A 72,089-nucleotide genomic window follows, 5' to 3' on the forward strand; every position below is an offset into this window, starting at 1 on the left:
ATTGAGTTATATTTGTAGGTGTTGTCCATAGGCAATGCTTGAACCATTTGTTGGCTTCAAGGTTGCAATAAGAAGAAATTGATAAAGGATATCAAGTGTCAAGTATGTCTTGAAGATGAAGATGAAGTGAGCCCTCAAGTTACTTCAAGACATCAACATAATGAAGTGCAAGTTCAAGATGAGCCAACTCGAAGAGATCATAAGCTTGAAGCTTGCCATGAAGAAATGCTTGAACCATATGTTGGCTTCAAGGTTGCAAGAAGAAGAAATTGATGAAGGATATCAAGTGTCAAGTATGTCTTGAAGATGAAGATGAAGTGAGCCCTCAAGTTACTTCAAGACATCAACATGATGAAGAATGAAGAAATGAAGTGAGAGTTCAAGATGAGCCATCTCGAAGAGATCCTTTGCTTGAGTATTGCCATCCAAATGAAGAAGCTTTCCCATGGTGGATTATGGGGGAGCAATCCATATGGTGATCATGGATATGTGAAGATGCGCCGAAGAAGAAGCTCTCCCATGGTGGATTATGGGGGAGCAATCCACAAGACTCCGTCAAGCAAGCACAATCAAGAAAGGCGTTCCATCTTGTTGAGGTCAAGATCGTCATCATCGAGCTCAAATGGAATGCGCAAGTATAAGGTTTGCTCTTGATAGGGTTTCTTTCTCACCGGTCTCATAGTGTAGTTGGAGACCGGTTTATAGTTTAGTTGCCGTACTATCAAGAGGGCTCTCGAGTGAGTAACTCGATCGTATCGTTCGGAGAGAGCTCAAACCTTTGCATCCTTGCATCATCTTTCTTGGTTGTTATTTGGACCTTATCCATTTGATGTTTTAGAGCTTGTGCTTATTCTCATGACAAGCTCTAGTTCATCGAAAACGGATTTCGCATAGATCACTTGTTGCGTTTTCGAGTTTGGTTCATCATCTTTCTTGGTTGTTATTTGGATCTTATCCATGTGATGATTTAGAGCTTGTGCTTATTCTCATGACAAGCTCTAGTTCATCAAGAATGGTTTTTGCACGGGCAACTTGTTGCATTTTCAAGGTTGGAGGTTTTACCGGTATGTACTTTTTAGATAGGTCAAAGCTTTCATCATTTATGTCTATCCTACATTGTTGGATTATGATGGTTCCCTGCATGATCTTGTAGAGCTTGTTCCTAGCTTTAAAACAAGCCCAAGATCATCAAAATCGAAGTCCGGATGCTAAAGTTATGCCCGTTTCAGTTTGATGTTTCTGCTAGTTTTCAGGGGGGTGGATATTCCGGCCCAAGTTTGGGGCGGATAATCCACCACTCCCCCGAAAAATCCGGTTTCTGGGAAAATCCGGCCAAATATCCGGCCCCCATCCAGGGGCATGTTTTTTTTCTGGTCCTTAGCCGTTTTTCGGGGCCCGGATATTTTGCAAATATCCGGCCCGGAAAATCCGGCCTGAGCATACCCAAACGGTCATATTTCGATGGGAGAGGTATTTAAGCACCCCTTCTTCCTCCTTGGGCTGGTTGGTTCACTCTCTCTCTCTCTCCCCTCCATTGTTGTGCTTCAAAGCTTGCCCTAGTTCTTGATTCCTCCCATGATTCTTGCATATTCTTGAGGCAAAAGAGAGAGTAGATCTAGATCTACATCTTCACCAATCAAATCCCTCTCTTTGTGAGGGGAACCCACTAGATCTTGATCTTGGAGGATTTTGTGTTCTCCTCTTTGTTCTTCCTCTCTTATTCCCCCAATAGCTCTTGTAGCTTTGTTGGAATTTGAGAGAGAAGGATTTGAGCATCTTTGTGGTGTTCTTGCCATTGCATTTGGTGCATCGGTTTGAGTTCTCCACGGTGATTAGTGGAAGTGAAAGCAAGAAGGTTGTTACTCTTGGGTCTTTGGACCCTAGACGGCTTAGTGGCCTTTGTGGCATCTTTGTGGTGTTATTGGGGACTCCAATTAAGTTGTGGAGATTCTTCAAGGGCAAGGCCTTAGTGGCATCTTAGTGGTGTTCTTGGGGACTCCAATTTCGTTGTGGAGATTCTTCAAGGGCAAGTCCTTTGTGGAAATATTGTTGGGAGCCTCCAATTAAGTTGTGGAGATAGCCCCAAGCTTTGTGCGGGTTCGGTAACCTCCCTAAGGTTACATAGTGGATCGAGGACATCCCTCTTGGTGGGAATTCTCGAGGAGAATACGGTGGCCCTCGTGCATTTGGAGTGACTTGTCCTCCACACCCTCCAACGGAGAGTAGCACTCGCAAGAGTGTGAACTTCGGGCTACATCGTCGTCTCCCGCGTGCCTCGGTTATCTCTATACCCGAGCTCTTTACTTATGCACTTTACCTTGTGATAGCCATCGTGCTTGAAGTTATATATATCTTGCTATCACATAAGTTGCTTGTATTGCTTAGCATAAGTTGTTGGTGCACATAGGTGAACCTTTGCTTAGAATAAGTTGTTGGTGCACATAGGTGAACCATAGTATATAGGCTTTGGGCTTGACAAAGTAAACACTAGTTTTATTTCGCATTTGTTAAGCCCATCTCGTAAAAGTTTAAATCGCCTATTCACCCCCCTCTAGGCGACATCCGTGTCCTTTCACTAGTGCATCTACACAGCGCTGCAATTTGTTCCAAACAAAGGCACTTGTTGGTCCTGATAAAGCTTGCAAGGTCATTATTGATGGCGGGAGTTGTCGCAATTTAGCAAGCAAAGAGTTACGTGCCAAGCTGAAACTGAAGTATCTACCGCACCCGCATCCATATTATATTCAGTGGTTGAGCAATAATGGTGAGATGAAGGTGAGCCACATGGTGCGTGTTGATTTTGAGATTGGACCGTATAAGTATTCCATTGATTTTGATGTGGTTCCTATGACGGGTTGTCACCTACTGTTGGGCCGGCCATGGCTCTATGACCGTTCTGTGCAACACAATGGCCGCGCCAATACATATCACTTGGAGTTCAAGGGCAAGAAAATTAACTTACAGCATATGTCACCAAAGCAAATTGTCAATGAGTCTCGTCAGAAGATTGAAGTAAACTTGGAGGATGCATCTGTAGATAGGCGAGAGAATTGTAATGCCGTGGGTGATATAACGAAAAGTGAGAGAGTGAATTCCTTAGTCTCATTAGCCACCAAACAAGATATGAGAGAATTTAGTGAGGATCCTACAGCCATGCCTCTTGTGCTCATGTACAGGGGTACGGTTTTGGTTTCTAACGACATGACCCCTCTTCCTCTTGGTGTTTTTAATGTTTTGCAGGAATTCAGCGACGTGTTTCTGGAAGAGGTACCCACAGGACTTCCACCATTGCGAGGTATTGAGCATCAAATTGACTTGATCCCCGGAGCTTCGCTACCCAATAGGGCGCCATATAGAACAAATCCCGAAGAGACAAAGGAGATACAGAAACAAGTACAAGCGCTACTCGACAAAGGTTATATCCGCATAAGCCTTAGTCCTTGTGTTGTTCCTGTTATTCTTGTTCCTAGGAAAGATGGTCCATGGTGTATGTGCGTAGATTGTAGAACGATAAACAACATTACTATTCGAAATCGTCATCCTATTCCCCGTTTAGAGGATATGTTAGATGAATTGAGTGGTGCTGCTTTGTTCTCTAAAATTGATTTGCGTAGTGGTTATCATCAAATTAGGATGAAAGAGGGGGATGATTGGAAAACAGCCTTTAAAACAAAATTTGGTTTATATGAGTGGTTAGTAATGCCTTTTGGTTTAACTAATGCACCTAGCACTTTCATGAGACCGATGAACCATGTTTTGCGAGATTTTATTGGCAAGTTTGTGGTTGTGTATTTTGATGACATATTAATCTACAGCCGCAATGAATCTGATCATATAATACATATTCGACATGTTTTGCAAATGTTGCGTACTAATCAACTTTATGGTAATCTTGAGAAGTGCACATTTTGCAAAGATATGGTCATATTTCTGGGTTATGTTGTCTCTAAGCATGGAGTAGAAGTAGATGTGTCTAAAATTGAAGCTATTCAAAATTGGCCTACTCACATGAATGTGAGTCAAGTAAGAAGCTTTCATGGTCTAGCTGGGTTTTATCGACGTTTTGTGCCCAATTTTAGTGCTATTGCTGCACCTTTGAATGAATTGACTAAAAAAGGTGTTGCATTTGAGTGGGCCGTCGCCCAAGATCATGCTTTTGATGAACTGAAAAGATTGTTAACTTCTGCACCGTTGCTTGCACTTCCTGATTTCAATAAGCAATTTGAGATTGAATGTGATGCTAGTGGTATTGGAATTGGTGGTGTGTTGATGCAAGAGGGTCGCCCCATTGCATATTTTTCTGAGAAACTTTCTAGTGCTAAGCTGAACTATCCTATCTATGATAAAGAATTGTATGCTTTAATTAGATTTCTTGAGGTTTGGCAACATTACTTGTGGCCAAAAGAATTTATCATACATTCTGATCATGAAGCTTTGAAATATCTGAAAGCCCAATCTACTTTGCATAAGCGTCTTGCTAAGTGGGTTGAGTTCATTGAGTCTTTTCCATACATTATTAAACATAAGAAGGGAAAAGATAATATTGTTGCTGATGCTTGATACGTCTCCAACGTATCGATAATTTCTTATGTTCCATGCCACATTATTGATGATATCTACATGTTTTATGCATACTTTATGTCATATTTATGCATTTTCCGGCACTAACCTATTAACGAGATGCCGAAGAGCCAGTTGTTGTTTTCTGCTGTTTTTGGTTTCAGAAATCCTAGTAAGGAAATATTCTCGGAATTGGACGAAATCAACGCCCAGGATCTTATTTTTCCACGAAGCTTCCAGAACACCGGGGGAGATACGAAGTGGGGCGACGAGGCGGCCAGACGCTAGGGCGGCGCGGCCCAGGCCCTCGCCGCGCCGGCCTAGTGTGTGGGCCCCTCGCGTCGCCCCTAAACCTACCTCTCCGACTATAAGAAGCCTTCGTCGATAATAGTTCCAGTACCGAGTGCCACGATACGGAAAACCTTCCAGAGACGCCGCCGCCGCCAATCCCATCTCAGGGGATTCAGGAGATCGCCTCCGGCACCCTGCCGGAGAGGGGAATCATCTCCCGGAGGACTCTTCACCGCCATGGTCGCCTCCGGAGTGATGAGTGAGTAGTTCACCCCTGGACTATGGGTCCATAGCAGTAGCTAGATGACCGTCTTCTCCTAATTGTGCTTCATTGTTGGATCTTGTGAGCTGCCTAACATGATCAAGATCATCTATCTGTAATGCTACATGTTGTGTTTGTTGGGATCCGATGAATAGAGAATGCTATGTTATGTTGATTATCAATCTATTACCTATGTGTTGTTTATGATCTTGCATGCTCTCCGTTGCTAGTAGAGGCTCTGGCCAAGTTGATACTTGTAACTCCAAGAGGGAGTATTTATGCTCGATAGTGGGTTCATGCCTCCATTTAATCTGGGACAGTGACAGAAAGTTCTAAGGTTGTGGATGTGCTGTTGTCACTAGGGATAAAACATCAATGCTTTGTCTAAGGATATTTGTGTTGATTACATTACGCACCATACTTAATGCAATTGTCTGTTGTTTGCAACTTAATACTGGAAGGGGTGCGGATGCTAACCTGAAGGTGGACTTTTTAGGCATAGATGCATGCTGGATAGCGGTCTATGTACTTTGTCGTAATGCACAATTGAATTTCACACTACTCATCATGATATGTATGTGCATTGTTATGCCCTCTCTATTTGTCAATTGCCCAACTGTAATTTGTTCACCCAACATGCTATTTCTTATTGGAGAGACACCACTAGTGAACTGTGGATCCCGGTCCATTCTTTACATCTGAATACAATCTACTGCAAACATTGTTCTTTACTGTTCTTCGCAAACAAACATCATCTTTCACACTATACATTTAATCCTTTGTTACATCAAGCCGCTGAGATTGACAACCTCACTGTTACGTTGGGGCAAAGTACTTTGATTGTGTTGTGCAGGTTCCACGTTGGCGCCGGAATCCCTGGTGTTGCGCCGCACTACACTCCGCCACCATCAACCTTCACTTGCTTCTTGACTCCTACTGGTTCGATAACCTTGGTTTCTTACTGAGGGAAACTTGCTGCTGTACGCATCACACCTTCCTCTTGGGGTTCCCAACGGACGTGTGCTTCACGCGTATCAATAATGCATACTCGATAGATCTTCCACTTGATGAGTTTGGTGTCAGTATTTCTTTCAATGTTGCTGATTTGACACCATATGACGGAGAAGACCTTGGAGCGTCGAGGTCGACGCCTTTTGAAGGGGGGGGGGGGAGATGATGAGGACATCCCTACCTCACTACTACCTCCGTCATTACAAGAAGATGATCCTGCTATGAAGCTCAAGTCCAATGAAGTTCGGATTGGACCTATTACAAGGGCTCGTGCGAAGCTACTTAAACAACAGGTGAACTTGTTCCTAAACGATACCTTGATTGATGAGAACTTTATACTGCCTAAGTCTTGTTACTTATGTATCATCAGGTATGAAGAGGAGCCAAGCATCGCACGAGGAGGAGAGGAGCAGCTGGACGTGAAGGACGTGAAGCTGGACATGGAGCTGGGCATGAAGATATCTCATGGACGCGCGAGGAAGGAGCGGGAGGCATGCGCGAGAGGAGGAGATGTTCCAGCCGGCGCCAGGACCGGTCAACCGGCCGCACCGCCGGGCCGCCCGGTCCCAGGGCCGGTCCGACCGGCCCCCACGCCGGATCCATCCGGTTTCAACCGAATTTCTGTCTTGTGCCAACCGGGGCGATGTCCAGTAAGCCCCGCATCGTCGCCCGGTCACCACCCGGCGCAAGATCCGGTTTGAACCGGACCGGCCGGTCCCAGACCCGGTCGACCGGCCCCTGTCTCGACCAGATCTATTCTGGGTCGGTTATTTTTGTATCTTTTCGACCAGATCTATTCTGGGTCGGTTATTTTTGTATCTTTTCGACCAGAGGTCGTCCCGGACGCCTATATAAGTGCCTAGGACGCCCCTAGTTGCTTTAGACCACGTTTAAGATAAACCATAGTTCTTAGTTGTTTGCTATGCAAAACTATTGAATCCCAACTCTCCAATTCGTTGCGATATGGAGTTTTATTGTTACTGAAAGTTTGTGTGATCTGCTATTCCATTGGGGATTAGAAGATTGCAATCTACCGCTTCGTGGTCGGTGGCTACGTGCGCAAGTGTGTGAAGTTACGAATATCTTGCAGGGTTGAGAGCTGTTGCATTGGCATCAGGAATCAATCGAGAGACTTCGTCGGCGTCATACAAGTTATCCTCCTCATATCATCGATTTCATCCGCTGCTACCATCACGTGTTTATCACCACCCGTCGCTTACTGAGAAGATCGCGCAACCCCATATCAACTTGGTCCTATTTGTAATGGTTTTCGCCAGGTTTCTCTCTAAAAAGACTTGGAAATTTCTCGTAATTAATAAATAAAATAATGCAGAGTTTTGCTTCGTTTAAAAAACCCCTCTTTCATTCGATAGCGCTTATAGAGGCATCTCTCAGATTATAACCCGCCGGCCACACGCAGAGGAGCACGGCCTGACACCCAGCCCACTAAACACGGCCTTTCGGCCCACGAAGCACCTGGTGTTCTCTCTCGTCACACTGAAGTATCTGACGATGTAGTCGATGATGCAGGTGTGACAGACACATGTTCTCACAAAAAATATTTACAAAATGATACTGTAATTCATTGATGTTGTACAGCTGTCTAATTCATGTATACTTACAACTCTATGATCGTGCACTACAAAGATCAAACTTGAAAAATGATAATCTACTGCTAAACTCTGTACATCGCTCGCCAACTACTGTATATGACTTGCCGATGGGCTGGAAAAGAAAAGGATCATAGAGCGGTCGCCACCTGCTGCCGCAGCGGCGTGAGAAGCCTTGCAAGAGGTAGAGGCACGTGTGCTTTTATGAAGGTGCCATTTTCCATGTACTCCTGCACAAACAATGACGCTGTTAGCTCAGAATAAGAGTGTATCATCTTTTTTGCTGAATCGGTCTCCGGAAAATCACAGTTAGGCGAGTGTCTATATTCTAAATCGCCGTGACTAGAAAAACAGTGAGGAAACTCTTGAGTGAGTTGGAGAACAACTCTAAATATAAATATCTGTACTTTACATGTGAGTTGCTGCTTTTAATGATCAAACAGGACACTCACCGTTCTCTCAACCATTCCAACCTTATGTATGTCATTAAGCAGCTCTCCTTTGTCATACGGAACAAAAGCTTCTATGGGCACCAGCGAGTCCTGTGGAGAAAAAAGATAGGAATAGATCATTCCAGATAAATTTAAAAAAGCAACACATAAGGCAAATGTCCAAAGCCAAAACAAATCGTACTTTCAACTTTGATTGGATTGCATTGCAGAACTCCTCCAAACCATCACCATTCATGGCTGATATGCAGATTATCCCTTGTTTTTCAGCTTCCTCTTTCACTTTCACCGGGTCATCGGTATTGTCAATCTGCATATCATAATAAGTATACTTAATTAATAGATCATTAAAAAACTATACTACTTATGCAGATCTTAGAGATTAATTATTTAATTAGAAAATTTCTTGGTTCTAAAATCCAGCTCCATAGAAAAATCACAAATACGAGCATGCAGCTTACGTTTTGAGAAGTACCAACATATACTAATGAATTTTATGAAATATAGGGAATATTAACACTTGAAATTAGCTGAAAGCAAAGAAATTATTGCCGGTACTAGGTCTCTTTTAGAAACAAACCTTATTCCACACAACCAACTTCGTAATCGAGTCTATATCCAACTCCTTCAGCACCTTGTCAACAGCATCTATCTGTTGCTGAGCTAATGGATGGCTGGAACACGCATGACACAGACATTATGGTAATCTGCATAGATGCATTAGATGGAATCATAATGAGGAGAACATCTTTTGTACTACGTTAGTTGCGCACCTGATATCTACAAGATGAACTATAATTGATGACTCTGATATCTCCTCCAGCGTTGCTCTAAAGGCTGCTACCTGGTCAAGCACCAATAGTTAATTTACTCAGCAGATCATGGAAGGAAGGAGGGTCACAATAAGCATGTTAGAGAAGACAACATCTCAGCAAGAGTACTATGCTTTCAAATATCATACCAGCATAGTGGGTAGCTTCTGAATGAACCCGACAGTATCTGTTAGGAGGAACTCAGTGCCGTTCTTCATCTGCAAAGTGGTGCACCAATTAGGCATTCTTTATCCAGCTTGCACAGACACATCCGAGCATCATATATCTAACTTTCCCTACATATTGAGATTATTAAGATGTCAGTGTCTTAGTACATACCAAAACCCTCCGTGTTGTTGGATCTAATGTGGCAAATAATTTATCCTCCGCGAGCACATCAGCTCCAGTTAAGCGGTTCAAGAGTGTACTTTTCCCAGCATTTGTATAGCCTACCTGAAAATTTGGACATTTATCTATTAACAATTTCAATGGAAAAGCAACTTCTTAGTACTCCAAATAAGAATTCAATGGTCATACCAGAGAAACAACAGGAATAGGCACCGATTGTCGACGGTTGCGATAAAGCTTTCGATGTTTTCGGACGGATTCCAATTCTTTCTTCAAAGTGCTGATCTATAGAAGATACTTGGGTTTGAGAATAATCAATTCCAGAAAAAAAAGGAGTATTTCTCAGACACTAACACAAGTAGTTCACCTTAACTAGTAAATGGCTACTAATCATTATTTTTATGTTCAAGAATTGTGAAAATGACATCTCAATGATCAGTAGGTGGGTATAAAAGGATGATAACACATGTATTATCATTGCTCGAGCTACTTGATAAACAAGAAATGGAACATCACTGACCATACTCTGCTTAAATATATTAACTGTATACACTGGCAGGTCATATAGGAACTCTTCTTGATTTACTTGACTCAGAAGATCCGAAGTACCAAATATTCACATAGCACAACAACATATGAACATTTAATCCTTCTATTTAACAATCAAGTGTCCTTAAAGTATGGGAGTATTTTGAAGCATAGTGTTTTTTCGTATTTGACAGGTCACGTATAAATATTTTTAACTGTAAGAGCAAGAATATTACTTGTGTTCTCAAGATGCGCTTGTCAACTTCAATTTGTTTCTCACCCATACCCTTGACTTGTCCTCCTGACTGCCGTTCAAGGTGAGTCCACATCTTTGTCAACCTAGGAAGTTGATATTCCATCTGTGCCAAAGTGACCTAAAAAGGGAACATAAGGCACATCAATTCCAAAGAAAATGCAGTTTTTTTTCCAACTTATGTTGGTCTTTTGATTGTACATAATTTACGCACAGAACTTCAGATGTTCATGAAAAGCAGTTCCAAATACTTTTCATGAAAACTGTGATGAGCTTGTACTCCAAGACATTATATGAGCCAGAAGTTTTATCGTATGGCAGCCTGACAGCCCCCAACATATCCACTTAGCAACTCATAAATGGTACAGGGTGCTCCACTAGTACTACTATAATGGAAGGGTGTGACTAGTTCTCAGTCAGTTGACGTCATCGAATTTCAGTTGCAGCCCATGTTGCAACTCACGATTAGCATGAACTACAACGAAAATCTAACGGTTCGGAGGCATTTTTTTAGTTGCAACCTCACTTGCAACTGAAAATTTTCAGTTGCAACTCAACTTGCAACTGAAAAAATATCAGTTATAACCCAACTTGCAACTCAAAAGCATGAATCTCGATGCAAATCTGATGGTGTAGGACCCGACTGAGAACTAACTTAGTTCGAGAACTAGCTAAACCAAATTGAAAAGATCACGTTCTATGCCATCCAAATATTGATGAGTGAGAAGTCGCAAGCCTCAGAAAAATCTTTGAGGATCTGTATTCCACAAATCCATGCTGATGTGTTGCGTTTACCTGCAGAGAAGCTTCATGTGTTGCTGCCCTTTGATTAAAAATGTCCAGAATAAGAGCAGTCCGATCACAGACTCGAACTCCTCCACCAAAAGACTTCTCCAAATTACGCAGCTGTCTGTTCAAAATTGAGCAAAAATTCAATGATTAAAACTCTAAGAACTTTTCCGGACTTAAGTTTTTTACTCTTTAACCTCGGAAAAGAATTGGAGACAAAAGGAGGCACTATCAGTGATATCAGTTTTGTGCAACAGACCCAAATATTATTGAATTATAACAGTTAGTCAAAGCTTGACCTTGAACAGTCAGACTACACATCACATATCCAAACTAGGGGAGGTATATTTTCTTATTTCAGGACACATGAGCTCTCTGATTGCAGTAATGTCAGTAGACAACATAAACATGTTGAGTTGGACGGAAGTAATAAATGAGCTTACCCAGCAGACAACTCATCATCGAAAATTACAGTCTCAATATCAAGTGCTTGAATTGCACTCCTGATTTCAGCAACCTTCCCCGAACCAATATAAGTCCTTGGATTTGGGTTTGAAAGCCTGATGAAAAGCACAAAAACATAAGACCGAACTGAAATGACATTAAAATATGTATACTACAACAACAACAAAGCCTTTATTCCCAAACAAGTTGGGGTAGGCTAGAGGTGAAACCCATAAGATCTCGTAACCAACTCATGGTTCTGGCACATGGATAACAAGCTTCCATGCGGCTCTTTCCATGGCTAGTTCTTTGGTGATACACCAGTCCTTCAGATCTCTCTTTACGGACTCCTCCCATATCAAGTGTGGTCTACCCCGTCCTCTCTTGACATTATCAGCATGTTTTAGCCATCCACTATGCACTGGAGCTACTGGAGACCTGCGCTGAATATGCCCAAACCATCTTAGACGATGCAATCGGTGCTATCCAATTCTATCTCGTATATCATCATTCCGGACTCGGTCCTTCCTCGTGTGGCCACACATCCATCTCAACATGCGCATCTCCGCCACACCTAACTGTTGAACATGCCGCCTTTTAGTCGGTCAACACTCAGCGCCATACAACATTGCAGTTCGAACCGCCGTCCTATAGAACTTGCCTTTTAGCTTTTGTGGCACTCTCTTATCGCAAAGAATGCCAGAAGCTTGGCGCCACTTCATCCATCCGGCTTTGATCCGGTGGTTCACATCTTCATCAATATCCCCATCCTTGTGCAGGATTGACCCCAAGTATCGAAAGGTGTTCTTCTGAGGCACCACCTGCCCATCCAGGCTAACCTCCTCCTCCTCGTGCCTAGTAGTATTAAAACCGCACATCATGTACTCAGTTTTAGTTCTACTAAGTCTAAAACCTTTCGTTTCCAAGGTTTGTCTCCATAGTTCTAACTTCCTATTGACCCCGTTCGACTATTATCGATTAGGACCACATCATCCGCAAAGAGCATACACCATGGGATATCTCCTTGTATATCCCTTGTGACCTCATCCATCACCAAATCAAATAGATAAGGGCTCAAAGTTGACCCCTGGTGTAATCCTATTTTAATCGGGAAGTCATCGATATCACCATCTCTTGTTCGAACACTTGTCACAACATTATCGTACATGTCCTTGATGAGGGTAATGTACTTTGCTGGGACTTTGTGTTCCTCCAAGGCCCACCACATGACGTATCGCGGTATCTTATCGTAGGCCTTCTCCAAGTCAATGAACGCCATATGCAAGTCCTTCTTTTGCTCCTTGTATCTCTCCATGAGTTGTCGTACCAAGAAGATGGCTTCCATGGTCGACCTCCCATGCATGAAACCAAACTGATTTTTGGTCACGCTTGTCATTCGTCTTAAACGGTGCTCAATGACTCTCTCCCATAGCTTCATTGTATGGCTCATAAGCTTAATTCCACGGTAGTTAGTACAACTATGAACATCCCCTTTGTTCTTGAAGATTGGTACTAATATACGGCGTCTCCATTCTTCTGGCATCTTGTTTGCCCGAAAAATGGAGTTGAAGAGCTTAGTTAGCCATACTATCGCTATGTCTCCGAGGCCTCTCCACACCTCAATGGGGATACCATCAGGGCCCATTGCCTTGCCTCCCTTCATCCTTCTCAACGCCTCCTTGACCTCAGACTCCTGGATTCATCGCACAAAACGCCTACTGGTATCATCAAAGGAGTTGTCCAGTTCAATGGTAGAGCTCTCAGTCTCCCCATTGAACAGCCCGTAGAAGTACTCCCGCCATCTATGCTTAATCTCCTTGTCCTTCACCAGGAGCTGGTCTACTCCGTCCTTGATGCATTTGACTTGGTCAACATCCCTCGTCTTCCTCTCTCGGATCTTAGCCATCCTATAGATGTCCTTTTTGCCTTCCTTCGTACCTAACCGCTGGTAGAGGTCCTCATACGCCTGACCCCTTGCTTCACTCACAGCTCGCTTTGCGGCCTTCTTTGCCATCTTGTACTTCTCCACGTTGTCTGCACTCCTATCCAGGTACATGCGTCTGAAACAATCTTTCTTCTCTTTAATAGCCTTACATCAGTGTTCCACCACCAGGTATCCCTAACTTCGGTTCTACTTCCCCTGGATACTCCAAACTCCTTTGAGGCCACCTTACGAATACATGTCGCCATCTTCATCCACATATTGTCCGCATCACCTCCTTCCTCCCAAGGGACCTCCTTAATGATCCTCTCCTTGAACGTCTGAGCTACCTCCCCCTTGAGCTTCCACCACTTCGTTCTAGCGACTTTCGCCCGCTTATCCCGCTGGACACGAAGTCGAAAGCGGAAGTCAGCCACCACAAGCTTATGCTGATGGACAACACTCTCTCCAGGTATCACCTTACAATCTAGGCACGCACTCCTGTATTCTCTCCTTGAGAGGATGAAGTCAATCAAAAAGAAGATGTAGGTTTCTTTGCGGGTAACAAGATATAGGTTTACTGCCAGGCAAGGCAGAAGAGCCATTCGGATTTGGTAGCAGATAAAAGATCCTTATCTGAGGTATCTTTTCATTTCATAGGCTCATCCACTAATATAAAAATATTTAGTACTGTGGTGCTGGATATACAGTTAAAAGTTAAAACTGTGGTTGTATCACAAATAAATATTCCATAATTGCATTTCCTTTTTCTGGGGGGCTGAATTGCTTTTATAAGTTTTTCTAAATCAGATATCTAAGCATGGTGCATGAAATCGAGCTTCTAAACTTTGCTGAACGAATCCATTTCTACGCTTCTGTCAGCCAGTATGAATATATGATTGTGCAACCAGCTTACTAAATATTGAACTTCTTTTAGTGTCACTATACTAACCATTCATCAATTTTAGGTTTGCACATCGAGCGTCGCCAACGGACTTGTCGCGCAAATATTCATTCTCCACATGTCGTCAAACACGATGTAGATAAGACAAAGCATGGCTCCTACATTTGGATGGAACACATGGAAGGATTTTTAGGAGAAAACAGGCTTCTTTGGTAGAGTAAATATAACTACATTCTGAATCAATTACATGGCATGATCTACCTCAACATATAACACAATGACTTGGGCAACCGAGGATCGGGAGCTTACTTTTGATATGTGGATCCAGCAACGGTGAGTCCAGCAGTATCAGCTAACTGCTCGAGCTCCTTAAGTGATTCCTCTATGCTGAAGTTGTCGCCTCCTGCCCTCTTGCATTCAACTCCAACTAGGTAGGTCTTCTCTTGAAATATCTGCACCAAACTTTGAGTTTCAGCCCGGCCCGGTGAAAGCCACACCACAGATTTCAACAACGAATATAATGACTTTCTGGAGTGGAGGAGACTCTGAAGTTAACTCAAAAACAGGCCAGTGAACTCAATATCTGCATCCTATCATCCTATCCTCAGTTAGTTAGTCAGAGTAGGTAGCCTCCGGTGAATCAAAAGGCCCATTTAGTGGCTGTGTTTGCAGGGCAGTTAGTGATTCTAGAGCAGCTGAATTGTACGAATCCGGGTACCTCTTTGCCGTTAATGAGCTTGAACCGGTCGCGCTCGGCCGTGGCGGCATCTTCCTCCTGCTGCTGACGCCGCCTGCTCTTCCGCTGGTCTTGGGCCTCCGACTGGCCCACACCATCACCCTCCTCCTTCCCTTCCCATTCGCCGCCGTCATCTAGCTCCACTAAACCAGTATCATCCTCGACCTCGGTCTCCGCCGGTTCGGGCGCTGCTGCCTCTAGCAGCCGCTCGTCGAGGGCCCGGACCACGGCGCCACCGCGGTGGCGTTGTGGCGAGGAGCAGCGGAAGGAGGCGTGATGACTCCTGCAGCGCTGGCCCGAGGCAGCGGCGGAGGTGGAGGGGAGGGGGAGGGAGACGGCGGTGAAGGAGAGGCAGGCTGCTCTCATGGCGCGGCGAGGGGTGACGTGACGACGCTTCTCTGGCTCGTTCCAACGGCCGAGTGGAAGGGGAAGCTCGCGTGGATTGGGTGATGACGCGGGGAAGCCTGGTCCGTTGGATGCCGCGCCGAGCTATTGGACTGTTGGGGCACGAATCTTGACGTCCTGAGAATTATATATACTGCCAAATTTTGTCACAATTCGCCGAGAAACTGTCCGCCAAGTTTGACCAAGCTAACCAAGCGTTGGAACCATAGCTATATAGCTGTGCTAAAGGATCATTCACCAAAGCTAAGTTGTGCTTCTCTTGGCTACAAGTGCCGAAGATAAACAAAAAAATGTTTAAAATGCTTTGCATGATTTTCAGGTTCGACCAATGGAAGACAAGTGAGTATAAAAAATGCATCCATTCAGAATAACTGCATTTCATTTAATGTGTCTTGGATTTTATCTTTAATATTTTTCATTATGTAAATAGATGTTATATTGTTAGTTAAGTGGAAACCATAACATTAGTACATATGCCATCTTCTAGTTATAATGTTCATACAAGTGTCGGCAAAAGATGTACAGTATAATGATTAAGACTTCTGATACGCCTAAAATTTTGTATGTTTATTCCCCAACAAGATCGTTATAGACAACCACTTGGAACTATTTCAAAGTGAAAACAAAACGAATGCATAAACATGCGGACACTACAATTAAGGTGGGTTCATCTAGTTGAATGCTTCACAAATCCAAATTCAAGAATTGTCTCATTATGTTGTTTGGATGCTACATAAGAACAAATACAAGGTTTTGGAAAGAAATAAACATAGTAGAAAATGTTCATGATGTTTAAAATCATGGATTTAACTAGATGCGAGCCATTCCATAGGATTATGTTTTTCTTCGGAAACAGAAGTTTTATTATTCCACATCTGCATCTTTAGTTTATATATCCTCAGACATAAATCGGTTAACTGCAAGAAAACAACCCAATGAAAAAAAAGTGACATGACACACATAGCAAATCAAAGCCTAATCCACCTAAAATGTCGTATAGGAATACTAAAAGCTAAATCGTCTCCTCTAGAACCCCTTTATGTAAATCAAACAAAGGATATTTTTGGGGAGACGAGAGAGGATTTGTTTTTAGTCAAAGGGCTCATCTCCAGCAACTTTCCTAAAAATGTGCTCCCAATATATTATTTGTGGTCGACAACCATAAAGACAAAGCTAATTCATGTCTATAAAACTAACCCTAACATTGAGATTACAAGCGCTACTAGGTTAAGAATATCACCAAATGAATATTGTAGGCATATTTTCTTCTCGACAGCATATCTTTTGATCTTCTTCATTTTCAACCTAGATGCATCGGCCTTGATCTTGTGTTGTGGAGAATACATGACAAATGTAGCTTCATTTACATCTTTTCTTCATTAATTCTATTTTTTCATCATCTATCTTCAACACTACTTCATCCATCTTTCAGTTGCCTCGTTTGCTAGCTCTAGCTTCTTTTCACTCTTCTTCCTCTCTTCACTAAATTTCTTCTTCGTGTCGATTATGAAGTTTAATTCTTCCAAAATAAGCAAAAAAAAATCCTTTGAGTCAATGCTTAAAATCCGATTTCAAGTCCCAAATACCGCATCCACATGTTGATTCCCATAAATTTATCAAAGCAGTTTGAATCGGCTAAAATTTCATAAGACATCACAGTCAAGAAAACCCTAGAAATTGTACCTCACTAAATGAGGAGGTATGTTCCCAATGGTGCTGAGACGCTCATCTTCCTTGTTCGTATCCAAAGAAATCATGTTGGTGTCGGCGAGCTCACACGAATGGCGGCTACGAGCTACCGAGGAGAGAGGCAATCGAGGCTGCGGGTCCGTAAGGGGAGAGCAACGATAGGGTTGAAAGATCTCAATTAGAAGCTCGGTGGCACGCCAAGGTAGCGTGGTCACCGGAGGAACCATGCCAAGTTCCGGCTGGCTTGAATAGTAGGGGCAAATCCGTCCTAGGTCCTCCTCTCTTGCCTAATTAAGGCTGTATGAGGGGCGACCAGGTGCGGAACGACTCCGAGATCATGAGGAGAGAGGCGCATCCGTGGGATGGTGGCAGGGCGATGGTTTGGGTGGGCGGGCTCAAATTTTCAGTAGAGCGGTTGGCTTTCATGGCTAATAAATGGTAAGGAGTGAGTTTCTAGAGTGTCAATTCAGAGGAAGTAGGGTAGGTGGTTTTAGGAGTTCCCAACAAACTAGGATTGGGGGTTCCCTTTGGGGCTTGCTGGAGCTACATTTTGGTTGGTTTTCGGGAGAAGTGTGGTTTATTGGGACTAGGTTTTACTATCGTGCTCTACTGAAGATGTTCTAAGAAGCTTATGAGCAACACGTCATCCAAATGGGGACATAAACTCGTGTTAAGCCACTCGCACTTTTTGGCGCCTAGCTTCATGGGTTCCTTGTGTCACTGCTTCTATTGCATCACATCAGACTACAATCAGTTGTTACAAGAGAGAAACAACTCCATGTAAATTGAACTTTATATTTGGCAAGCACCACATTTTTGGAAATGGTGCCATACCCGGCTTCTGCATCGAAAGGATGCTATGGCCTCTTTATTTCATTAGTGGTAGGTATTGTCATATTTATTACAATTCATGGATCACAAAGTGCCAATATAAAGATCAATCATCGAAAGAAATGATACATCAAAAGGGTGATCATGTGATCAAGCTGCCAAGGGCACCAACTATAAAAATCCTGTGCTACCATCTTCAATTGGCTGCACCTAAACTCCATGGCATCCCACTGCTCCACTAAGCCAAAGTATCTATTTCTATATTTCCAGTTATTTCGGAAGCATAGATATGATTTAGGGCGTTGGGGCTCGTAAGGTTTATCGAATTAAACCACATGCTCAACCGCATTTGTAGATAGAAACACATACGGATCTAGTAAATAACCAAAGGGATAACTTACATGAAAGATTTTTTATTAGTTTGTTTAAAAATAAAGTCATTACACAGTAAAATTAGCCCATATTATAGCACAAACTGCCACTCTATTCAATTTTTTTTGGCAATACTGCTTAGCCCGTTCCCGAATAGATTATTAACATTAGTAGGATCTGACACACTAAACGTCAAATGTACTATACACCATATTTATTTCACAAATGGGCACTCAAAGAGCAAGTTTTGTATCGACTCATATTTATCGTAGAACACATATGTAATGTTACCTTGCCTATTTCTTTTTTGCACGATTGCCTTTGATCAAAATGATTTTACGATGAAGGAATCACACAAAGATATTTATGTTCAAAAGAATTTACATTTCCAATATATTTACCAAGGTACTTGGTTTGATCATCTAATAGATCAAGATACATTGATTTGACGGCGAAGCTACCTGAGTTAGTTAAACCCTAAACAAACATATCTTTTTTGTTGGAAAGTTGAACATGCATTAGGCGTTCAACCAACTCTATCCATTTCTCCCACTTGTTGGATGATAGAGTTCTCCGAAGAGTAATATTTAGAGGCATATGAGCCATAGTGTCAGCTACCGAAACTTGTTTTTGTTGGACTGTGTTGTGTAACGAGGCATATTGTCGGAACAAAGGCGCATCTCCTAACCAACTATCTTCCTAAAACCTAGTGTACATGCTATTCCGAAGCTTGAAAGAACCCCTACTGAAGAAATCTTCTTTTAACTTTCATAAGACCTTTTCAGAAGGGTGAATCCAAAGGCTTTGCCATGACTTGTGTGACAAAGTCTTGTAATGAAGATAGTTGTCATGAATTAATTCTTACCAAACCCCTTCTTCATTTAAAAGTTTAAACAACCACTTACTAAGTATTTTTTTAGGTCTAGTACTTCGATGCCTAGCCCTTCTTTATCTTTTGCACGACAGATGATGCTTCACTTAGTTGGTCCATATTTTTGTTTGTGACCATCACTCTACCAAAAAAGGAATATCTATAGAAGTCTAATATATTTAGTAGGAACCTATCTGATCTCGGTGCTTTGTTCTTCTCCATTTGCATAATAGCATCATACTCCTCTTGTTCGGTCAAGTCCGCAAATAAGATGTTACTTTCCTCATCGGAAAGTTGGGAAATATCAGCCATTTCCGATTACCTCATGGAAAAAATGATTCGGAGCCAATGCTCCAAATAAGCTCTTATATATTCCATACTATAAACCTTTAATTTATCTAGACCCACTATTGTACCTTCATCTTATTCAATTGAAAGATCTTTTTTCTCCTATGTTTGCCATTTGCTACTAGATAAAAATATTTAGCATTATCTCCCCCTTCTTGAATATGATTTACTTTTGCTCTTTGAGCCCATTTTGATTATCCATCTCATCTTAGTTTAGCTGGACTATCAATCGCGGTCCTTAGGTCCTCACGCTTGGAGATCACGATTTTTTTCGATCAAGGAGCATAGCCCCAGCTGCATCCAAAGGATGCACACAACTTTCTTCTTTATTAAATTATTCGCAATGCCTTACAAGGGAAATACAAAGATCAATCTCGAAGCCTCCTTCCTAGCGACAACTCGCTATACCTACGATGAAGGGGGGATCATGAGCAAGGCAATACTCCCTGACGGTACACCAACACACATCATCCAAAAAGCAAAACCCTGAGGGTGTGTCATTGCACACGTCGCAGAGTTCGCAACCGCCATCTATCTCGAACCCATCTTCAAGAAAGATCAACATATTAACCGTGCCAGGCTTGTTGTCGATGTCACCATAACACCAAACAGCTCCACCATCTTGCCCGCGTCCAGCAATCCTCGCCCGTCTTCGATACCCCGCAGCTCCACGCCGCTGAGAATCATCGACGACAACATGGTAGATGAACACCACTCCACCAAAAACCACCTCCATCCAGCCGCTGCTCCAAAAATGATGCCCCAAGAGGTAACACGACGCAAGAAGCGCCGTCATCGTCCGATCCTGGCTGGATCTAGGGTTTCCCCCGGAGCAGCACGAGTGAGTTCCCGCGGAATGCAACGACGATGCCTTCAAGAAGGAAGCGACGCTTAACGCCGCCATCGCCCGTCAATCTTGACACGGTTTTCACCGGTAGCCGTGAGTCCCCAACTCGGCGAGAGCAAACAGAGAGGCCAGCAAAGATGATGCCGTCGCAGGGGAACGACGCCACAAGCCGCCGCCATCATCCGCCAAGAACGAAGTCAAGGCTCGGTGTTCGCCGGTGGCCCCTTCGCCGCTCGCTCGTCGTCCATCACCAGCTACGACCGGCGTGCCGCCGATGGGAGGCGGGGAGGCAGCAACACAGGCTCTGGCCACCGTCCTCGTCCATCCATGCGGGAGGCGGGAGGTCCGCCGTCTCCCCTCCATCCTCGTCAGACCGCCACAGCCCCGGGAGGCGGGAGGGCCGCCGCCGTGTAATAACCCAGAACATAGGAACAACGAAGGGTAGATTTAGAAATGGGATGTGCATTTCATCGCAAAACGGGGGAAATTTTCGCGCCTTATTGCAACTAAACCTAAGAGGGATCGAAGTTCTCTCTCATTTTGCACTTAGGGTTAGGCAATGTGAGTTAGGGAAATTTCGACATGATCTCTTTTGTATCTTGTTGATTTGGGGAATGATTTCATTTGACAAGTTATAAACATTCAACAATAAGCAATAAGCACTATGAATATCACAATTCAAATACAACATATGAATTCAAATGATTTTGAATTTCAAATTGAATATTAAATACAATATTTAATTCAGAATATAAACATTACATAAATCAAAAGCTCATAAACAAAAACTTGGGCTTTATTGATAACAACACAGAATACATTGTCTTTACAATATTCTTGATACACGAATTGAGGAATAATAACATAAATGAAAAAGAAAAATTACAAGTTTGACCTAAACTAAAACCTAGACTAAATGCCTTGAAGAATATCTTCTGGTCATATTCAACTTCAAAACCTGCAAAACAGAAAAGCAAATGCTAGCCAGAATGTTAAGTGTTAGAAATTCAGTTTGGACAGAGTGGAGACATCACAGAAATTCAGTTTGGACAGAGTACACTGTCACTGCATACTTGTGCTTGTCCAAAGCCTGGACAGCACAAGATAGGATCAAGCAGACCAAGACTGAGCACCACAGAGGGATCAAGTTTCAGCATATGAGAGCTTGAGCTGGGCAAGCCACAGCAAGGCCATGCAACAACTTAGTCACAAAGCAAGTCAGGCTTGTGTGTCAAGGCCAGGGAAGAAGTAGGCCTCATATAAAAGCAGCACCAACCCTAGAAACTGTAGCAGTCGACCAGATAAGAAATTCACCAGGTAAGGGTGAAGATAGAGCAACACAGAGTTCATCCAGTTCTTGCTCAAGAACAGCACCAAACACACACAAACCCTCAGCCACCAGAAATCATGGTGACCTAGAAGATCAACCAGGACTGGAGGTGAAGGGCTGTGAACAAACCCCAAGTCTGCACCAACACAAAATCTCATTCTAGGAGCTGGAACAAGGTATACCAAGTTCCTGGAAAAGATTCAATGGATCTAATCCATAAAATATGCATGACACAGTCATGGGGTTGAGCAGATGCTCAACAGGGTGAATTATCACTTGGTTTTCACCAAGGATCACTGCTAGTCTAAAAAGCCACCAAAATAGAAACCATCGAGATACAGATCTTGTGCACAGAAGCAAGATCTTATGCACAGATAGCACCAGTAGATGTATTGCAATAATTAGCAGCTAGCACTGTTCAAAAACTAGGACGATTCAGCGATTAATAGGCCGATTCATCGCTACAAGGGGCCTGACCGTGTCGATTATCATTAATCGCTTGTATTAATCCCTTAGCCCGATTAATCAGTTCGAAAGTCCGATTACTAGGTATGTTTCCGATTAACTACTACACTTGGTCCAAAAAGTTGCAAAATTTTCAATGCATATCGCTAGTACAGGCGCTACCCCGCCCCAATAAGGTATGTTTTGCGAAGCTCCCGCTTGATTGCAGCCTCCAGCAGCTCGATTCGCACTATCACAAGCTAGTTCCTTGCCCTCCCTAACTAGTTCTTCGCAGTTGCCCAGACCTCGGATACATGAGCTCGAGGATGGCTTGAATAGGTTAGGTGGTTGAGGTGTAAGAGGGGTTGTACCCAAGGTAGGTGGTGGGAGAAGATTAACTTCAAAGGTGAAAGGAGAAGAAGTGGAAGGAAGGAACACCGTTTCGACTAGTGGATTTTGATTCCCTCGTGACCTTGAAAGATTAGGTCACGAAAGAGAAGCGTACATGTTTTTCTGGGATTTTAGACTCTAAAGAAGTAGGGCCAGACATATAGAGGCTCATATACTATTATTTTTCTTATATAAACTATTTTAAGTGTTAATTTGTGTAGATTGCACCGATTAATAGCCGACCGATTAAATCAGTTAATCATCCGAATTCCGATTAATCGCTACTCCCAAGCCGACCGAGCAGTTAACGATTACCGATTTCCTTAACATTGGCAGCTAGTATAGACTACAAAGAAAATCCTAGGCACATAACCATCAGTAAAACCCTAGATTTCATCACAGGCAAGCATATTGGCATTCATAGTTACTATGATCCCCAAACATGCAAGCAAAGTTGAGTAGCCCACAAGATCCAACCAAATAGGTGAGCAACCAATCAGTAGCAAGGCTACTGAGGTCACATCACACTTAGCACCAGTTAAAGTAAAGCCAAATACAGAACATCATCATCCAGAGTTGGATTCAGATTCATTTGCTTGTTAAATCATTATAAACAACAAATTCATTTACAAGCAAGTAATTTAAATCATCACTGCATAAGCAGTTCATCATAAATCAATTTATTCAAGCATGAATATATCACAGATCCATGCTATTTACTGACAGTAGCATACTGTAAGGCAACACAGCACAAATCACTGCATCATAGCCACTAGATCAAGTTCAATGAGCTAGAATAAGCAACAGCACATGTATGCAGTAGCATAGTGATGCTTGAGCATCAGCATCAACAAGGAAAATGATTTACTTAGCCACATAATTAATCAGCAACCAATCACTGACAGTTAATTGATCAGATAGATCAATTGAATCAAGTCAAGCCACACAGATAAGCTAGCCAACAAAGAATGGTTGATCCAATGGATCAATAGCTTACACAGGAGGCACAAAAGTACCTCACACACATCACTGGCATTCACAAGTGTCACAAATGCACATCAGTACACCTAGACAAGCAAGTGCAGATTGCCAGTAAGCATAGCAAGCCCATAAGCATGAACAACATGGTATATCAAGCTTGTAAGCAAGCACAGGATAGCATAGCAAGATCAGAGCATGCTAGGAGCAATAGATAAGCAACACGTGGCATGTACAGCAAACAAGGAAACACTGGCCAGTACCAGAAATTGGTAATTTGGCCATAACTTGCAGCAAATGGAAGCATAGGTAGATTAGGCAGCCATGGCAAAGCTCTGTGTGATCACAGGATCACCAGAGAGCAGTAGAATACGAGGAAGAAGAAGCACAGTAACTTGGGAGGCGCACAGGCATGGAGAAGAGAAGGAGAAAGAGCAGAACACTTACATGCGCCTGGTGGCAGAGGCTATGGCATGGCGAGGCAGTGCTCGCGCGGCCATAGCAGCTTCAAGACCCAGGGTAGACGCCGGCGTTACGCCGACGAGCATGAACACCACCACAGCAGCACGGCACGGAGACGACGGCACCGGGTATCGGCAAGCAAGACCGCACTGTGCCTGGTCTCAGTAGGCGCGCACGTCGACGGCGAGGACGAGAGTTCGCCGGAGACCACCAAATCGCCCGAGGCGATTCTCCAGTAGATCCAGAGCATAGGCGATTCGCCAGGAGAGGAGGAGATTGGAGAAACCACGCGGACAGATCGACATATCGTCTCGCGGCGGTCCAGATCAGGTAGGTGGCGAAGGTAGGGAGGCCAGGAGGTGGCCGGAGCATGGCGGCGACGCCATCGCCACGGGGTCGCGAGAGGTTAGGGTTAGGGCAAGTGAGCGAGAGAGACGCGTAAGTGAGAGAGGTGGGCCGCGTCGGTGCCACCGAGCCACTATGGGGCAAGCCTTAGTTAGCTGTCCCATGGGCTTAGGTAATGGGCTGGCCCAATTGGGGCCAGGGGGTATTTTGGACTTTTCATCATTTAGAAAAAGCCAGAATTTCACCAATTTTTAATAAATAAAATACAACTCTAAAAATCCATTAAAAATTGGATTCGTGAATGAAAAATAAATCTTAACCTAAATAAAATATAAAATAGAATTTAAGAAACAAATTCAAAATTATGAATTTGATGAATTTAAAATAATAACTTGGAATTTCAAACTATTATTTCCTTGTATTTAAAATTCAAGGAAAAATCTCAAATAAGTTCAAATACTTATTTTCAAACATTTCAAAAGGAAATTCTATTATTCCAAGTCATTTCTATTGAGAAAGGTATTTTTCAAAGAAAAATACTCTATTCATTTCTATTCCAAAATATAGAGGCAACTCTATTATTTCAAATCATTTTTGGAATGAATAATGAATCACCAAGTAAAGTAGTTTTACTTTGAAGTATTTTACTTTATGTGAATTAAAATGGTTTACCCCTTAAATCAATTGCAAGTTACTGCCAAAGGCATAAATCTTAACTCAACCCTAAATTGTAATAACTCATTGGGGTAAAGGGATTCAACATAAAATAATACATCCATGATTGCACTATTTGGATTTTATAACATTGTCCTTACCGGACAATGATGCTTCTTACAGAACCCGAGGTCCAGGTTCCATCAACTGCATTGAACTGCACTATCTCGCAGTCCACAGGCAAGTTCACCCTTGCTCATGTCAACTTGATTATTTTCTACTACTTTAATGCAAAGCTATATACTTATCATTCCTGCATCGCAAATAAAATGTTACTTTCCAACTATGAATATGACTATGTGGCTGGCAATGGAACCATGGTATGTGTTGATATGGTGGAGGTTCCATTGCAAGGGTTATATTAACCTAGGATTAATTACCAATGCCGTCCAGTGATTCTAGCGCCGTACAAATCGTGTTAACCATGAGATCTATAATGGCTCTAGTGAAGCCAGCCGTATCTTTTCCCTTCTGCACGCCAACGGACTGGTAGAGCTGCAGGGTGTTGGAGGCACTTCCGTAGGTTGGGATAGCCTTTTAAATCCCCATCCATTAGTGATGATTAGCTCTACGGTCTATGATGGATTGTCCAAAGTGCACCGTGAGTAAAGCCGTAATCGGGAACTACTGGGGGTGTACGGGTGGACAAAAGGGTGGGTTTGCAGTCGCGGAGAAGGCAGTGTGGGCTTGGATCTTTATACCTGGCCTCACACCAAAGGAAGTGTGAACGGGGGCAAGTCCCTGCGGATGGCAAAAAGGGTGGGATCTCTTGTGGGAAAAGTAACGCACCTCTGCAGAGTGTATCAAATTGTGGCTGTCACTCCTTGTTCCGGGAAGGGAACTGCGAACGCGGAAGGAAAGGAACTCCACGAAGTTCTGGTCAACCTGTGAAGACTGACGGGCATAGTTTTCATAATAAAAGCAACATTTTGAAAAAATGATTTCAAAACATGCATTGACCTGCGATTTCCTGATCAATGGTCGTAGCTAGTGCATCAAACACCTTTTTACTCTTTTAGAACTTGCTGAGTACCTCTGTACTCACTTTCTTCCGACACCCTTGCTAGACTGTGATCCGGAAGTGGAGGCCATCAACGATGGAGCACCAGAAGGAAGCTATGAGCTGGTTTACGAGGAACCTGATCTTACCGGTGGAGTTGAAGGAGTAGACTATGGGATAGTCTACGGACCCGATGACACCGAGGTGGAGGAGTAGTGATATACCCTAGCATCATAGAGCCGAGCAGCGTAGAACTTACCTAAATAAGTTGTTGAGCTCTCTTTATATTTGGTTATGAGTTGTAATCGTACTTAAGTAGTATCTTAGGGTGTTCTCATAGGACCTGTGAGAATACCAACTTGTTAAGACAATGTTTGTAATAATATATGGAGTGTTATGACCTGCAATGTTTCTGTTGTACCACTCTGAGGGATATGGCAATTTGTGAAGAAGTCCCTTCACAAAGATCATATCAACGACTTGTATACTACAACATGCAGTGGTATGCTGGGTCACCGCAGCTGGTATCAGAGCAAATGTTGCGACCTTAGGTTGGAAAAACCTAGTATAGGAAGAAACCTGTAGGAGTCAAGTAGAAATAGTAAAGGATTCTCTAGAAATATGGTGATTATTCACATGAGAATAGCAAAACCAGATATTTTAGTGCGATAATTCTTTATTATAGCTATTATGATGCATTATCATTACTAATGTTCTGCTTTTGTATACAGCCATAATGGCGAACACTTTTCCTAAGAGGACTTTGAGGAAGGTTGAGGGATGGCTCGGTGATTATGATGGACAAATCACAGATCTCCTGCGTGGGATGCTGAAGGAACTCCATTGTGACCCACGGATACTCGTTATCAAGTATATCTATTACGATGGGGAAATCCTAGCCAAGTGCAGAGTATCGGTCCAACTACCGACACAACTGCTGATGAGTCGTATAATGCCATACGGAGAATCCAAAACCATTACCACAGCCTATCACATGGCCTTATTCAAGGCAATCCTTGAGATAAGGCAGCACAAGTCAGTAGAGCTGCTATGTTCAGCGTATTCTCATGTAACTCATGCCGAGGAAGATGAGGATCCCACTCTGAATCATCTGGTGTTAGCACACAGAAGTCCTGAAGCTGCAGCACAACACATGGATAGTTGTAAGTCTTTATTGACCACGATGTACCTTTTACACATGAAGATGAGGGGTGAGATTGAGCACATGCTAACTGAGTTCACGGACCCTGATAAAGTCCAAACTCGGATGCGTGATCTGAGGGCACAACCACAACATACTACACCTTTCTTTAGCTTAGACAGCTATGTAGATTTGAGTGACCAGTTGTCCCAGAAAGATCCACTCACACCCAACTTTGTCCCACACTATCCGCATGTGTCAGCATCGTATGAGTCTGGATATGGGGGAGATGATTCCAGAAACCTAAACTGCTCGGAGTCACCAATCGAGAATTCGACTGGTTGGCGTTTCGGGGAACCATATGGGGATGAAGGAGAACCCATCACTTGTGATACAGAGGATGAAGGAGGCGCGGTTAACCAGAATGTTAACCAAAGTTTTGGGCAGGAAGAGAAAGACACCAACTCCATTTCTTTAGATTTGGAGATGGGATTACCCAAAACATCCCAGTACGTTGTAGGTGAGAGTTCTGGAACTAAGAAAAAGAAGAAGAAGAAGATGAGAGGTCAAGTGAGTAGGAATCCTCCATGGATGGCAGAAGAAGGTGAGCTGTATCCCACTGGGGATACATATGAGTCTTTATCCAGCTATTTTGGCATGATAGATCTCTGTCTCGGCACTTCATCCGATTCAGATTACATACCTACTGGAAGGACCTTCATTCCGGACGGAGTTCGGAAGACAAACCGCTGTACCGGATGGACCCCAGGGATGTACGCGGAGGCGAGTTATGATGACGAGGAGTAGAGCTCCAAGGAAGAATAAAGTAATCTAGGTGGTATTGTAATAGAACGTATTTTTAAATTCCGTTGGCTTGGGCTTTAAGCCAAATAAGTGGTTTATATATACCACATGTAATATAAGTGTGTGTGTGTTATGTAATATACAAAGTATATGCATAATAAATGTTTGTTTTGTATTTGCTTCTTGATTTCATTGTGTGACTAGTCTGGGCAATGAGTTGAGCTCAGAAAACATTTGCATGGTGTAATTATGAGTAATCACTCTTTGTTACAGGACTAGGGGGAACATGGCGTTAGTAGAAACCGAAGAGGCTCGCAGAGAGCGGGAGGCGAGAGAAAAAGAGGAGGCAGATGCAGCAGCTAGAGCAGAGAATGCACCACCACCACCACACCCAATGATGCACCCAGACTTCCAACAGTATATGAGAGCAATGGAGGAAAATAGGAGGCGTTACCAGGAAAGTCAAAGCAAGAACATGCAAGACTTCTTTACCCACGTCATCAATGATAAGGGTAATGAAGGCAAGGGAGTAACCCTATCAGACTTCCAAAATGCAAGACCACTACCTTTTACATCAGCTCCAGAACCAATGGATGCTGAAGATTGGCTCATGGATACGGAACGGAAGTTGAAGACCGTTGGTTGCAATGATGAGGAGAAGATTAGATATACGACTTATCTGTTGTCAGGACCAGCAGCGTCATGGTGGGAGAATCTTGTAGCAGTACACCCTCCAGATAAGGTGTTCACCTGGGAGGAGTTCAAGAAGAAGTTCCGGGATGCTCATGTTCCGGAGAGCGTGATGGAGTTGAAGAAGAGGGAGTTTGACGAACTACGTCAGAACACCGCACCCATTATGCAGTATGTTCGGGATTTCAACAGGTTATCCAGGTATGCACCTGAGGATGTTGATACGGAGGAAAAGAGAAAGAAGCGGTTCATTAAAGGCATGAATCCATACATGAAGATGCAACTAAGGTTGGCACGGACTGCTGAATTCCAGGAACTGATTGACTCGGCAATCACTTTCGAGGATGATTACAGGCAAGTCTAGGAGGAAAGGAGGAAGAGGCCTCGTATCGAGCCAAGGAAATACCCAATTAGTAAACCAACACCTGATCGGAGTTTCAAACCCCGATTTCGACCTACTACTGGTAATCAATACAACCGGGGAGGTCAGAGTCAGAACCCAATTAATCAGATCATCTGCAAAAGTTGTGGCCTGAGGGGTCATTTGCAGAAGGATTGTCAGAAACCCAGAATCATCTGTTATGGTTGTGGGAAGGATGGACACATCAAGCCGGAGTGTCCAAACAAATCGTCTTGGAGCGGACAGAGCTCAGGAGGACGAGGTGGAAACAACAACAACCGCAACAACAACAACAACAACAACAACAACAACAACAACAACAACAACAACAACAACAACAACAACAACCGCAACTACAACAACAACAACAACAACAACAACAAGAGGGGAAAGCCTTATGAAAAGCTGAATTGCACATCTTTGGAGCAAGCGGAAGAGTCGGATCAAACAGTCTTAGGTACGCTAAGCATTCTTACTCATCCTGGCAAAGTCTTATTTGATACTGGAGCAACCACATCATTTCTTGCATTGGAGTTTGTGGAAAAATTCGGGCTTAGATGTTCTAAGTTAGAAACCCCTATAACTGTTCTATCCGCGGGGGGAACGATTTTAGTGACCCACGTGAAAGAAGCACAGGTCATAACCATATGTGACTGTGTGTATTTCACGGACCTATTCATCATACCCATGAAGGACATATCCGTCATCCTAGGGATGGACTGGTTGACAGAGAATGGAGCGGTGATCAACTGTGGAGACAAAACAGTATCACTTCGCAACTCCATTGGAGGCCGAATAGTTTTCCAAGGAGACAAATACAGTGAGTTGGAGATAGGATTGGAACTCAATAGTCTGAAGGAGGTGAGGATTGAAGATATCCCTGTATTGAATGAGTTTCAAGATGTATTTCCTAAGGAACTACCGGGTATGCCACCCGATAGGGAGATAGAGTTCACGATCGATCTGATTCCAGGCACAGCACCAATAGCTCAACCACCATATAAGATGGGACCAAAGGAATTAGTGGAACTGAAAGCTCAGATAGATGAGTTAGAACAGAAGGGATTCATTCAAGAAAGTGTGTCACCATGGGGTACACCAGTCATTTTTGTGGATAAAAGAGATGGAGGAAGGAGAATGTGTGGAGATTACAGAAATCTGAACAATGTAACTATCAAGAACAAGTATCCTTTACCTAGAATACAAGACCTTTTTAATCAAGTTCAAGGAGCTGGAGTCTTCTTGAAGATAGATTTAAGGTCAGGATACCATCAAATCAAGATCAAGAAGGAGGATGTGCCAAAAACAGCGTTCGTATCAAGGTATGGACACCATGAATACTTGGTTGTACCATTCGGACTAACAAATGCACCAGCAATTTTCATGAATTTGATGAATAAGATATTCATGAAGTATTTGGACAAGTTTGTGATAGTGTTCATAGATGATATTCTAATCTATTCCAAAGATAAAGAAGAACATGCCAAGCATTTGAAGATAGTTCTGCAAATTTTGAGAGAACATCAGCTATATGCAAAGTTCAGCAAGTGCAAATTTTGGTTAGATAGTGTTGAATTTCTTGGACATGTCATAACCAAAGAAGGCATAGCGGTGAATCCAAGCAAGGTTCAGTCAGTATTGGAATGGAAGTCACCCAAAAGTGCTAAGGAGATACGAGGATTTCTTGGTATGGCAGGCTATTATCGGAGATTCATAGAGGGATTTTCGAAGATTGCAGGACCAATGACCAAGTTACTCAAGAAAAATACTCCATTTGTGTGGACTGATGAGTGTGAAGCCAGCTTCCAAACACTCAAAGATAAGTTAACCACAGCACCGGTGTTAGCAGTTCCGGAACCTGGAAAGGATTACACGGTGTATTGTGATGCTTCCAAGAATTGACTTGGATGTGTTCTTATGCATGATCGGAAGGTAATAGCTTATGGATCAAGACAGTTGAAACCACATGAACACAACTACCCAGTACATGATCTAGAATTATCGGCAGTTGTGTATGCTTTGAAGAGTTGGAGACAATTTTTATATGGATCCAAGTGTCAGTTATACACCGATCATAAAAGTTTGAAATATTTCTTCACTCAGAAGGAATTAAACATGAGACAGAAGAGATGGTTAGAGTTGATTAAGGATTATGACCTTACAATCAACTATACACCAGGCAAGGCTAAGGTAGTCGCAGATGCCTTAAGCAGGAAGAGTACGGAAAATCAACCTACAGAATGGGAGATTCCAAAGGAACTTCGGAAGGAGCTAGAGGACGCTCAGATTTTGTTTATTCAAGGTGATGTTAAGGGAAGTGTAGCAACCATGAGGATTATGGATGAGATGTACTCAGACTTGAAGTATGAGATTATCCGGAAACAAGCGAATGATTTGTTCATCCAAGAAGAAATCAAAAGGATTGGAGAGGGAAGACCATCGGAATTCAATCTAGGGGAGTTTGATTCACTATATTTCCAGAAAAGGATATGTGTACCGGATGATCCAGAAGTGAAGTCAATCATATTAAAAGAAGCACATGAAACCCCTTATTCAATACATCCGGGAAGTACTAAGATGTATATGGATTTGAAGGAGATGTTCTGGTGGAACAACATGAAAAGAGAGATAGCACAATATATCTCTGAATGCCATACATGTCAGCGAGTGAAGGCTGAACATCAAAGTCCTGCTGGATTACTCAAACCACTAGAGATACCGGAGTGGAAATGGGATGAAATCGGAATGGATTTTGTTACTGGTCTGCCAATGACTAGTAACAGGAAAAATATGATATGGGTAATAGTGGACAGACTCACCAAGAGTGCTCATTTCATAGCCGTAAATACAAAGGATACTGCGGAGAAGCGTGTGGATATATATGTGAAGGAGATTGTTAGCAAGCATGGAGTACCAAAGAAAATAGTCTCAGATAGAGGTTCAATTTTCACATCAGCGTTTTGGAAACAACTCCAAGAAGCTTTGGGATCCAAGTTGGATTTCAGTACAGCATATCATCTACAAACCGGATGGGAAACCGAAAGAACCAATCAAATACTTGAAGACATGCTTAGAGCTTGTGCTCTGAACTTTGGAGGCTCATGGAAGGACCATTTACCTTTGGCGGAATTCTCATATAACAATAGTTATCAGAGTAGCATCCAGAAGGCACCGTATGAAGCATTGTACGGAAGGAAGTGTCGATCACCAATTTGTTGGTTTGAAACCGGAGAGAACAAGGAGTTTACACCGGACTACATCAAGGAAAGACAAGGAGTCATCGAGGTAAGAAAAAGAAGAAGAAGAAGATGAGAGGTCAAGTGAGTAGGAATCCTCCATGGATGGCAGAAGAAGGTGAGCTGTATCCCACTGGGGATACATATGAGTCTTTATCCAGCTATTTTGGCATGATAGATCTCTGTCTTGGCACTTCATCTGATTCAGATTACATACCTACTGGAAGGACCTTCATTCCGGACGGAGTTCGGAAGACAAACCGCTGTACCGGATGGACCCCAGGGATGTACGCGGAGGCGAGTTATGATGACGAGGAGTAGAGCTCCAAGGAAGAATAAAGTAATCTAGGTGGTATTGTAATAGAACGTATTTTTAAATTCCGTTGGCTTGGGCTTTAAGCCAAATAAGTGGTTTATATATACCACATGTAATATAAGTGTGTGTGTGTGTTATGTAATATACAAAGTATATGCATAATAAATGTTTGTTTTGTATTTGCTTCTTGATTTCATTGTGTGACTAGTTCTGGGCAATGAGTTGAGCTCAGAAAACATTCGCATGGTGTAATTATGAGTAATCACTCTTTGTTACAGGACTAGGGGGAACATGGCGTTAGTAGAAACCGAAGAGGCTCGCAGAGAGCGGGAGGCGAGAGAAAAAGAGGAGGCAGATGCAGCAGCTAGAGCAGAGAATGCACCACCACCACCACACCCAATGATGCACCCAGACTTCCAACAATATATGAGAGCAATGGAGGAAAATAGGAGGCGTTACCAGGAAAGTCAAAGCAAGAACATGCAAGACTTCTTTACCCACGTCATCAATGATAAGGGTAATGAAGGCAAGGGAGTAACCCTATCAGACTTCCAAAATGCAATACCACTACCTTTTACATCAGCTCCAGAACCAATGGATGCTGAAGATTGGCTCATGGATACGGAACGGAGGTTGAAGACCGTTGGTTGCAATGATGAGGAGAAGATTAGATATACGACTTATCTGTTGTCAGGACCAGCAGCGTCATGGTGGGAGAATCTTGTAGCAGTACACCCTCCAGATAAGGTGTTCACCTGGGAGGAGTTCAAGAAGAAGTTCCGGGATGCTCATGTTCCGGAGAGCGTGATGGAGTTGAAGAAGAGGGAGTTTGACGAACTACGTCAGAACACCGCACCCATTATGCAGTATGTTCGGGATTTCAACAGGTTATCCAGGTATGCACCTGAGGATGTTGATACGGAGGAAAAGAGAAAGAAGCGGTTCATTAAAGGCATGAATCCATACATGAAGATGCAACTAAGGTTGGCATGGACTGCTGAATTCCAGGAACTGATTGACTCGGCAATCACTTTCGAGGATGATTACAGGCAAGTCTAGGAGGATAGGAGGAAGAGGCCTCGTATCGAGCCAAGGAAATACCCAATTAGTAAACCAACACCTGATCGGAGTTTCAAACCCCGATTTCGACCTACTACTGGTAATCAATACAACCGGGGAGGTCAGAGTCAGAACCCAATTAATCAGATCATCTGCAAAAGTTGTGGCCTGAGGGGTCATTTGTAGAAGGATTGTCAGAAACCCAGAATCATCTGTTATGGTTGTGGGAAGGATGGACACATCAAGCCGGAGTGTCCAAACAAATCGTCTTGGAGCGGACAGAGCTCAGGAGGACGAGGTGGAAACAACAACAACCGCAACAACAACAACAACAACAACAACAACAACAACAACAACAACAACAACAACAACCGCAACAACAACAACAACAACAACAACAACAACAACAACAACAACAACAACAACAACAAGAGGGGAAAGCCTTATGGAAAGCTGAATTGCACATCTTTGGAGCAAGCGGAAGAGTTGGATCAAACAGTCTTAGGTACGCTAAGCATTCTTACTCATCCTGGCAAAGTCTTATTTGATACTGGAGCAACCACATCATTTCTTGCATTGGAGTTTGTGGAAAAATTCGGGCTTAGATGTTCTAAGTTAGAAACCCCTATAACTGTTCTATCCGCGGGGGGAACGATTTTAGTGACCCACGTGAAAGAAGCACAAGTCATAACCATATGTGACTGTGTGTATTTCACGGACCTATTCATCATACCCATGAAGGACATATCCGTCATCCTAGGGATGGACTGGTTGACAGAGAATGGAGCGGTGATCAACTGTGGAGACAAAACAGTATCACTTCGCAACTCCATTGGAGGCCGAATATTTTTCCAAGGAGACAAATACAGTGAGTTGGAGATAGGATTGGAACTCAATAGTCTGAAGGAGGTGAGGATTGAAGATATCCCTGTATTGAATGAGTTTCAAGATGTATTTCCTAAGGAACTACCGGGTATGCCACCCGATAGGGAGATAGAGTTCACGATCGATCTGATTCCAGGCACAGCACCAATAGCTCAACCACCATATAAGATGGGACCAAAGGAATTAGTGGAACTGAAAGCTCAGATAGATGAGTTAGAACAGAAGGGATTCATTCAAGAAAGTGTGTCACCATGGGGTACACCAGTCATTTTTGTGGATAAAAGAGATGGAGGAAGGAGAATGTGTGGAGATTACAGAAATCTGAACAATGTAACTATCAAGAACAAGTATCCTTTACCTAGAATACAATACCTTTTTAATCAAGTTCAAGGAGCTGGAGTCTTCTTGAAGATAGATTTAAGGTCAGGATACCATCAAATCAAGATCAAGAAGGAGGATGTGCCAAAAACAGCGTTCGTATCAAGGTATGGACACCATGAATACTTGGTTGTACCATTCGGACTAACAAATGCACCAGCAATTTTCATGAATTTGATGAATAAGATATTCATGAAGTATTTGGACAAGTTTGTGATAGTGTTCATAGATGATATTCTAATCTATTCCAAAGATAAAGAAGAACATGCCAAGCATTTGAAGATAGTTCTGCAAATTTTGAGAGAACATCAGCTATATGCAAAGTTCAGCAAGTGCAAATTTTGGTTAGATAGTGTTGAATTTCTTGGACATGTCATAACCAAAGAAGGCATAGCGGTGAATCCAAGCAAGGTTCAGTCAGTATTGGAATGGAAGTCACCCAAAAGTGCTAAGGAGATACGAGGATTTCTTGGTATGGCAGGCTATTATCGGAGATTCATAGAGGGATTTTCGAAGATTGCAGGACCAATGACCAAGTTACTCAAGAAAAATACTCCATTTGTGTGGACTGATGAGTGTGAAGCCAGCTTCCAAACACTCAAAGATAAGTTAACCACAGCACCGGTGTTAGCAGTTCCGGAACCTGGAAAGGATTACACGGTGTATTGTGATGCTTCCAAGAATTGACTTGGATGTGTTCTTATGCAAGATCGGAAGGTAATAGCTTATGGATCAAGACAGTTGAAACTACATGAACACAACTACCCAGTACATGATCTAGAATTAGCGGCAGTTGTGTATGCTTTGAAGAGTTGGAGACAATTTTTATATGGATCCAAGTGTGAGTTATACACCGATCATAAAAGTTTGAAATATTTCTTCACTCAGAAGGAATTAAACATGAGACAGAAGAGATGGTTAGAGTTGATTAAGGATTATGACCTTACAATCAACTATACACCAGGCAAGGCTAAGGTAGTCGCAGATGCCTTAAGCAGGAAGAGTACGGAAAATCAACCTACGGAATGGGAGATTCCAAAGGAACTTCGGAAGGAGCTAGAGGACGCTCAGATTTTGTTTATTCAAGGTGATGTTAAGGGAAGTGTAGCAACCATGAGGATTATGGATGAGATGTACTCAGACTTGAAGTATGAGATTATCCGGAAACAAGCGGATGATTTGTTCATCCAAGAAGAAATCAAAAGGATTGGAGAGGGAAGACCATCGGAATTCAATCTAGGGGAGTTTGATTCACTATACTTCCAGAAAAGGATATGTGTACCGGATGATCCAGAAGTGAAGTCAATCATATTAAAAGAAGCACATGAAACCCCTTATTCAATACATCCGGGAAGTACTAAGATGTATATGGATTTGAAGGAGATGTTCTGGTGGAACAACATGAAAAGAGAGATAGCACAATATGTCTCTGAATGCCATACATGTCAGCGAGTGAAGGCTGAACATCAAAGTCCTGCTGGATTACTCAAACCACTAGAGATACCGGAGTGGAAATGGGATGAAATCGGAATGGATTTTGTTACTGGTCTGCCAATGACTAGTAAGAGGAAAAATATGATATGGGTAATAGTGGACAGACTCACCAAGAGTGCTCATTTCATAGCCGTAAATACAAAGGATACTGCGTAGAAGCGTGTGGATATATATGTGAAGGAGATTGTTAGCAAGCATGGAGTACCAATGAAAATAGTCTCAGATAGAGGTTCAATTTTCACATCAGCGTTTTGGAAACAACTCCAAGAAGCTTTGGGATCCAAGTTGGATTTCAGTACAGCATATCATCTACAAACCGGATGACAAACCGAAAGAACCAATCAAATACTTGAAGACATGCTTAGAGCTTGTGCTCTGAACTTTGGAGGCTCATGGAAGGACCATTTACCTTTGGCGGAATTCTCATATAACAATAGTTATCAGAGTAGCATCCAAAAGGCACCGTACGAAGCATTGTACGGAAGGAAGTGTCGATCACCAATTTGTTGGTTTGAAACCGGAGAGAACAAGGAGTTTACACCGGACTACATCAAGGAAAGACAAGGAGTCATCGAGGTAATTCGGGATAGACTCAAAATAGCTCAAAGTCGTCAAAAGAGTTATGCTGACCAAAGAAGAAGAGCTTGGGAACCGAAAGTAGGAGACATGGTATATTTAAAGGTTAGCCCAATGAATGGACTTAAGAGGTTCGGAGTTAAAGGAAAGTTAAGTCCTCGATATATAGGACCATTTAAGATACTCAGTCAGAATCGAGGAACAACTTTTGAGTTGGAATTACCGGCGCAACTAAGTCAAGTTCACAATGTATTTCATGTATCCCAACTCAGAAAGTGTTTGAAGGCACCGGATGATCCCATCACATATGAAGAAATAGAATTCAATCTGATCTAACTTATGTGGAAAGACCTGAAAATATCTTAGAAGTACAATGGAAGAAGTTAAGGAACAGAGCAATCAAATACTGCAAAGTTCAATGGCAACATCATCCTGAGCGAGAAGCAACTTGGGAGACGTAAGAAGAACTCAGGAAGTCTTACCCCGAGATGTTCAGGTACCAATCTTAACTTCGGGACGAAGTTTCTGTTAAGGGGGAGAGGCTGTAATAACCCAGAACATAGGAACAACGAAGGGTAGATTTAGAAATGGGATGTGCATTTCATCGCAAAACGGGGGAAATTTTCGTGCCTTATTGCAACTAAACCTAAGAGGGATCGAGGTTCTCTCTCATTTTGCACTTAGGGTTAGGCAATGTGAGTTAGGCAAATTTCGACATGATCTCTTTTGTATCTTGTTGATTTGGGGAATGATTTCATTTGACAAGTTATAAACATTCAACAATAAGCAATAAGCACTATGAATATCACAATTCAAATACAACATATGAATTCAAATGATTTTGAATTTCAAATTGAATATTAAATACAATATTTAATTCAGAATATAAACATTACATAAATAAAAAGCTCATAAACAAAAACTTGAGCTTTATTGATAACAACACAGAATAAATTGTCTTTACAATATTCTTGATACAAGAATTGAGGAATAATAACAGAAATGAAAAGGGAAAATTACAAGTTTGACCTAAACTAAAACCTAGACTAAATGCCTTGAAGAATATCTTCTGGTCATATTCAACTTCAAAACCTGCAAAACAGAAAAGCAAATGCTAGCCAGAATGTTAAGTGTTAGAAATTCAGTTTGGACAGAGTGGAGACATCACAGAAATTCAGTTTGGACAGAGTACACTGTCACTGCATACTTGTGCTTGTCCAAAGCCTGGACAGCACAAGATAGGATCAAGCAGACCAAGACTGAGCACCACAGAGGGCTCAAGTTTCAGCATATGAGAGCTTGAGCTGGGCAAGCCACATCAAGGCCATGCAACAGCTTAGTCACAAAGCAAGTCAGGCTTGTGTGTCAAGGCCAGGGAAGAAGTAGTCCTCATATAAAAGCAGCACCAACCCTAGAAACTGTAGCAGTCGACCAGATAAGAAATTCACCAGGTAAGGGTGAAGATAGAGCAACACAGAGTTCATCCAGTTCTTTCTCAAGAACAGCACCAAACACACACAAACCCTCAGCCACCAGAAATCATGGTGACCTAGAAGATCAACCAGGACTGGAGGTGAAGGGCTGTGAACAAACCCCAAGTCTGCACCAACACATAATCTCATTCTAGGAGCTGGAACAAGGTATACCAAGTTCCTGGAAAAGATTCAATGGATCTAATCCATAAAATATGCATGACACAGTCATGGGGTTGAGCAGATGCTCAACAGGGTGAATCATCACTTGGTTTTCACCAAGGATCACTGCTAGTCTAAAAAGCCACCAAAATAGAAACCATCCAGATACAGATCTTGTGCACAGAAGCAAGATCTTATGCACAGATAGCACCAGTAGATGTATTGCAATAATTGGCAGCTAGTATAGACTACACAGAAAATCCTAGGCACATAACCATCAGTAAAACCCTAGATTTCATCACAGGCAAGCATATTGGCATTCATAGTTAGTATGATCCCCAAACATGCAAGCAAAGTTGAGTAGCCCAAAAGATCCAACCAAATAGGTGAGCAACCAATCAGTAGCAAGGCTACTGAGGTCACATCACACTTAGCACCAGTTAAAGTAAAGCCAAATACAGAACATCATCATCCAGAGTTGGATTCAGATTCATTTGCTTGTTAAATCATTATAAACAGCAAATTCATTTACAAGCAAGTAATTTAAATCATCACTGCATAAGCAGTTCATCATAAATCAATTTATTCAAGTATGAATATATCACAGATCCATGCTATTTACTGACAGTAGCATACTGTAAGGCAACACATCACAAATCACTGCATCATAGCCACTGGATCAAGTCCAGTGAGCTAGAATAAGCAACAGCACATGTATGCAATAGCATAGTGATGCTTGAGCATCAGCATCAACAAGGAAAATGATTTACTTAGCCATAGAATTAATCAGCAACCAATCACTGACAGTTAATTGATCAGATAGATCAATTGAATCAAGTCAAGCCACACAGATAAGCTAGCCAACAAAGAATGGTTGATCCAATGGATCAATAGCTTACACAGGAGGCACAGAAGTACCTCACACACATCCCTGTCATTCACAAGTGTCACAAATGCACAGCAGTACACCTAGACAAGCAAGTGCAGATTGCCAGTAAGCATAGCAAGCCCATAAGCATGAACAGCATGGTATATCAAGCTTGCAAGCAAGCACAGGATAGCATAGCAAGATCAGAGCATGCTAGGAGCAATAGATAAGCAACACGTGGCATGTACAGCAAACAAGGCAACACTGGCCAGTACCAGAAATTGGTAATTTGGCCATAACTTGCAGCAAATGGAAGCATAGGTAGATTAGGCAGCCATGGCAAAGCTCTGTGTGATCACAGGATCACCAGAGAGCAGTAGAATAGGAGGAAGAAGAAGCACAGTAGCTTGGGAGGCGCACAGGCATGGAGAAGAGAAGGAGAAAGAGCAGAACACTTACATGCGCCTGGTGGCAGAGGCTATGGCATGGCGAGGCAGTGCTCGCGCGGCCATAGCAGCTGCAAGACCCAGGGTAGACGCCGGCGTTACGCCGACGAGCACGAACACCACCACAGCAGCACGGCACTGGTACTGCAAGCAGCACCGCACCAGGTCGGTCTCAGGAGGCGCGCACGTCGACGGCGAGGACGAGAGTTCGCCGGAGACCACCAAATCGCCCGAGGCGATTCTCCAGTAGATCCAGAGCAGAGGCGATTCGCCAGGAGAGGAGGAGATTGGAGAAACCACGCGGACAGATCGATAGATCGTCTCGCGGCGGTCCAGATCAGGTAGGTGGCGAAGGTAGGGAGGCCAGGAGGTGGCCGGAGCATGGCGGCGGCCATGGCGGCGATGCCATCGCCACGGGGTCGCGAGAGGTTAGGGTTAGTGCAAGTGAGCGAGAGAGACGCGTAAGTGAGAGAGGTGGGCCGCGTCGGCGCCACCGAGCCACTATGGGGCAAGCCTTAGTTGGCTGTCCCATGGGCTTAGGTAATGGGCTGGCCCAATTGGGGCCGGGGGTATTTTGGACTTTTCACCATTTAGAAAAAGCCAGAATTACACCAATTTTTAATAAATAAAATACAACTTTAAAAATCCATTAAAAATTGGATTGGTGAATGAAAAATAAATCTTAACCTAAATAAAATATAAAATAGAATTTAAGAAACAAATTCAAAATTATGAATTTGATGAATTTAAAATAATAACTTGGAATTTCAAACTATTATTTCCTTGTATTTAAAATTCAAGGAAAAATCTCAAATAAGTTCAAATACTTATTTTCAAACATTTCAAAAGGAAATTCTATTATTCCAAGTCATTTCTATTGAGAAAGGTATTTTTCAAAGAAAAATACTCTATTCATTTCTATTCCAAAATATAGAGGCAACTCTATTATTTCAAATCATTTTTGGAATGAATAATGAATCACCAAGTAAAGTAGTTTTACTTTGAAGTACTTTATGTGAATTAAAATGGTTTACCCCTTAAATCAATTGCAAGTTACTGCCAAAGGCATAAATCTTAACTCAACCCTAAATTGTAATAACTCATTGGGGTAAAGGGATTCAACATAAAATAATACATCCATGATTGCATTATTTGGATTTTATAACATTGTCCTTACCGGACAATGATGCTTCTTACAGAACCCGAGGTCTAGGTTCCATCAACTGCATTGAACTGCACTATCTCGCAGTCCACAGGCAAGTTCACCCTTGCTCATGTCAACTTGATTATTTTCTACTACTTTAATGCAAAGCTATATACTTATCATTCCTCCATCGCAAATAAAATGTTACTTTCCAACTATGAATATGACTATGTGGCTGGCAATGGAACCATGGTATGTGTTGATATGGTGGAGGTTCCATTGCATGGGTTATATTAACCTAGGATTAACCGTCCAGTGATTCTAGCGCCATACAAATCGCGTTAACCATGAGATCTATAATGGCTCTAGTGAAGCCAGCCGTATCTTTTCCCTTCTGCACGCCAATGGACTGGTAGAGCTGCGAGGTGTTGGAGGCACTTCCGTATGTTGGGATAGCCTTTTAAATCCCCATCCATTAGTGATGATTAGCTCTACGGTCTATGATGGATTGTCCAAAGTGCACCGTGAGTAAAGCCGTAATCGGGAACTACTGGGGGTGTACGGGTGGACAAAAGGGTGGGTTTGCAGTCGCGGAGAAGGCGGTGTGGGATTGGATCTTTATACCTGGCCTCACACCAAAGGAAGTGTGAACGGGGGCAAGTCCCTGCGGTTGGCAAAAAGGGTGGGATCTCTTGTGGGAAAAGTAACGCACCTCTGCAGAGTGTATTAAATTGTGGCTGTCACTCCTTTTTCCGGGAAGGGAACTGCGAACACGGCAGGAAAGGAACTCCACGAAGTTCTGGTCAACCTGTGAAGACTGGCGGACATAGTTTTCATAATAAAAGCAACCTTTTGAAGAAATGATTTCAAAACATGCATTGACCTGCGATTTCCGGATCAATGGTCGTAGCTAGTGCATCAAACACCTTTTTACTCTTTTAGAACTTGCTGAGTACCTCTGTACTCACTTTCTTTCGACACCCTTGCTAGACTGTGATCCGGAAGTGGAGGCCATCAACGATGGAGCACCAGAAGGAAGCTATGAGCTGGTTTACGAGGAACCTGATCTTACCGGTGGAGTTGAAGGAGTAGACTATGGGATAGTCTACGGACCCGATAACACCGAGGTGGTGGAGTAGTGATATACCCTAGCATCATAGAGCCGAGCAACGTAGAACTTACCTAAATAAGTTGTTGAGCTCTCTTTATATTTGGTTATGAGTTGTAATCGTACTTAAGTAGTATCTTAGGGTGTTCTCATAGGACCTGTGAGAATACCAACTTGTTAAGACAATGTTTGTAATAATATATGGAGTGTTATGACCTGCAATGTTTCTGTTGTACCACTCTGAGGGATATGGCAATTTGTGAAGAAGTCCCTTCACAAAGATCATATCAACGACTTGTATACTACAACATGCAGTGGTATGCTGGGTCACCGCACGCCGCGCGTGAGAAACTCCCTGGCCGTCGTCCCCGTCGCGTCACGTGGGAAGGCCCCCGCCGCCGCCACGCCCCGAGGTCTTTGCCCCGGCGGCGCTGCCGGCGGCGGCGGGAGGCGGCTAGGGTTGGGAGGGTTGGGTGCGGGAGGCAGCTAGGGTGAGGGAGGTCACGATAATTCAGTCTTTTTATCCAGCACATCAATAAGGAGAATGAACCACCCCTGTTCAGCCATGACCATAAAATATATCTGAGATACTACAGGGCCGAGTTTAGTGATCTTCGTAGGATTCTGTGAACCAACCTCTTTGGTTCTAACGAGCACATCTGCTATTTTTCATAGGACTCAAACCATACAAATATGGTCAATTATTCTATGTTCGTCGGCCAAAATATGTTATTCTTGTTGTAGTATGATGGTATCACACAAGTATTCGATAGCTTCTTGCATAAACTGTAATCGGACTTGATGCCTTGAATGGATATGAATTTGAACTAAAGCCACCTCAAATAATCCGAAATCTTGGGTATACACTGTAATATTTTCTAGCCACCTCAAAAAATCCTAAGAAAAAATAGGGCTTGATTTGCAACTGCATATTTTTACAGCAATTAACAAGTGCAACAGATCGGACCCATAATGATGGTATCTAATGTACAACCAACAAAAAAGGCACAACCACCAACTTAAACTCCACTGCAGACCAGTGACCATAAATAGTTCCATGTCATTCATCGACCACCAACAAGCAAACAAACCCACTGTTTGCATGAGTGCACAATATAACTTACACCAAGAAACACACAACCCCACAAATTAACAAACAAACAACATTTGTACAGAGAGCACATGCCGCTCTCACATCTCAGAATAAATAAGCAAAGTGAGAGAAAAATATTAACATAAATAAAACACTTGTGACTGACTTCACTCATGGCACATGCACACCCCTTGTGCAAGACCATCATCATGACAATAACTTATTATCTACACCAAAAGCACCACAAGCCGTGATCGAAGCATAAGTTGCTCTCATAACTTAAGGAAAAAATGAACAACCTCTGTTTCCCCTTCTCCTGGATTCAGGTTCCACCATGATTTATGTGAAGCAAACGCCAAGTATCACTGGACCAAGCACTGCAGGAGGAAGGTGAAGCAGCAGTTGCTGCTGCTGCAACTAGCACACAGCGATGTTGAGCACTGATACCTTGTGGGCATGGTTCTTGGCTCGCTTCTTGGACGCGGCTGCAGCGTGCCTAGCGTTTGCTGCAGGATGCTGCTGCTGCGGCTTGGTGCTGCTGTGGCACTTACAGTGGTTGCCAAGGCTGTCACGGCTCGCACGGCAGTATGGTCTCGTGCTCTCACCCTCCTCCGACGAGTGTGAGGTGTTCATGGAAGCCTTCTTCCTCCCCAGCTTCGGTGACTTGGGACGGGTTGTGGGTAGCTGCAGGCAAGAAGTTCATTAAGAGAGAGGAACCGGTGCTCTACCAAGGCATCTTATTTTGAACCTATAGAGCAAACTGATTCGTTTTGGTGTCTACCTTCTTGTATTCAGCCTTGGGAGAAGGTGCCTCATGGTAGAAGCTTGGCATGGGTGTGGCCTTGAATGTCAGGCTTTTCCTCAGTAGCCTGAGAGCCTCCTCCTGTTCTCTCTACAGATTGAGAATGTAAGAGATCAATGAGAGTTTGCTTGAGAAAACTGTTAGCCTGTGCTGATGCATTTAAATTGTTGGTGCGTTTCAGTAGACCATTCATTTTTGAGACAAATTTTCTTTGATCTGGCGGTATATAATTATTATCTCTCCCTCTCCTTCAAGATAGATGACGTTTCTTTTTACCTTCTGTGGTCTCGAATATGCAACTCCCAATGTTTCGTTTTGTACAGGTAAAAAAAAATTGTTCATACATTTGATTTTTGATAAATATGATGAAACTATTTCTACCTAACAGATGAGAATTTTTTTAAGTTAGTGATCAAAGATAAGAGAAGTGACTACACACTTCCTAAAATCTCATCTCTTCTGTTGCAGAAAAAAAAAATCTCTTCTGGCACAGAACTCTCTCTCGAAATAGGCTTTCGCCCCGCTATATTAATATAGCAAACGACCCGATACAACGAACGCGCTAGGGCCGCAGCACAACCAAGCCCAAAAGAAAAGAAAAAGAAAGGAAAGAAGAACTAATGCCGACACCGGCAGATCGATGAACACGATGACGACCCGCAACCGCTGCGCCCTCCGGAGAAGTACCACCACGCTCCTAGCACGCCGAGGCGCCGCATACCAAGCAACACATTCACCAAGGAGACGACGATGACGCCGCTGCTGCCCGGACTAGTCCTAGGGTTTCCCCCGGTATGCGGAGGGGATTGAGGAGGAGGTACACCCGACGCCCTTCAAGAAGGCAGGGTGACACCCGCAGGCGTCACCGCGTCGGTGTCGAGCATGCCGACAGGGATTTCTCCCGACCTCCAAACCGACCACCCCAGACGCTCCGACGTGCTCCACCTAACATGCCGCCCACCAGCACACGCCACCACGGTCTTGAAGCCATCCTCGCCGCCTAACTGTGGTCACCGGAGTAGGGCCTAGAGGAAGAAAAGGGATGCATCGGGGACGGGGTAGCAACACCGCAGCCACGCGGGAGGGAACTGCCTCCACCGCCTTCGCGGTAGCCGACCGGACGAGGCTACGAGGCAAACCAGGCCCGAACTGGCCCGGCCGGACCCAAGAGGGCCCGTAAAGCCCCGCTGCAACGCTGCAGCTGGCTGACCGGAGTGCCGCCGCCGCCCACCCACCGCGGCCCTGCCTTCTCTTCCTCCAGGGAGCGCCGCCGGCGTGCCAAGCGCAGAGCACCCGCCGAACCCCTCCGGGCCCCGTCTGGGCCCAGATCTGGGTCGAGCGGGCCCTGCCATGGCGCCGCCTGCACTGCTCCGCCGCCAACGGCCGCGCCACCGCCCCTCCTCCCACCCGACGCGCAGGTTTCACGCTGCTCCGCCGGACCGATGCCCGCCGAGGTGCACCGCCGCAAACCCGAGGACCCCGCGCCCCCATCTTCGCGGCGGGTAGAGTCAGCCCCGCCGCCGCCGGCACCGCGCGGGCAACGCGCCCGGCGGCACACGCCGACGGCGGCGGCAGGGGAGGGCGGAGGAGGGAAGCTGGGGAGGCTCGGGGAAGAAGGCGCGGCCCGGCCGCCGCGGGGGCGGCGCGGGTCGTGGGAGGGTTTCGGGGTCTGTTTAAGATTTTTTGAAGGTCTCTGGCACAGAACTAGTATGACTTTTCTTTGATCTTAGCACTTTCAGGTGGAAGTATATTCAGTCATACGAAGCAGTTCCATATAAACAGAGTAGATCAACAGAAGTACAGAACCATGATAAAAAAATGTATACAACATAAAAGTTCAGGACCCATTCTATAACTAACTCCTATATTTAAAATTCCATTGAACACACAAACACAGCAAAAAATATACAAATACATAACTGAACCGTGAACATACTACCGAGAGTGCTCCAACTACACCTAAACAGGCATCTAACTCAGGTTTAACAATATGAACACCAAAAATAGCAGACAAGAGGATGCATCTTCAATGAAAAAACAGCAAAACAAACAAATTACCTTCAACCTAGCTTCCAACTGAGTTTTCTGTTCCTCCATAGCTTGATGTTTCTCCTCCAACTTCGAATAGTACTGCAATAAACCATGAAAAACAGAGCATGAGAACCTTTCCCCTTCCCCCACCATGTTTTGTATTTTTCATTTCACAATATGTACTTCTCTGCGCTTCTCGGCACGTTCAGTACATCTGAAGACAGGGCTTGATGGGACAGTAGTAGTCTTTCCGTTCAATGATTTCCTACATGAAAAAGTTTAGTAAGCTTATCATTGTGGAAGAGAGAGGCGCTATAACCATATAACATTATGTGCTCAAGTTGTGAATCATACGAGTTTGTGAGAGTAGAGTCATTCCAGTTATCCGGACTATTTTTGTTAGTAGCTTGTAGTGGCTTCCTCGTAGTTGCAGATTTACTTCTCTGTAAGAAATACGTATAGAGTGTATATAATTAGATCAAGACCGCATCATTTTTTACAAAAAACGAAAGACTAGATGCAGAAATATGCATACAGAATATTCTTCATTGTATATAGAAAGCTCATTAAGACTGAAGAGTATGCCAGAATATTGATATTTCATATCTAAAAGTAATGTACATATAGAATTATGTGTGCCACTCTGCTAAAAGGCCACTTTGCTCAGTAATGAACATATAGAACTTGTAAAGAAGTAAAGAAATAAAGGTTTAAGCAAAACGGCTGGTTCAAAAAATGAGATTACCTTCATCTTCTTGGTCGAATTTGTCAATACGCACTTTGCATTTTCGTACACATTTCCATTTCCAGTGGAAGACTTGTCATTGGATAGATCAGGAGGGTACCCACTAACATCTCCTGGCTCTGACTGAGCACCTTTTTTGGGTTCCAGCCCATCTTCCATAGATGTGACTGAGGTACTATCACTTGCATCTGTTCCTGTCACCGGAAACATTTTTTGATTCTCTTGTTCATCAGCACTACTTTCAACACAGGGTTGCGCCACATCTCCTTTCTCAACATTAATAGCAGAGGTTTCCTTTGTAGCAGGCTCTGAATTTATACAACTATTATCATTAGACTGCTCCAAACATTTAGTACAACAAACCATCAGGTTCAACTTCTTCATCCAGCTGATAAAAGGTTAAAATTTTATCAGGATAAATTAAGCCATAAACTGCAACAAGCTTACCGTCATCAGTCTGTTCAGCATGGCCAGTGTCTGAGGAACCATCATGTTCAGTAGCTCCGTTAACATCAGCAGTTTCTAATGGTTCCGAGACGGCATCCTCAGATTGCGATAGCAAAGAACTTTCAGCATCGACAGTGCCCAAAAGTTCTGCTGGATGGTCACACTTATCCTCCATGTTATCACTAGACGAAAGGATGAAGGAAAAATCCAGCTCCTCTTTGGAAGATTGGAGTACTGCTCCACAAGAGAAAGTATCTTCAGTAAGTATTTGTTGTTATTGATCAAATCAGTGTAGAGCATGCAAAAAATAAAATAGGATTTTGCACTCTTTCAAAGAATTAAAACTGACGACGCAACAAAGAGAAAATCATCTTATCCTTCATGTGGACACTAAAGTTCCTTACTACCTTCCCTGAAAATGACATGCAAGGTCGGAAAAAATTGATGTGTGGAGTTTGCCAGCCTATCTGACATGATAACTGGTGGCGATCAAAGCAACCATTCTGATTCATATCCTCCAATCAGTTACGTACTTATTTGTTGGTATTATCAAGTTTGATCAGCATATAAAATGAAAAAAGGTAAAAGAAAAAAGGGAATCAAAAGGAGACAAAGGGGATGTATAGAATTGACCCCGGTGCTGCTACAAACTAAAGAAATGAAGGAACCCGAAGAATAAGACAAAGACACGTGAACCTTGAATTGGATCATATGGTGGGTTCGCCAAGCGTATAATTATTACAATTGGGCAGTTGTCCTTTAAAATTCTATAGCTGCCCTGATTTGTACTTTTTCTGTTATTTTAGAATTTACTATGACCCATGACTCCATTAAGAAAAAAACTATGACCCATGACATACTAGTTAATTAGTACATACAATCTTGCAGTCATCTGATCTGCACCTGGTAAAGCAACATGATGACAAGCTTGCTTGCCAGAAAGATTTTGGTTATGCATTCTTCCTATTTCTTGTTATGTACGTGAATTTTCCTAATGTTATAATACATTATCATATCTAGAATTCTAGATAACTGGTCATTGACAGCAACAGCTAGAACAGAGCCAGTCTGCTCAATTCACATATACAAAAGTTCCCGACAGACAAAACAATTTAGTTCTTTAACATTTAGCTGGTCGGTAGCATTGACCATCAAACGCCACCTATAAGTGTAAACGAGTTTATCCATTCCAGCAGGTAGCAAACCGCCAAGAAACTTATCATCTAATCATGCACCAAGTCCAAATTAGCATGAACCACAAATACTGTGGGAAAGTGACACCGTGGCAACTAAATCCTGTTCATTCACAGATCACAAAACCACACCAGAAATCAAGAGGAAGCCGAATACATAGTTCATCCGTGAACAGGCCAAAACTCTTGATGAAACTCATCGAGAAGTATTTGTATTTTTCTGTTGCCCCACAATTTGAAGAGCCAAATAATTTGAACAGACAGGGAAAGATGCTAGATAGTAGTAGAAGTAATTAGAAGGACTCTTTGCTTCACCCGAGATGCAGAAACAATGAGGCAAAAACAGAAAGGAAATGCTACCGCTAACAGACAGGCAGACAAGCAAGAAACTAAAAGGGGATATGTATATAAACCCTTGCGAGGTATGTTACCTCGAGTTTCTTGGCCCTTTGATTAGCTCTGTACTTCTTCCTTCTCGATGGACTGATCGGCGGCTGGTTAATTCGACGGCGGAAGCACAGGACGATGGAGGTATTTGTAAGAGAGGGCAGGGGACTGAAGGGGGAGGGGGGGGGGGGGGGGGTGGAGTTGGAGGAGGAGATGGGTTCGTTGGTTTGAAGAAGGGTTAGCTCGGAGGCAGCTTTCGCTGCGGCCTTGCTTTCCTTTTGCATTGGGTCCCCTGCCTCCTGCTTTTGTTGGTTCGAATGTTTCGGGCGCTTCCTCAACTTCGTCATCCCTTCCTGGCGGTTGACGATGGCCTGTTTTTTTGCTCCTCCTCGTTGCTCCTCCCCTCTCTGCCACTTTTCTTTCTTCTCCTGTTCTCGGAGAGGTTAGGATCGTTAGCCGAGTCACCCACCAGCTTAGCTGACCGTGAAGAGAACACCAGCTTTTTCTTAGCAGAGCCACTCAGGATAATTGCCGACAAGAAAGAGAAAGTAGTTGAAAGGAATTACTTAAGAGACATTTTCCTCTCCACTCTCGATGAATGGAATTCACCTGATGTACCAGGATGGAAAAATTACATCCGGTGGAAATGTTGGTATCAAAGTTAATAACGACTTAGGGGCGTATTTTTACCCTACTAACAAAGGCATCTGCATGGGATCCTCTGCCTCCTATATGTAATTGCATATCCATATGCACGAACAACGATGCAAATTTCAGGATGCTAGAGTCGACCTGTAACTAGCTTAATTCTCGGTCGACCTAGAACTAGCAAAGTGTTTTAATATAGTTGTCGATATTCTAGTGATTATGATACTATCCTATCTATGTAGATGATACTAATTGGTGCGTCATTTCATGGATGGAACTATTTTACAATGTGCAGATGACAGTATTCCTCTTTGTGACTATAGCGTTGAAAATTCAAAACCCTAAATGTATCGCTTTATACTTTTGACAAATTGTTAGGCTTAAAAATAAATGTCATAAAGTGAGGTTTCCTTTTTGTCCTTTGGTGAGGCATGAGAAGTAGTTGCGAGTACATTACTGATGAGGACATCCCTACCACACTACTACCTCTGTCATTGCAAGATGTAGATGATGGTGTTGTGAAGCTCAAGTCCAATGAAGTCAGGATTGGACCAATGACACGAGCTCGTGCGAATCTACTTAAACAACAGGTGAACTTGTTCCTTAATGATACTTTGATCGATGAGAACTTTATACTGCCTAAGTCGCATTACTTATGTATGGTCAGGTATGAAGAGGAACCAAGCATCGCACGAGGAGGAGAGGAGCAGCTGGACAAGAAACTGGACCAGAAGTTGGACGTGAAGCTGGACATGGAGCTGGACATGAAGACATCCCATGGACGCGCGGGGGAGGAGCGGGAGGCATGCGCGAGAGGAGGAGTTGTTCAGGCCGGCGTCCAGCCCGGTCAACCGGCCGTACCGCCGGGACATCCGGCCCCAGGCCCGGTCCGATCGGCCCCCATTCCGGATCCGTTCGGTCCAAACCGGACGACACGCCGGTGCCAACCGGGCACTATCCAGTAAGCCTGGACGCCTCGCCCGGTTGCCACCCGGTCCCTGGCCCGGTCCAAACCGGACCGGCCCCCAGGCCGGCCGAGTCCGAGTCTGTCTCGACCAGATCTATTCTGGGTCGGTTATTTTCGTACTTTTTCGACCTGAGGTCGTCCTGAACCCCTATATAAGTGCCCAAAACGCCCCCAAAGTTGTTTTAGACCACTTTTAAGATAAACCCTAGTTCATAGTTGTTTGCTACATAAAACTATTGATTCTCAACTCTCTAATTTGTTTCGATCTGGAGTTTTATGCTACTGAAAGTTTGTGTGATCTGTTGTTCTATTGGGGATTAGAAGATTGCAATCTACCGCTTCGTGGTTGGCGGCTACGTGCGCAAGTGTGTGGAGTTGCGAATATCTTGCAGGGTTGAGAGTTGTTGCATTGGCGACAGGAATCAATCGAGAGACTTCGTCGGCGTCATACAATTTATCTACCTCATATCATCGATTCCATCCGCTGCATTTATCACGTGTTCATCACCACCCGTCGCTTACTGAGAATATCGGGCAACCCCTTATCAATTACTAATTTGGCTATGAACAATGCTCATTCCAATTAAAGTATCTCGAAATTTGAGTCGTTGTTCTTCGCCTCATAATCTCGAATTGATGGAAACTGGAGATTGTTCCAAAAATAAAACTAAGCATCTAGAATAAAAACAATTATCCTGGGGTAGGCTGGTCCCGATTATTTCATTCCTTAGTAGTTTTTATCGATGTACAGATTATGATTTTTCATGTCCCAAAAAAGGGGTGCTAAAATAGATAGATTATTTTAGTTCAGGATACTATTGGGAAAATGGTCAACAAAAAAATTGACTGACCAATTTTTTTTAGCAGGGACCCAAATAGTTCAAAGTGTCATACTTCGTGGGATTACATTTTACATGAATGACCTCAAATAATAAAAAAGAAAATTACAACCAACCCTTTAACTTTTACAAAAAGCACCCCAAAGAAAGTTTGGAAAAACTGATTGGGTCTCTCACTCTCTCTCCACCAAAAGCATGCGATTTTTTTTAAATAATACGATTTAATTATTTAATTGCATGACTATCACACGTTTTCAAAAAATTACAAAACTGTGACTCGGTCGGACTGCCGCAGGCCGATCGGACAGGAGCACACCGACTGGGTGTCGGCCGGTGCGGCACATCAAATCACCTGACTCTACAGACCAATTGGCCTCCTACAAACCGATCGGCTTGCTACCATCCGATTATTTGCATGGATGGTTTTGTTTGAAGTACGCTTAGAGTTAGCAGGGATGTAGCTAAAGGTACTCATACATAGTTCGTACATAATGTCTGATACATAGATGATTCATACATAAATGTCAGAATATCTGAGACTATGGACGGCGTCTGGGGTTTCGTGGGGGCGGCGTAGCACGGGGTGTCCAACCGAACATGTCCGGGGGCCTGGTGATGCGAGCAGGGATTCAGGACCCGGACTTGGGGTCGTACTGCGTATCCTGTGTGGGCTCTGGTGGAGGAGTCTGCATACCGACATAGTTCTGCTGCGTGTTGTAATACTCCATGTGCTCAGGATCCTGATCACTAGCTCCCCATGAAGGATTGGATGCAGTGTGTGTATCCTGTGCCACGAAACATAAGTGATGTCAAACTAAGTGGAGTATAGTCTATATGGAACACAATAGCTAGAACAATACATGCCCTGCGTGTATCCTGCTCCTCCCATGAAAGGGGCCTGCTTCTGCTGCCACTGGTCGAAAGCAGCTTGCTGCTGATAGTCGTCGAACAATCCATGTTGCTGGTACTGAAAGTTGTCGACGGAAGGAGTGTGCTGCTGCTGCCACGACGAACCTCCTGCCTGGTTAGGAGGTGGTGGTTTGGGTGTCGGCGTCGGTGTGAGACGTGGTCGTGATCCGTGGTGCTGGTACTGAAAGTCGTCGACGGAAGGAGTGTGCTGCTGCCACGACGAACCTCCTGCCCGGTCAGGAGGTGGTGGTCTGGGTGTCGCGGTCGGTGTGAGATGTGGCCGTGGCTGCTGTTGTGTGGAGGGTCGCGGTGGAAGGAGGTGGCGCTGAACGACGTCGCAACTACGGCTGCACGTGATAGCCGAGTATATCCCGCGTAGCTTGTCCTCGAGACGCCTCAACAAGGACACATGTTGGTCACGCTACAGAAGGGGCGCACTGGACATTTGACGTGTGTACCGAGCGACTTCATCATGTAAGTCTGCAGTCAGATGACCCTGAAAAATCATGGTAACATATAAATCGTGGAACCCAATAGATAAACGACAAGTCCTTCACCTGCTCTCTAAAACCTAACCCATCTGTAGATCGAGCTTCCCGCAGCAAAATATTGAAGTTTTTTATTGGCTAAATCACTAGGGATCTGCGAAATATGGTGAAGTTTTCGAGCTGTTCTTGTGCAACCTTGTGCAGCCAGGGAAGAAAATGGGCAGGAAAGAGAGAAGGGAAGAAGAGAGGAGAGAGGAGGAAGAAGAAAGAAGAAAGAAGAAAGAAGAAAAGGGTGGCTGGGGGAGCGTCTGCGCGCGGCGCGGATTCTCTAACCTGCAACCAGCAAGTCAGAGGCTGCCTTGGGCACATCCGATGCCGTCCGTTCCATATCGTCTGGCTGCTGCTTTTTGCTTGTTTTCATCTAGACTTGTAGAAGTAATTTGGATGTGTTGAAGGTTCGATGGCACAACCAAACAAGTACTCCCTGCCTTCTAAAATGTAAGCCGCCTAAAAGCTACTCCCTCCGGTTCAAACTTAACTAGATACATATGAATCTGGACAAAGTGAAGTCGATTAATATGAATCGGAAGGAGTAGTTAAAACTTAAAAATCAAATTTTAGTAACTTTGACTAAATATTTAGGAAAACAATATCTACATATACAATATTAAATGGATATATTAAGAATATATATTTTGTGGCGACCCTATTGATATTGATTCAATGTTGTAATTGTTCATTTTTATGCATATAAAGTTGTTCAAACTTACAAAAACGTTGGCTTTGAGTAATACTTATACGCCTTATATTTTAGAACGAAGAGAGTTAAATCAGAAATTTAGATAATGCTTGGTTGTGGAGAAAATCAAGTACCAATAGAAAATACTAATAAAAACGAGTCCATCAACTTCTCTAAGGGCATCTACAACGGGGCGACCCAAACAGATGCGGAGTCCGTTTGCGACCACGTGGTAAAAAATGTGCCTCTACCTAGGCCCAGCGGCCCGACGCATAGTAACCGGATCGTTCGTGGAAACGCAATCGTAACGCATATTTGCGCCTCGGATGCGTCTCTGCGGATGCTGCGCGATCACACCGTGTGACCACTCTCTTTTCCCACGGGCCTGCAGAGGAGCGTTGAGATCTAGCGCAGGCGGCGGTACTCCGCGACGATCCCGCCTTCGCCGTGGACTCCAATCAATGACACACCTGAGGACACCCCGGCGTAAACGGACGCGGGGTCGATTTCGACCATTTAGGGCATCCCCAGGGCCGCGGCCTCGACCGCCTCGCCGGCCACCAGGACCGGCCATGGACTTCTTCGCGGGCTTGGCTGCGTCGCAGGAACACCTAGGCGGCGCTACGGTCGAGCTTTGTGGCCGCTAGGGTTTCTTTGGAGGAGTGGGTGAGGAAGAAGAACGCGCGCCCCTTTATATAGGCCGGCGGCATGCGGTGGCCGTGGGACGCGTGGCGTCGCCATTAACGTGGTTGGCGGAGGTGGGCGGCCGCTCGGCAGCCGAGGCATCGTCGCCATTAACGTGGCGCAGAGTGCCGAAGTGACGCAGCGGCACAGTCGCTGGCGCGTTTGAGAAGACGCATCGACGCTTGGTCGCTGCCAGGCGGGCCCGACGAAACGTCCGCCAGACGCGAGTGGACGTTTCCGGACGTCCGCAGAGACGCATCCGAGGCGCATATTTGGGCCAGGTTTGCGTCTCCGCGGACGGTCCGGTCACTTTGCGTCGCCCCGCTGGAAGTGATGCCAGACGCATTTTCGGTCACGGCGGACGAAAACGGTCGCTGAGCGTCCGTTTGCGTCGCGCCGCTGGAGATGCCCTTAGGCCGACATAAAGGAACGCACGCGACCACTTGGACGTCCGATATGTGTCGACCTCTTGAAGATGCCCTAAAAATACTCTTCATGAGACATTTTCTTTGTCTATTTTGCACGAGACACAAAAAAGTCGATTGTCCGTAAAACTTGACGTGTGCACATAGAATGCCAATATGTATGCGCGAAATTTTTGACCAGATTTTTTTTATAATTAAAATTGTTTTTTTACTGTGGCAGGAGCATATGCACATGGACTCAAAATTGCATTTTTATCTATTCTCGTGTCCCTTCCAAGCTGGCCTAGCTTTACTCCCGAATGAGTTTATGTGGGCTGGCCTGGCTAGTGTGCGTTGATAGAGCAGAAGAAAGCAGCACCCAGGCGATATTGAACGGACGGCATCGGGCGTGCCCAAGACAGCCTCTGACTTGCTAGTTGCAGGTTAGAGAATCCGCGCCGGTCTGCGCGTGGCCGGGCGAGGGCGCCTTCGCGTGCCCGGGTCGAGCGACGCATGCATGCAACAGTTTGGTTGCTCCCGTCCGATCAGACTGCAGCTGTCCGACGGGGAGCTGTGCCCCTGGTCGGCCACCGCGGTCGGCCACCGCAGGGCCTGCAATCGGTCTGCTGCCGTCCGATCGATCTGCTGCATGCCGACAGAGTCACACTTTTGGAATTTTTTGAAAAGGTGTGATAGTCCTGCAGTTAAATAATTAAAACGTATTATTTAAAAAAAATCCTAGTCCTATAATCAATAAGACTAGTCACAATGGGAAGTATTATGGAGTAGTATCATGCATATGATACTAGTGTACGATACTATTTTCGCAATGCATAGTATCATGTAGTAGTATCATATGTTACATGTATCTAATGATTTGTAGAATCTCAATACAAAAGTGTGTACAAAATTTGTTTGGTATTAATTTTTCTAGTTATACGTGCTATGATATGGTATCTACATATGATACCACTACCATCTTTTTCATTGTTAATTGATGTGATATACCAGCTTTTTGCATGCATGTAGTGTATGATACTAGCTATGATACTCCCATTGTGAGTAGTCTAAGGGTGGCATATGGATAAAACTTATTAACAATAAATACATGGGGACTTTTACGCAAGGAGAGTGGAAATCACACACTCTAAAGTTTTGGTCGCTCATGAGTGTAAAATGAGATTTTTTTGACGGAGACGTTTCACACATTAAAGATAGATTTTAAATGAGATCATGGGACGATATTTGGCTTGCGAACACATTGCATCCGTGTCTATAGCAAGGATCTAAGATGTCACGATATCATAAGCTATGAACCCCAATGGGTTGAACATAGAGTTTCGGCGTGTTCCTGTTCGTCAAATTTTTAACCGCCTGGAACATGATATGTATTGTCTTCATAATATCTAGTTACAAGAAGACCGGAATATCTACATGGAATCTACACAAAACTGGTTAGCATTCAATCGAACTTAGAGCATCTCCAACCGCGTCCCCCAAAGCGTCCCTCAAAGGGATTTGGGGCGCACCGGACCAAAAAAACCATTCCAACCGCGTTCCCCAAAACCCATTTTTGTCCGGCGCTCCGATACGGTGTCCGGCGCCCCGAGCCCGTCCCCGTCCCACAGGGGACGCCGGACACACCGAAAAGCGAGGCGGGGAGTGGCGGGGCTGACTCGTCAGCGGCTCGGAAGCCTAAAACCCCGTCGCCTACCTTTGGTCAATCGACGTTAATGGCGTCCCTATTTTCCCAGGCGACGCAGGGACGCGTCTCGTCGTGCATGCCCGCGTGGCCGTCCGCGCCGGCGTTATTGCGTGCAACCACCCGCTGCCGCCGATGTTTAAAGACGCCCTGCAGTTCTCACCGCTCACAAACCATCTCGTCGCCGCTGCCTCCCCCTCCCAGATCTTCTCCTCGCCGCTCCAAAAATGTCGAGCTCGTCCTCCCGCAAGATCGTCACGGCGAACGGCTTCGGCTGCGGCAGCCTCACCGTGACGGAGGCGTGGGCGCTGTACAACGGCCGGTATCCAGTCCCGCCGGACATGCGGCTGCCAAGCAACGGCGGCTGGAAGATGGCCGTGAACGGCATTGGCGTTCCGCCGCCGCCGAAGCCGCGCACAGACCAATGGAGGGACGCCATCAATGCCCGTCGGGCTCAACTCACCGCCGAGGAGCGGTTGGATCCGACGTGGGCGGCCAACAACAACGACGCCTGGTGGACGACGTACTTCAAGGCGAAGTACGACGTCGAGGTGCACAGCAACGACGGGCTCGTCGGCGGCCCCAACAGCTGGAACAAGGACGGCCGCGCCCTGTTCTGGGGCGTTCCGGGGCGCACCCTCGAGAACGTCATCCGCGGCATCCGCAACGGCGCTCCAAGGTTGGAGATGCCGTCGTCACCGCCGCCGTCTCCACAATGGCAGCCGAGGACGACGACGTACTGATAACCCACAAGTATAGGGGATCGCGGCAGTCTTCGAGGGAAGTAAAACCCAAATTTATTGATTCGACACAAGGGGAGGTAAAGAATACTTATAAGCCTTAACAACTGAGTTGTCAATTCAGCTGCACCTGGAAAAGCACTAGTAACAGGGGTGATGTGAAAGTAGCAGTAATATGAGAGCAATAATGTGATAACAGCAGCAGTAGCAATAACACAGAGGCGATGGCACCAGAAATAGTTGATACTACTTCCAATGACATATAGAACGAGTATATGATGATGAGAGATGGACCAGGGTTCCCAGCGATCTACACTAGTGGTAACTCTCCAATAACAAGTGTTGGGTGAACAAATTACAGTTGGGCAATTGATATGATTGAAATAGCATTAAGATAGAATATCAAGATCATTAATCATGTAGGCATGTTTTCCATATATAGTCGTACGTGCTCGCAATGAGAAACTTGCACAACATCTTTTGTCCTACCAGCCGGTGGCAGCCGGGCCTCAAGGGAATCTACTGGATATTAAGGTACTCCTTTTAATAGAGTACCAGAGCAAAGCATTAACACTCCGTGAAAACATGTGATCCTCACATCACCGCCATCCCCTCCGGTTGTCCCGATTTCTGTCACTTCGGGGCCTTTGGTTCCGGACAGTGACATGTGCATACAACTTGTAGATACAATCTAAGCAATAAGTATAGAGCTTAAATCTAAGATCATGCCACTCGGGCCCTAGTGACAAGCATTAAGCATAACAAGATTGCAGCAACAATAACTTCACAACCTTTATAGATAGACTAATCATAATGTATCATCCATCGGATCCCAACAAACACAACACCGATTACATCAGATGGATCTCAATCATGTAAGGCAACTCATGAGACCATTGTATTGAAGTACATGGAGGAGAGAATACCAACTAGCTACTGCTAGAACCCGTAGTCCATGGGGGAACTACTCACGGAGCATGATGGAGGCGATGGCGTCGATGGAGATGGCTTCCGGGGGCACTTCCCCGTCCCGGCAGGGTGCCGGAACAGAGACTTCTGTCCCCCGAATTGGAGTTTCGCGATGGCGGCAGCGCCACAGAGTCTTTCCGAGTTTCGTCAATTGGTATCGAGTTTTTAGGTCGAAAGGGCTTATATAGGCGAAGAGGCGGCGCAGGAGGGGCAACAGGGTGCCCTCCCCATAGGCCGGCGCGGCCAGGGGCTGGCCCGCGCGGCCCTATGGTGTGGGGGCCCCAGGCCTCCCCTCTGACTCCCCTTCGGTGTCCTGGTCCGTCTCGGTGAATTATGATGTTTGGTCTTCGTTTCGTCGAATTCCGAGAATATTGCCCGAACAACCTTTCTGGAACCAAAAACAGCAGAAAACAGGAACTGGCACTGTGGCATCTTGTTAATAGGTTAGTTCCAGAAAACGCATAAAAACATTATAAAGTGCGAGCAGAACATGTAAGTATTGTCATAAAACAAGCATGGAACATCAAAAATTATGGATACGTTGGAGACGTATCAGCATCCCCAAGCTTAGTTCCTACTCGTCCTCGAGTAGGTAAACGATAAAAAGAATAATTTCTGTAGTGACATGCTACTTACATAACTGTCGTTGCCTAATCGACGGTACCTCGGAGGAGGGATCCTCACGAGGGGGAGAAGAAGTAGGGGCCATAGGGCGGAGTGCACACGGGACGGTGGTACGCGATTTACCCAGCTTCGGAACACCGGCACGATGACAGGGCCTACTGCTGCTTGTCTGGAATTATCTGGGCGCTTTCGCGATGTTACAATGAGTTGAGATTCTGCCTCTAGGGCTCCCAGGATCCGGCTTATAAAGGCGCACGGATCTAGGGTTTACATGGAGAGTCCTACCCGGATACAGGTTTCCTAACTACGGTACAATGTCTTGCCGTGTACGCCAAGGATCCACCCCTCCATCTACGTCGTACCGGATCCGGGTCCCTTAATGGGCCTCCGTGGATCCGGGTTCCTCCTCAATGTCGGTTGGATCCGGCTCCCTGCTCCTGGGCCGGACATCTTCCGTCAGGATCAACAGCAACTGGGCCGCCCGATGGGCCACATGCCTCACCACCATCTGTGGGCCACCCGGGCTTGCCGGATCCAGGCACTGTCGATGGTACACCCATGAAGTACACCACAACAGTAGCCCCCAGAGTTCTCCGAGTTTCACCTGTTGTTTCCGCCTTGCTAGTCCATCATGATCTCCGGCAAACGTTGGTAACGCGGAGAAACTTGAAGAACTCCAACTTCACATTTTCTTCTTTTTCCAACTTATAGTCGGAAAATGTTCCCATCCTGCGGGACTTCATCCATCGACGTTCCAAAGAACATTTCCGGGTTACTCCCTGCTCGCGAATGAGAGCCAACTTAACCTCACGCAATTACCCGGAATCTTAAAAGACTCAAACGGTTCCGCCAATTCTGGCGCCATTTTCGCGCGATTTGTGCGGTAACTTATTTCTAGCCATTTTTACCGCTTAGGGTTTAGGACACGTGTCATGCATCCAACGGTGCGACGCTTGCGTTCCGACCACAGGATGCGGAGCACGAATCTCGTCCCGCCGGCCTATAAATATCCGCCGTCGACGCCTTAACCCTCACTCACCCCCCTTCTCACCTCTCTGCCGAGCACCGCCGTGAGCTCCCTCTCCGCCGTGCCGGAATCTCACCGGAACATCACCGGAGTTACTTCGCCGCCGCGTCGTGTTCATCCTGTTCTTAACATCAGCGAGCCACCGCGCGGAAACCTCATCGCCGGCGACTCCGACCGCCGTAAACGCCATTACGGTTAGTTCTCGAACTTTGCTCTCGCGCCGTAGTTAGTAGGGATGAACTTGGGGAAGACGATGCTGGATCCGACTAAAGAACATTTTCCGCCATTCAACTTTTCTTCAGATGTCTTCAACGACTCCGCCTCCAGCCTCTGAACCGATCATGGCCACCCCAATCTCCTCCGCCCCTCCACCTTTCGCTCCAGTTAAGCTGGGTCCTTCAAAGGATTCCGGCAAGGAAACCGAAGGGACTTCTGCTAACCCGGAAAAGGCCTCCAGGGAGGATCAGGCGGAGCACAAGGCGGAAGAGGCCGCTGCCAAAAAATCAAAGGCTCACCAACGAGATGCTGAAGCCAGGGGAAAATGGTGGCCTTGCACCACCACCAAGATGGAGCTGACGAACCTCGAGACGGAGGGCTTCCTGCAACCCGGAAGCTGGAGGTCGGTTCCTGATGAACTAGCCCCAGCTCCGGAGGACAATGAGATGGTGCTGACGAAGGCACTGGTGGAGCGGGGTTTTTCGTTTCCGCCTTCGGACTTCTTCCTGGAGATCCTGAAGGTTTACGGGCTCCAACCCCACAACATCTCTCCAAACAGCGTGCTTGCAATCAGCAATCACGTCACCCTGTGCGAGGGCCATCTCCGGGTAACTCCCGAGCTTCCTCTGTTTCAATACTACTTCACCGTCAAGAAGGAGAAGATCCGGAACTCCACCGAGCTGGCAACATGCGGATCCATCACCTTCATGATCGGCCTGGGCCGCGTCTATCCCCACACCGACCGCCACGAATCCGCGCGGTACTGGTCCGGAGGCTTCTTCTATTCGAAGGACGTTTCCGACCCGGTGAGCACAAGGAGGCTGCCGCCGTTCAAGAACTGCCCCGCCACCGAGCTTCCGACATGGACGCACTGCCCCCACCTCTCCGAGTCGCCCCAGCTCACTCGCGCCGTCAGGCGGATCTGCAAGCTCACGGAGGAGGGGCTGTCGGGGAAGGACTTGACCCTTTCCTGGTTCACCAAGCGGATCCAGCCGCTCCAACACAGGGACCGGCTGATGTTCCAGTACTCAGGGCGCGACGACCCAATGCGCGCCACAAAGGACAACTTATCCGCCGACGCCATCGACAAGAGGATCCGGCTCCTCATCAAGGTTCCGCGTGAACTTCACGTTCACGTGTGTAACAAAGACATCCACACGAAGGGTTCCGGAACCGCGGTACGTCGTCTCGATTTTTTGGTCCATTGCTTTTCTTCGTATTCGAACTTTTTTGTCTAAGTGTTTAACACATGCATTAGCTTGAGGCGCTCGAAGAAAGTGAACTCAGAACTCTTCTCCGGGTTCCTTCCACTGGCAACACGGATCCGGAGGCTGCTTCGGAGGCGGAAGTCCACGAGGCCCCACGCCCTCCTAAGAGGAAGAGGCCTGCTCCGTCCAGCCCTGCCGCTAAACGCGCCCGCGAAGTGCCCAGCACTGCGGCAACTCGGAAAGCGGAGGCGGAAAAGAAACACCTCAAGCTGATTAACACCAGCAACAAGGGGCAGCCCGCCATCCAGAACTTCTTCAAGCCTTCCGGGTAAGTGTCTGTTTCCGAGATCCAAGTTCTAATTTCACGAGCAATTCCTTAGTTGTTTATGCTTTTTTCTTTTTACTGAAGCTCCGGAAGCCAGCCCCCCAAGGCTCCAAAGGTCTTGAAGAAAAAGGTCAAGCCGTCTCCGGCTTCAGTTCCTGTTACTCCAGAAGTGGAGATTCCACCCAAAGCTTCATCTGCTTCCAAGCCGGATCCCAAGGACATCATCGACCTTGAAGATCTTCCGGAAGATCCCGCAGACCTCGGCGATTCCACCAAAGGTGCCTCCTCGTCTGCCCCTCCTCAAGATCAACCAAGCGCCGCTTTCGCGGAGCCCACCGAGGAAGAATATGAGGAGAAGGTGAAGCTCGTTCAAGCCTCCAACGCGATCCGGGTGGATCCTCGACCGACCCAGTCTCTTCAAAAGCTTTCCCTCGCCGAGCGCCATACGGAAGTTTCCGCCATGCTGAACAAGGTCTGGGGGGAAGCCGGATGAGGAGATGCAAGAGCTCACCGTCCTGGAGAACGATCTAAAAGAGTTTTTCGCCAAGCACAAAGAAGTGCGGCAGGTAATACTAGCCCCCAAGCATTGGGTCAGACATTTCCGTGTAACATGTGTTAGCCGATGCTTTCTCAAGATGTACCTTAGGCGGAGATTTAAAATTTTTATTCCTTCAAGAATTTGGATTCTTCGCCAGCCCCCCGGATTTCAAATATCCGGCTAACTCCTCTCTGCTTCTCAGACGACGCGGAAATTGCACGAGGATCTCCGCATCCATGTGCTGGAGCAGATCACGGAGATCGAAGGGCTGCGTCAGAGCGCGGAAAACAGCCAGAAAGCTGTCCAGCTTTTTGAGACCCGCCTCCGTGGTATGAGATCCGAGTTGATTTCATATACTAATATAACTGTTCATGATGCTTGATATGTGCAACTTTTCGCCTTCAGAAGAAACTGCCAAGCACTCCTCGTTTGATGAGCTATCCGCCAAGGTCAAGGTGCTTGAGGCGGAGAATGAATCCCTCAAAACTTTTCTCCAAGAATCCTCCAACAAGGAGACTGAGGCGAGGAAGGAGCTCTCCGAGAAGCACGCCCGCGTCCTGGTGGATCTGAACGAAAAACTAGAGAAGAGCCAGGGTCGCGTGATCTCCTTGGTAGCCAAGAACAAAGTTCTAGAAGCGGAGGCGGAGGCCATCGACCAACTTATCTTCCGTAAGCTTTTTTCCGTGTCGTTGCTCCGACTATCTTATATGCTTTCTCTCTAACGGAACTGGACCTTCTTCCACAGCGAGCCTTGGCTTCGAGTGGTCAAAAGAGTCGAACCTGAAGAGGACGGAGGCATATGATGAAGCGCGGATTTCTATTGACGCGTTATTTGAAGCCTGTCGCGGAATCGCCAAGACTCTGTCTCTGAAGAAGGCCAAAACCACAGTCATCGATACGATGACCAATCTTATGGAACAAGTGCCGGATTTCATCAAGGACTGGCAAAAATCTTCAGCACGCGGAGTCGCCTCCCTAGTCTTGGCCACCTGCAAGGCTCACTTCCCCTCGCTCAACTTTGCGAATGTTGCACGCGGAGCCCCCAAGGGTTCCGACATGGGTGCCCTCCTTGCGGAAACCCAAGGCTATGAGCAGTTGTTTGTCAGGCGAGTGAATCACTCGTTCTGGTATAACAAACACGATCTGCCCAAGGGATTTTCCGATGCAGAGGAGGAGGAGGAAGGTGAGCCGGAGTATTATGGGGAAGGCTCCGGGTCAAGCGTCGAGCATTCCGGAGGAAGCTCTGGTGACGACTCCGAAGCCGGATCCGGTGACAGTGACGACGACGGCTCCGCCTATCAGGAATCTGAAGAAGAGGACTCCGAGTAGAGTTCCTGTTTAGACAATGAGACAAGTTGCATCATTTTGGCCCCAGAGTGGGTTTGTAATAAGACTTTAAATTCATAAGTAGCTAGGAAACGAAACGACTATGCATGGGGCGGAAACACTTATCCTGCTATCCGTTAATATTATGCGCATGTTTCGTTTTATGTTGGAAAGCAAGTGCTGATTTTATTGTTTTCCGGCTAGCCCGCTTGACCTTCCGCGAGCCGGAGGACCTTAGCCGGAAACACTCGCCAGCGGCGACGAAGCCCAATGGCAATCCGTCAATAACCGCGGAAACAAGCCCCCAGGCATAGGTGCCGGAAATCGCTACTAGGAATCCACGAGTTCGCAACAGATAACAACTTAATCAGAAAACTTAAGCTTAGGTCCTAAAGGACGATTTTTGAAAATCACAACTTTTATACACGCCTAGGCGGAAAAAATCCAGCTCTGCGGTTTTAGTCGGAAAACATACATGATCTAAAAATGAACAAGTAAAGGAGGTAAAAGACTCAGAGAGTGAACCATAAGCTTTCTTTCATTGATCATGTATAACTATTACAGAGTTTGTAACTCGGAAAAAATACGCTAAGTGTAGAAAGGACGTAGCTGTGCGATGTTCCAAGGGCGATCTGTCTCGTCGTAGATGTCATCCGGATCCTCACGCTTGCGTTTCCGGTGCCAATTAGCAGGTCTATCCTTCAGCTCGCGGAAATCAACAAGGTAGTATGACCCGTTATGAAGCACTTTACTAACGACGAAGGGTCCTTCCCATGGAGACTGCAGCTTATGGTCTTTCACCTGCCGAAGGCGGAGGACCAGGTCACCTGCCATGAAGGAGCGATTCCGAACTCGACGACTGTGATAGCGTCGGAGCTTCTGCTGGTAGATGGCGGAGCGCTGGTCAGCTAGGTTTCGAGCTTCCTCGATCAGGTCTACAGATAGCTGTCTGGCCTCGTCAGCTGTTTCTTCATTGTAGGCGGAAACTCGCGGTGAATCGTGGATGATGTCGGAGGGAAGCACGGCTTCGGATCCGTATACCAGGAAAAATGGGGTAAACCCTGTTGATCTGTTAGGGGTAGTTCGTAAACTCCACAAAACAGCTTCCAACTCGTCAGCCCAAGCTCCAGCTGCTCGTCGCAGCGGTTCTTCAAGGCGCGGTTTAATTCCTGATAATATTAGGCCGTTAGCCCTTTCAACCTGACCATTTGATTGTGGATGAGCCACAGATGCAAGGTCCAGTCGAATCCCTACTGTCTCACAGTAATCCTTCAATTCTCCCTGTGCGAAGTTTGTGCCATTGTCTGTGATTATGCTGTGTGGGATGCCGAATCGCATCACGAGGCTGCAGACAAATTTTAGTGCCGTAGCACCATCGGCTTTCCTCACTGGCTTTGCCTCGATCCACTTGCTGAATTTGTCAACAGCGACCAGAAGGTATTCAAAACCGCCAGGAGATGATCTTTTTAACTTACCAACCATATCGAGCCCCCAGACCGCAAATGGCCAGGTGATAGGTATGGTCTTCAGCTCTTGGGCTGGAGCGTTTGGTTGAGTAGCGTGGTACTGACAACCTCGGCAGGTCTTGACTAACTTGTCAGCATCTTCTTTAGCTGTGAGCCAGTAAAAACCTAGCCGAAAAGCTTTTGCAACGAGTGACCTGGGCGCGGCATGATGCCCGCAGTCCCCTGCATGGATCTCTCTGAGGATTTCAATGCCATCTTGATTGGAGACGCATTTGAGAAATACCCCTGTTGCGCTTCGTTTGTAGAGCTGTCCATCAACAATTGTGTAGGATCTTGCTCGTCTGATGATCTGTCGCGCGAGGACCTCGTCATCTGGCAACTTCTGGTCAATGAGGTAGTTCAGGAAAGGCTGTGTCCAAGCTGGAATGATAGCCATGACTTCCCTAGCCGGAGACACTGCCACTTCTGGGTTTTCCGGGTTAGCGCCCTTCACCGAGGGTATCCGGAGATGCTCCAGGAAAATTCCAGGCGGAATTGGCTTCCTGCCGGATCCGAGCTTGGATAGCATATCTGCCGCTGTGTTGTCATCCCGCCTGACGTACTTGACTTCGTATCCGAGGAAATGTTTTGCGATCTCGTCAACTTCGTCTCTGTAGGCCGCCATGACGGAGTTTCTGGCGTTCCAGGTTCCGGCTACTTGCTGTGCCACCAGGTCTGAATCTCCGCAACATATAATGTGCTTGATCCCTATTTCCTTGGCGATGCGCAATCCGTGAAGTAGAGCCTCGTATTCTGCCATATTGTTTGTAGCTTCGAAGTGTATCTGCAGAACATACTGCAGTTCTTCTCCGGTGGGGGACTTCAGGGTGACTCCGGCTCCCGAGCCTTGATGCTGCTTGGATCCATCGAAGTGCATGACCCATGTCTCAGGTTCCGGCTCCAGGTTTGTATCCGGAGCTTCTGTACAATTTGCAATGAAATCTGCCAAGACCTGGGATTTGACCGCGGTCCTGGCTTTGTAGTTGATGTCGAAGGCGGATAACTCAATGCCCCATTTTGCTGTGCGTCCTGTTGCGTCAGCGTTGTTGAGAATTGTTGACAGCGGAGCCTTGCTCACGACTGTTACTGGATGCTCCTGGAAGTAGTGTCTCAGCTTCCTGCTGCCTAGGAATACTCCGTATGCTAGCTTCTGAAAGTGAGGGTAGCGCTGTTTGGATTCCGTAAGGACTTCACTGATATAGTAGACTGGCCTTTGGACTCTGTACTCGTGACCTTCTTCCTGTCGCTCCACCACGATGACGAGGCTGATGACCCTGTTGGTGGCTGCCAGGTAAAGGAGCATAGGCTCTGACTCTCCTGGAGCTGCTAGGATAGGTGGGGAGGTGAGTATGTCCTTCAACCCTTGAAGAGCTGCATCTGCTGCCTCGTCCCAGACAAACTTGTCTGTTTTCTTCAATAGCTTGTACAGGGGGAGTGCCTTCTCGCCAAGATGGCTAACAAACCTGCTGATTGATGCGACACAACCAGTGAGCCGTTGCACATCTTTGAGACAAGTTGGCCTTTTTATGCACAAAATTGCCTTGATTTTTTCCGGGTTAACTTCAATGCCCCTATTAGACACAATGAAGCCAAGGAGTTTTCCAGCTGGTACGCCAAAGACGCACTTTAGCGGATTCAACATCATCTTGTACCGACGGAGATTCTCAAAGGTTTCTGTGAGATCGCTGATCAAGTCGGAACCTTTCCGAGTCATGACCGCGATGTCGTCGACGTAGGCGTGTACGTTCCGGCCAATTTGGTCCTTCAAGCACCGCTGCATCGTACGTTGGTAGGTGGCACCTGCGTTTTTCAAGCCAAAAGGCATAGTAACATAGCGATGAAGTGCCGAACGGGGTGATGAATGAGGTCGCCTTTTGGTCGGACTCCTTCATCCGGATCTGATGATACCCGGAATACGCATCAAGAAAACACAGAAGTTCCGCCCCTGCCGTCGAATCAATGACTTGGTCAATGCGTGGCAGGGGAAACGGATCTTTCGGGCAATGTTTGTTCAAGCCAGAGTAATCGATGCACATTCTTAGTATTTCAGTGTTCTTTTTGGGTACAAGGACGGGATTTGCGATCCAATCAGTGTGGATAACTTCTATTACAAAACCTGCCTCAAGTAACTTTGCTAGCTCCATTCCTATGGCGCGGCGCTTCTTGTCTCCAAAGCGTCGCATAGCTTGCTTCACCGGTTTAGCCCCCGGGTTTATGTTGAGGTAGTGCTCGGCGAGTTCCCTTGGTACTCCGGACATGTCAGAAGGCTGCCATGCGAAGATATCCATGTTAGCGCGGAGGAACTCGACGAGCGCATTTTCCTATTTGGGGTCCATGTTGGCTCCGACTGAGACCTGCTTGGAATCGTCGTCTTCCTTGAAGTTGACTTTCTTGGTCTCTATCGCGGCCTTGAAGGAGTTTTTGTGCTCGGAGATCTGCTTTTTGGTGGTCTGCATCTCAGTCGGATCCACCGCGGCTCTGTAGCCTTTCAGCTCTTCTCCAGATATCACAGACTCTGCGAAGGCGGCTTCGCCTAACTCGCACTCATGAGCCTTTTTGTAGTCTCCGGATACGGTAATCATACCCTTAGGACCCGGAATCTTGAGCTTGTTGTAGATGTAGCACGCTCTTGCGTGGAACTTGTGGTAGGTGGGTCTGCTGAAGATAACGTGGTAGGAGCTCTTGAAGGGCACAACTTCAAACGTGATCTTCTCTTCGCGGAAATTGTGAACATCGCCAAAAGCCACGGGAAGTGTGATGCTGCCGAGGGAATTCACCTTCTTACCCGGAACCACGCCATGAAACTCAGTGTTGCTGTGTTTGAGCTGTTCCTTGGTGAGGTTCATCCGCTCTAGAGTCTCCAGGTACATGATGTTCAAGCTGGCTCCACCATCCATGAGGCACTTGGAGAAGTCATACCCGTCTATGCGGGGACTTACAACCAAGGCGTAGCATTCTTTTGGCACAATGGCAGGGTGATCCTCCCTATCAAATGTGCACGGGACTTCCGACCACCTGACATACTGCGGCACAGCCGGAACTGTGGCGTTCAGGATCCGGGTAGCTGACTTGGCAGCGCGGACTGTTGGGGTTCCGAGGAAAGTGTGGTAAGCCCCCATGCTCTTTTTCTCGAATGGGTTGGATTTACCTGCGGACCCTGCCTTGGGATCCGGCGAGTTATCATCCTCATCCATCGCCTCGGAACTATCTTCCTCTTTGTCCTTGTTCTTGCCCTTGCCTCCCTTGCCGCGTGGGCGGTGCTTCCGGGCTCGCTTGTATCCTGCCTCCGGGTCGTTCTTTAAATCATTGACCCATTTGCAGTTGCGGTTGGTGTGAGTGGACTTCCCTGTAACCGGATCCAAGTGGGCTAGGCAAGGCATGTCTCTGTACTCCTCATAGGTTTGCGGGGCGGGATCCGCCACCGTGACCTCAGTGCCATGCTGCTGACCCCTGCCGGCTCCGCCACCACGGCCACGTCCTCTTCCGCCTCCTGAACCTCCGCGTTGAAACGCCATGGCGACCATCTCGGATCCGCCACTCTTCTGGTCATCAGGGTTCTTGCGCTTATGGCTGCTGCTGTTGCCGTTATCACGGTCCTTCTTTTGTTGATGTAGGGGGATTGCTGTAGCTGCGAGATCACCGCCTGCGTCATCATCGGCGGCAGTATGATCACTGGCAATGGAGATCATTTCATCCAAAGTCAGTTTGTTTGAGTTAGCCAAACGAGTGAGCGTATGCCTCAGCAATCCTCCCCTCTGCAGTCCACCAATGAAAGCGTACATGGCGGTGGTGTGGTCGACGTTTTCGCACTCGTTCCTGCATGCCAACCATCGTGTGAGGTAGTGTCTTGAGGTTTCTCCCTTCTTCTGGATGCAGGCTTGCAAGTCGCTTGCCGTGGCAGGTCTTTTGTAGGTGCCTCTGAAGTGTTTCTCGAAAGCGGTCTTCAGGTCGAACCAGCAAAAGATGGAGTTCTTCTCGAGGTCACTGAGCCAGATCCGGGCTGGACCTACAAGGTACAACTGGAGCATGCGGCAGGCGATGTTAGGGGTTCCTCCGGCAAAGGTTACTGCATTATAGTAATCCTCAATCCAGGTGTCCGGCCTTTCGGTGCCATCATAATGCTTCAAGTTTCTTGGTAGCTTGAGGTTCATCCTTGGCTTTGGTTCCTCTCGAATCATCCTGCCAAAGCACTTCAGACCAATGTAGTCGGTTCTGTATTCGTTAAGGCGTTCCCGCGCGTCGCGCGGGCCGTGGCGAGGAGATTGTGAGCGAGTGCGAGATCTCCGGCCGTCGCCTCCGCCTCTACCTCCGCTGCCACCGCTAGGTGGTGGTGAGGGAGACCTGCGAGGTGGTCGATCCGACTTCTTGCTTCCGCCTTCCGATTCTCCTCGGCCTTCCCGGTGCTGGCTCCAGCTTCTGTGGCTGCCTTCGCCATGGCGCTGGCTGCCCTGGTCGTTCCGGCTCCGGCGAGGCTCCGGGTCGCGGCTCCGGCGAGGCTCCGGGTCGGGCTCACGATCGTTGTTCTGGTTCCGGCGAGGTTCCGGCGAGCGCTCCCTGTTTCTGTTTCTTGGCAGCACGTTGTCGCGGATAACAATCCCACCATGCCCTGGTGGCCTGGTGTTTCCGGCTGGACTACGGCGGCGAGGGGGTCGCGGGTAACCATTAGGCGGAGGAGAGGGGTTGCGGTACTTGTCTCGTCCAGAGTACATTGCATCATTTCCCTTTCTTGGATCTGACGAAGACGTCTTTGACGGCACGGGGATCGGATTTGGGTGTTCCCTGGCTTTTCTTCTGCGCTCCGAGGATCCGGTGTGTGATTCATCGTCGGGATGTCGATTGGCGCGAGCGTCCTTCTGCGCGGTAGATACACAGTTATCCGGATTGGATTCCAACCTGCGCGAGGTATCCGCCTTGCTTTCTTCTTTGCATTCTTTGAAGCGACAAGTTTGCGGAGGTAGTTGATATCAACTTCTTCGTCCTTCTTTTTCAATAGCTCCGCGGCTTTTAGCATGTTATCCTTTGGGGTTTCCAGCGGCTGCTACTCTGCGGGCGTGGCGAAATTGATTCTGCGGGGCGGAATTGCTTCTCTAACGATTCGATCGGCCTCCGCCTGCGCATAGGTCATCTTTACTTCCCACTCTTGCCTCATGCTCTTGACATGCTCGAGTGTGTCAGCAATTTCACGATCCTGTCTTTCGAAGTGGTCCATCAAGTTTGCAGCTTCTGCCCTTTCATCCCTTATTGCGGCTGCGGTATTGGCGAGCTTCTTGGCTGTGGCCAGCATTTCCTTTCTCGTGGCCTCTAGAGCCTCCGGATCTGCGGCGTCGCCCGAGGTTATAGGTTTGTTAAGAACTGCTCGTGCAACCATCTCTTCAGGTGACAGGAGTTCCTCCGAGGAAGAATCCCTGCGGGGTCGCTCCCGTGACATTGGAGATCCTTGGCGGGATGGATGAGGGTCGGATTGGTTGGTTGCCTCTTCTGATCCAGGTTGTCCCAGCGCTGCTACGGTTGCGAGAACCTGTTTAGGCTGGGCGGATTCAACTTCAGGCTGATCACCGTATCCGTATTCCCTTATCTTGCGATCAAACTCTTCAGTATCCATGGAAGGGGTATCTCCTGAAATTGGGCTCAGATTGCCCAAGATCGACTCTTCAACCGGAGTTTCGCTTTCTCCGACAGGCTCAGCCTGATCCGGATCCGCGTCGTTTTCCGGTGCCTCTACCTGCTCAGGACCAGCTCCGTCTTCTTGAGGGGCGGTTCCGGCGGTATGGGCCAAGAAGTGTACGAAGTGGCACCTCTGCTTTTCTAACACACAGGAGACCCGGGCGGATCTGCATTGGTCTTCCACCGTTGTTTCCTGCTCGTGGGCGGATGGCGTGGGCTTTGAAAATTCCAGATCCGAGGCGGAATCTTCCTTGGGAAGCTCCTGCATCTCAGATCGGATCTTCGCGACAGCGTCCAGCTCTGCGGCGGTCGCGTCTGCGTTACTTACCAGTGGGTTTCCGTCGGAATCGACGGTTTCCCCGATGAAGATGTGTATGCCGCCAACTCGGACGATGGAGAGCTTGACGGGGTTTGTCCTAGCCGGAATCCAACATTCATCCGGAGGGACGATCGGCAGATTTCCGGCGTAGAGGACGCGCCCCACAGCGATGGTGTCATCGTAGCTTCCCATGGCGGAACCCTCCCGGTTCCGGCCTCCAGACGCCACCGGCCCCACGGTGGGCGCCAACTGTCGTTGCCTAATCGACGGTACCTCGGAGGAGGGATCCTCACGAGGGGGAGAAGAAGTAGGGGCCATAGGGCGGAGTGCACACGGGACGGTGGTACGCGATTTACCCAGCTTCGGAACACCTGCACGATGACAGGGCCTACTGCTGCTTGTCTGGAATTATCTGGGCGCTTTCGCGATGTTACAATGAGTTGAGATTCTGCCTCTAGGGCTCCCAGGATCCGGCTTATAAAGGCGCACGGATCTAGGGTTTACATGGAGAGTCCTACCTGGATACAGGTTTCCTAACTACGGTACAATGTCTTGCCGTGTACGCCAAGGATCCACCCCTCCATCTACGTGGTACCGGATCCGGGTCCCTTAATGGGCCTCCGTGGATCCAGGTTCCTCCTCAATGTCGGTTGGATCCGGCTCCCTGCTCCTGGGCCGGACATCTTCCGTCAGGATCAACAGCAACTGGGCCGCCCGATGGGCCACATGCCTCACCACCATCTATTACAAAGCATATGAAATGAATGAAGTGACTCAAGGCAATGATTTATAGTTGCTAACAAATAGATAACATATAGCAAAACATTTCATGAATAGTACTTTCAAGACAAGTATCAAAAGTCTTGCATAAGAGTTAACTCATAAAACAATAAATTCAAAGTAAAGGCATCGAAGCAACACAAAGGAAGATATAAGTTTCAGCAGTTGCTTTCAACTTTCAACATGCATATCTCATGGATAATTGTGAACGCAAAGTAATATGGTGAATGCAAATAAGCAAGTATGTAAGAATCAATGCACAGTTGACACAAGTGTTTGCTTCTAAGATGGAAGGAAGTAGGTAAACTGACTCAACATAAAGTAAAAGAATGGCCCTTCGCAGAGGGAAGCATTGATTGCTATATTTGTGCTAGAGCTTTGGTTTTGAAAACATAAAGAGAGCATAAAAGTAAAGTTTTGAGAGGTGTTTGTTGTTGTCAACGAATGGTAGTGGGCACTCTAACCCCCTTGCCAGACAAACCTTCAAAGAGCGGCTCCCATTTTATTTTATTTTTGTGTGGCACTCCTTCCAACCTTTCTTTCACAAACCATGGCTAACCGAATCCTCGGGTGCCTGCCAACAATCTCATACCATGAAGGAGTGCCTTTTTATTTTAGTTTTATTATGATGACACTCCTCCCCACCT

General features: G+C 45.7%; 2 protein-coding genes across 3 annotated transcripts; both read right to left on the reverse strand.

Annotated features, from left to right (window-relative positions):
* Nucleotides 1–7,670: 7,670 nt before the first annotated feature.
* LOC127295227 (uncharacterized) lies at nt 7,671–15,331 on the reverse strand. Of its 2 annotated transcripts, XM_051325136.2 has the most exons (13): nt 14,901–15,331; nt 14,492–14,634; nt 11,357–11,473; nt 10,920–11,034; nt 10,108–10,245; nt 9,533–9,628; nt 9,335–9,448; nt 9,145–9,213; nt 8,957–9,027; nt 8,764–8,857; nt 8,368–8,493; nt 8,187–8,276; nt 7,671–7,964 (listed from the first exon to the last, which is right to left on the reverse strand). In XM_051325136.2, exons 1-13 carry the CDS (start codon nt 15,282–15,284, stop codon nt 7,866–7,868), a joined length of 1,656 nt encoding a protein of 551 aa, XP_051181096.1. In that variant the 5' UTR covers nt 15,285–15,331; the 3' UTR covers nt 7,671–7,865. The 2 variants fall into 2 exon arrangements, with proteins under 2 accessions (XP_051181096.1, XP_051181097.1); XM_051325137.2 differs by lacking the exons at nt 14,492–14,634; nt 14,901–15,331 and adding an exon at nt 14,231–14,271.
* A 27,832-nt stretch (nt 15,332–43,163) lies between these two features.
* On the reverse strand, nt 43,164–49,150 carry LOC127295226 (uncharacterized). Its single transcript, XM_051325135.2, has 8 exons — nt 48,866–49,150; nt 47,242–47,475; nt 46,795–47,102; nt 46,404–46,492; nt 46,233–46,314; nt 46,077–46,148; nt 43,998–44,108; nt 43,164–43,900 (listed from the first exon to the last, which is right to left on the reverse strand). The coding sequence occupies exons 2-8, from the start codon at nt 47,414–47,416 to the stop codon at nt 43,634–43,636; spliced, it is 1,104 nt and encodes a 367-aa protein (XP_051181095.1). The 5' UTR covers nt 47,417–47,475; nt 48,866–49,150; the 3' UTR covers nt 43,164–43,633.
* Nucleotides 49,151–72,089: the final 22,939 nt, after the last annotated feature.

The sequence above is a fragment of the Lolium perenne genome, chromosome 4 (genome assembly GCF_019359855.2).
Source record: "Lolium perenne isolate Kyuss_39 chromosome 4, Kyuss_2.0, whole genome shotgun sequence".
Taxonomy (NCBI): domain Eukaryota; kingdom Viridiplantae; phylum Streptophyta; class Magnoliopsida; order Poales; family Poaceae; genus Lolium; species Lolium perenne.

Bases quoted from the DNA above. Each gene is read 5' to 3' on its own strand.
- LOC127295226 (XM_051325135.2), bottom strand. From the start codon at position 47,416: ATGGAGGATAAGTGTGACCATCCAGCAGAACTTTTGGGCACTGTCGAT. The intron at 44,109-46,076 runs GTAATTTGTTTG...CTCAATCTGTAG, and splicing joins AGTTGGAAGCTAGGTTGAAG to AGAGAACAGGAGGAGGCTCT. The intron at 43,901-43,997 runs GTAGACACCAAA...TCTTGCCTGCAG, and splicing joins CCAAGGCTGAATACAAGAAG to CTACCCACAACCCGTCCCAA.
- LOC127295227 (XM_051325136.2), bottom strand. From the start codon at position 15,284: ATGAGAGCAGCCTGCCTCTCCTTCACCGCCGTCTCCCTCCCCCTCCCC. The intron at 9,214-9,334 runs GTATGTACTAAG...ACCACTTTGCAG, and splicing joins CAACAACACGGAGGGTTTTG to ATGAAGAACGGCACTGAGTT. The intron at 8,858-8,956 runs GTGCGCAACTAA...TGCGTGTTCCAG, and splicing joins GTTCATCTTGTAGATATCAG to CCATCCATTAGCTCAGCAAC.